Here is a 72,089-nt window from a genome sequence, read left to right as displayed (position 1 = left end):
TCCGCTGGATCGAATTGATCAGTGCCCGGAAATAACAACTCGCTTTTTTGAAGCAAAGTTCACACGAGATCAATATCGCGTTCTGCACATACAGGAGTACTGTAATTCATGTAAAGGAATAATTTGCGAGTGCTTCGAGACAACGTGTAATACGTACTAATAACTGTGACAAAAATGAAGAACATTGAATGTGAACTGCTCGAGCAATGCTCGCAGATCGCAAATTTAGCGGAACGTGGTTGCAACGCTGCGACGTGTGCCTCGTGCAGCTTGAAAAATGTAGTAGTGCCAAAGGTCCTCGACTCACCGTTGGCTCTAGACAATCCATAGTGGCGAGAATCGCGCGACTTGCGGTTGCAAAAGCGCAGTTAGAAAGACGTTTTGTGCACGTTGGAGGTGGTACGCACGCTAGTACTAGCGCCTGTGACAAAAAATCGCTCGTGTGGCGCGAGATTGAGGCTGCGTTTGAGTCACGTATTCTTACGGATGCGGTAATAAACGCAGATTATATTGAGCCGCGTCATTTCTTGGAGGATGCTAATGATTTGGTGATCGAGCAAGTTTCGAGATGCTATCGCGAAACATGGAAGTGTAAAGGTGAACACTGTATTCAACGATGAATTTGTAAACATTCATGACGATTGCGATAATAAAAATCTCGCGACGAAAAACTATGAACTATACAGAGCATCAAATTTGCGCGAATAGTACGAGCAGCGTGTAATCGAAGTGATATTAGCGATGCTCGATGAGTTTCAGGAACGCAATAGTGATTGGGCGTTACACCGAATACAGAACTTGATGGTGAATATAAACAAACTTAATCCTATGCACGCGGGATGTTACTTTGAAGTGCCGCTGTCGGTAAGTGACAAACGTGCAATAATTAACGTACATTCAAAAGACAATGCTTGCTTCGCGTGGTCGGTGGTGACTGCCCTGTACACCGCTGAAAGAAATGCATCCCTGGAATCATCTTACCCGCATTATTCGACTGTTTTAAAGTTTGACGATATACAATTTCCAATGAAAGTGAAAGACATTGGAAAATTTGAACGATTAAACGATGTGTCGGTGAATGTGTACGGTACCGAATTTGATAGAAAAGAAAAGATACTTTACATTGTACCGTTACGCTTGACTGAAGATAAGAAGAAGAAACACGTCAATCTTTGGAAAATAAACATGACGTCACCCACGGCCACTTTGCGTGGATTAAGAACCTGTCGCGACTGGTCAGTTCACAGCTGAGCAAAAAAAAAAAAACAAGAAATTCATTTGCGATCGGTAAGTGTAATAAAAAAAATGTTCACACATTTAATTATTGTTTAGTAAAAATAAATTTGTTTATTACAGTTGCCTGCATTACTTCTACCTAGAGGAAAAATTGCAGTCGCACGAAGTGGAGTGTAGGAAAGTAAATGACTGTGCCATCATACTACCGAGAGAGGACCAGAAATGGCTAGAATTCAACTCATACAACAACAAGGAGCGCGTACTCTTTGTAATTTACGCCGATTTGGAGTGCGTATTGAGGAAGATGAAGAACGAAACAGAGAATACATCAAGTTTCGCGTATCAACACCACGAGGTATTTAGCTTACTATGTTAAATGTTCGTTCGACGATGCGTTATCGATGTATTGTTTTCGCCGCGATAAGGACTGCGTCGCGTGGTTTGCGAAAGAATTAAAAAATCTGGCGCATGTCATGAAAGCCCGAATATTCGTCAATGTTCCAATGGAACAATTAACTAGACAGCAGAAAGAGGCATTCTTAAACGCGACGCATTGTCATATATGCGAAAAACCGTTTATATCAAATAAGTGTCTTAGCCGTTACGAGTGGCTTGATAATCGGCGGGTGCGTGATCACTGTCATTTGACCGGCAAGTATCGAGGTCCCGCTCATAATAAATGTAATCTAAATTATAAGAAGACGTACGTTATTCCGGTCGTTTTTCACAATTTGAGCGGTTACGACGCGCATTTTATAATAAAAGAAATTTCTACCGCGTTCGAAGGCAAGATTGATTTACTACCAATAAATAAAGAAAAATATATTTCGTTTACTAAACATGCTGCAGCTACCGGTGTAGAAACAGAATCGGGCAAAGTACGAAATTGTATACAATTTCGATTCATCGACTCGTATAAATTCCTAAGTGCAAGCCTCGAAAAATTGGCGTCATTTCTAAGTATTGATCAATTAAAAATTACTCGTTCCAAATTTTCCTCATTGTCAAACGAAGATTTCAAAATCCTCACACGCAAAGGCGTTTTTCCGTACGAGTACGTTGATGATGCCGACAAGCTTTTAGAAACGCATTTACCGCCGCGCGAATCATTCTACAGTTCACTTAGCGGGCAGACGGTATCAGAGCATGATTACGCTCATGCCGAGAACGTATGGCAGCGGTTCGCAATTGAAACCCTGGGTGAATACAGCGATATATATTTGAAAACGGATGTCTTATTATTAGCCGACATTTTTGAACAATTTCGCGATAAAAGCATGCAGAGTTACGGTTTGGACCCTGCGCATTACTATACATTGCCAGGCTACACATGGGATGCAATGTTGAAGAAAACGGGTATAAGATTCGAGTTGCTCACAGACATTGAAAAACTATTATTTGTGGAACGTGGGATTCGTGGCGGTTTAAGTCAATGCTCGATAAGCTCGAGCAGATATGCACAGGCCAATAATAAGTATACGAAATCATACGATCCGTCAAAACCATCGACATATTGTGAATATTACGATGTAAATAACCTTTATGGGTGAGCAATGTGTCAACCGTTGCCATACGGTGAATTTAAATGGGTCGAAAACGTTGACAATTTTAATGTAAAGGCAATCACATTGGACTCGGACACCGGGTATATACTGGAAGTCGACCTTACATATGAGAATCATCTGCACGATCGACACAGTGTCTTACTGTTTTGTCCTTCGAGCGATAACCTTCCAGGGTCAAAGCAAAATAAGCTGCGGCCCGTATTCATAGTCGTGACTTATTTTCAAGATCGTCTTAAGTACGGTCTTAAGTTACCCTCTAGATTCATAGTCATGAATCAAGCAAATGCTTGAGTAAAATCTCAAGTCAAGACTTGCCCAAGACGATCTTGTTTGGAAACGTCTTGTTTGGTCTCGACATGATTCATAGACAGATCTTATTCAAAATAAGACCAGACTTAAGACTATCTTATTAGTCATGAATTCATAGTCGTAATAAGACGTCTTGTATGACGTATATACAACCAAATAAGACAATCTTCGCCAAGTCGTGGTCGAAGTAGACTTAAGCAAAGCTGTAGAGTACTATTCTAACCTCAAATTAATGTTTGCTGGAGTTGGAATACTTAAATTTAAAAAAATGACAGCAAAGACAAGACTAGTTAATCGTAGATTTTTAATTCCTTTATTCTTGTAAAAACATGACTAGTATTAAAAAAATATACACTACTCAAAAAAAATAGGGAACACTTTCCAGACACCAAAAATTAGGCTATATTCAAATGACTGTAACTCGGTGAAAAATCATCGTAGGTAAAAAATAAAAAAAGCATTTTGAAGCTTGAAGATCGAGCTTTAACGTTCTACTAGCAGATTTTCAAAATTCTTTTAACTTCCTTGTCTTACGCAGTAAAAAAGCACACCTTGTTTTGTTCGTTAAAATTTTGTATCTTTGACACGTTGCAGATCGACCAACAAATTTTTTTCGAATAATTCAAGTAAAATTTCATAAACTACAACATTTCACCTACAAAATGCTTTTTTAAAAATTTCTCTACGATTTTTTTTGACCGAGTTACGCAACTTTGAAGCTAAACCTGCATTTTTTACAAATGATATCCGTACTCCGTGAAAAATCATCGTAGACAAAAAATCTAAAAACCATTTTAAAGCTCGAAGTTTCAGCTTTAACATGCTATTAATGGTTTTCAAAAATTTTCTCAATTTCTTAGTACTATGCCCCAAAAAGGATACACTGTTTTTTCCTTAAAATAACGTATTTTTAACAGCCTGTAGCTCAATAACAAAATTTTTTTCGACAAATCCAATACAAGTGCCATAAAGTATGACATTTTCTCTACAAAATGCTTTTTTTAAAATTTTTTCTACGATTTTTTTTGACCGAGTTACAAGACTTCGAAGATATACATTTTTTACAGTACATTTTTCCGAAAAATGACGTCTACCGCCGACTTTAGCATTACCCAATGTGCACCACGTGGAGGTTGCCAGTCGGATTTTTGCACATCGTGTGTGTGTGTGTGTGTGTGTGTCACAGCAGAGATAAGGAGCCCACAGTTCGTCACTTCTGCACTATTTAACGACTCCAAACTTTCTGTACTGTGTATATGTGTGTGTGCGTGTGTGTGTGTCTGTGTATATCACAGTAGAGATAAGGACCCCGCAGTTTGTCACTTTTGCAGTATTTAATGACTCCAAACCCTCTCTGCCGTGTGTGTGTATGCGCGCGCGCGCATGAGTGTTCAATGGCGTGTATTTCATGTGTGTTTGTTATATGAACGATATTCTACGACCACACATTTAGCTATTAAATCGAACCTGTCGGAACTTTATTTTCATGCAGGACAACGCTCGACCTCATACGGCGAATATAACGCGACGTTTTTTTTCAACGACACGCAATTAGACTGTTAAATAATCCCACCAATAGCCCGGACTTAAATCCAATCGAGCACATTTGGGATGAAATGGAACGACGATTAAGGCGTCGCAAGGAACAGCCGCGAAATTTAGAAAAATTGGGAGAAATTTTAACGGAAATTTGGCACAACATTCCGCAAGATTGTATTGCAAGATGCGGGTATAAATATGCGAGAACGCTTGCAGGCAGTAATTGATCAGAGAGGAGGAAATACACACTATTGAACTCTCATGCGCGCGAGCGCATACACACACAGCAGAGAGGGTTTGGAGTCATTAAATACTGCAGAAGTGACTAACTGCGGGGTTCTTATCTCTGCTGTGATACACACACACACACACACACACACACACACACACACACACACACACACACGTACACACATACACAGTAAAGAGGGTTTGGAGTCGTTAAATACTGCAGAAGTGACGAACTGTAGGCTCCTTATCTCTGCTGTGACACACACACACACACACACACACACACACACACACACGCACGCACGCGCGCACGCACACGCGCACAAACGCACATGCGCATAAACGCACGCGCGCGCGCGCGCGCGCACACACACACACACACACACATACACACACACGATGTGCAAAAATCCGACCGGCAACCTCCACGTGGTGCACATTGGGTAATGCTAATGTCGGCGGTAGACGTCATTTTTCGGAAAAATGTACTGTAAAAAATGTATATCTTCAAAGTCTTGTAACTCGATCAAAAAAAATCGTAGAAAAAATTTTAAAAAAAGCATTTTGTAGAGAAAATGTCATACTTTGTGGCACTTGCATTGGATTTGTCGAGAAAAATTTTTTTATTGAGTTACAGGCTGTTAAAAATACATTATTTTAAGGAAAAAACAGTGTATTCTTTTTGGGGCATAGTACTAAGAAATTGAGAAAATTTTTGAAAACCGTTAATAGCATATTAAAGCTGAAACTTCGAGCTCTAAAATGGTTTTTTGATTTTTTGTCTACAATTATTTTTCACGGAGTACGGATATCATTTGTAAAAAATGCAGGTTTAGCTTCAAAGTTGCGTAACTCGGTTAAAAAAAATCGTAGAGAAATTTTTAAAAAAGCATTTTGTAGGTAAAATGTTGTAGTTTATGAAATTTTACTTGAATTATTTGAAAAAAATTTGTTGGTCGATCTGCAAAGTGTCAAAAATACGAAATTTTAACGAACAAAACAAGGTGTGCTTTTTTACTGCATAAGACAAGGAAGTTAAAAGAATTTTGAAAATCTGCTGACAGAACGTTAAAGCTCGATCTTCAAGCTTCAAAATGCTTTTTTTATTTTTTATCTACGATGATTTTTTACCGAGTTACAGTCATTTGAAAATAGCCTAATTTTTGGTGTCTGGAAAGTGTTCCCTATTTTTTTTTGAGTAGTGTATACATATATAAAATATTTTTAGTTTTTTTTAAAACTTATATATACATTAACATGCTCTTTATGCAGTTCTTTGATCTGTGCAAAAATTGCATAAAATAATTGTTAAAATTTATAATTATAATTTTTACTATGGTATTTAAAATATAAGAATGATTTACAATTATATAAATATAATAATATAATCAATAATGTTTGATAAAAAAAAATATATTAAAAATTTTAAATATATTAAAAATCTCCGCGGATACGTAATTTTGGCAGCGGATAACCATATGTTATTGATTTACCGAGACGATAAATATTGTATCTATCACTATTAAGTAATATGTAAATTAAACATTAATGGATATTAAGTAAATATTAAATAAATATAAAATAAATATGCAATTAATGTTAAATTAATGTTTATGAAATTATTGTTTCAAATAAAATTTAATGTAACATAAATATTAAATTAATGTTAAATGAACATTAAATTAATGTTTTTAAAATTATTGGTTTAAATAAAAAATTAATGTAAAGTATAAATTAAATTAAAGTTAAATAAATGTTAAATTATCGTTTTTAAATTTATAGTTTTAAATAAAAAATTAAAGTAAAATAAATATTTAATTAATTTTGAAAAAAATGTTAAAGTAATGTTTTTTTAAATCATTAATGGAAATAAATTATTAATATAATATAAATATTAAATAAATGTTAAATAAACATTAAATAAACATTTTTCCAAATCATTATTTTAAATGAGTAATTAATGAAATGTAAATGTTAAATAAACGTTATATAAATATTAAATCAATATTTCTTTAAATCGTTATCTTAAATATTTAATTAATGATAAATAAATATTTATAAAGTTTTTAATAAATATTATTGTTATAATGAATTGTACAATAAATAATTAATAGTAAATAAATATTAAAAAAGCATTTAAAAAATATTGTGTACTGATTGGGATATATTATTTGATATATAATCACAAAACACAACTTTAATAAATAATCTTATATTTTATAACATTCTCCCTACTTTTAATCATATTTTTTTTAAATTTTATGCTTCATTACTTTTAATTTATATGATCCCGCATTGTAGAATTTTTTGAGATATTTTGCTATATTTTTTTTTTTTTTCATTAAATAAATAAAATTTTTCGATTATCGACTATTTTAATTGTTTACAATTAATGTAATCTAATAAAGTTTAAATTAATCATGTTACACTAATTGACTCGAAATTCTCGAGTCTACTGTTGAGGTTATAAGATTTATATAGGTATAATACTTGAGTTCGCTGATTTTATAGTTTAACAGATTCAATGGTCTGATCCGTTTAGCTCAATGTATGCAATGTTCTTATTGGAGAATTCATAGGAAATATCACGGAAACAGCCGATTCATAAATAAGCGTTAGCTTGAGCATTGCTTCGCAAAGACGATCTTATATCAAATAAGCACAACTTGAGCAAGAACTTCTTCGCCAAGGTCGCTTCAAGTTATGACTATGAAATATACTACTATTGAGACGATCTTCGCCAAGACGATCTTAAGTGCTGACTTGAGACTCGACTATGAATACCGGCCAGCGACAGTGCATGATAAAAAGCGTTACGTCATCCACTACCGCAATCTTCAACAGTGCATGAATCATGGGCTTGGAATCGTAAAAATACATCGTATACTTCAATTCGCTCAATCAACCTAGCTCAGCAATTATATAGAATTAAATACAGAATTTCGAACGAACGCGAAAAATGATTTTGAGAAAAATTTATACAAATTAATGAATAATGCAGTTTTCGGTAAAACAATGAAAAATGTACGTAATTACGTTAATGTAAAATTAGTAACGAAATGGGAAGGCCGTTACGGGGCAGAGGCCATGATCTCTGCTCCGAATTTTCATAGTCGCAGCGTTTTCGCAGAAAATCTGGTTGCCATCGAAATGCGTAAACTCTCGGTAAAATTTAACAAACCCATATATGTCGGTATGTGTATTCTCGACGTTTCGAAAATCTGCCTTTACGAATTTCACTACGATTATATGCTACCATTGTATCAAGATAAATGTCAGATACTTTATACAGATACAGATAGTCTCGTGTATGTCATCGAGTGCGACGATGTGTACATGGATATAAAACGTGATATCGCGAGATATGACACGAGCGATTATCCGGCGGACAACGTATATAATATGCCTCTCGCGAATAAGAAGGTTCCAGGGCTAATGAAAGACAAGAATTGCGGCAAGATTATGACCGAATTTGTAGGGTTAAGAGCAAAAATGTATGCGGTGAGAGTAGAAGGAAAAAAAGATACGAAAAAGGCGAAAGGTGTAAAGAATAGCATTGTAGAACGAACTATTACGTTTGAAGATTGTACGCGTTGCTTGCACGACGGGATAGAAATGACTCGTCAGTAAGCGTGTATACGTTCGAAGCTCCACGATGTACACAGAATCAAAGAGAAAAAGATTGCTCTCAGCCCGTTCGATGACAAGCGTTACATCTTGCTTGATTCGACTGAAACATTGCCTTGGGGACATTGGCGTATATCATCATAACACATATATTGTATTTAGGTTAATACATTTTTTATACTTTTTATACTTCATTTATATTTTTTATGATATTTTGTATTACTATATGACAGTTAATGCGATGCTTATCCTTGTTACTAATTTAAATCGATTCTGCGTAACTTATTAAAAAAAGTATTTTAAAAAACATTATATATAACAATGTAAGTAAATAATTTTGCGTAACTTATCATTATTGTAACAATATAGCATTTAATGTTGATAATTAATTTTGTGTGACTTATTACAAGTATATTTTTTCCGCTTTCTTCTGTCGTATACTTTTATATCAAATGTATGTTATATTTCACTTTGCATGTGTGATACTTTATGTAATATCACTTAGACGTTTACAACAAGTTTACCGAGGAGAATAAGGAAAAGTATTTACAATTATTCTTTTTCTTTCATGAATACATTTATATTGTTTTTACATGTTTCTTATAAATATATGTGTGTATTACAAATATATAAATCAAACAACCTCTCTTTTATTTATCCACAAATTATGCGATCCATTGAATCCCAACCATTTCCCGTAGATTTTATCTTCTTTCTTCTTTTCAAAATTTTTTGCAAACATCACCATTTGGCGATCAGTATTGCATCAGTCGCTCGTTTGAACAGTTTTTATCATCGCTCTTGAACTACGTACAATGGCAAGCGAAGTATCCGGACGTTTTCCTTATGGAGAAAATTTTGGCGGGCGGAGTCCGGTGTTAAAAAAGATTTTTTTTTATTATTAGTAATCTGTGGATTTTGCGCGCAAGCTCTGGCGATGGCGCCGTAGGGGAGCATCTGCGAACATTCGAATGGGTGGTTGTGACGGCGGCAGGCCTCGAAATTCACCGCGAAATTGAGCCGCAAAAGCGCCGCGAAAATTCGCCGCGTTATTATAAAAATATAATACACGCCGGTTTTAACTACGGGCTTTCCCCTTCTCCCACCGTTATCTTGACGGTTACATACCGCACGGGTGACCCTCCCCATTCTCGCAATCAGTCCCACCTCTTGGTCAATGGGTGACACCATCCACTACACCATGAGGATCACCACCCACTCCCGGGTAGGGATGACTCTCACGCATGGTTAGTACCGCGGGCTGAGACCTGCGTGAAGTTAGCCCCCGCGAAATTGCACCACAATAACTTTTTTCCGCAGTCAGTTTTGCGGGTATCCCCGCGCCTATATTTCCCCTCGCCCTTTACCCCCCCCCCTCATTGCCCCTTAGTTAGAACCCGCATAGACTATCTACTCGTACAAATACTTGTTAGAGTTTTATTAAAATAAATAAAAAATTTTGTTTAATTTGTAATGCTGCTTCTTCATCAAATTTGCAAATAAGTACTTGTAACGTTGCCGATTTTCTCTCGCGCGGACTAGCTCGTCGGAGCGGTGCGATTGAAAGGGCTCGTGCGGGAAGCGGAGGAAAGAGTCGGCGGTATGTGCGTGTGCTAGAGTTTTACATGTGCTTTTTATTTTACGACGTTCGAATGGGTACAGCCGCTTGTTTTGCGCGCGGACGGACAAAATACAAGAAGTTAGAACGGCGCGCGGACGGACAAAGTACAAGAATTGAGAACGGCGCGCGGACGGACGAATTACAAGAATTTAGAACGGCGCGCGGACGGACAGGTTTCGGTGAACGCGGCTATTTACAGTTTTCCGTATGTACAGGTGCTTCGCGAGGTGTCGCCAGGCGACGGGACGCGAGCGACGCTTGGATGCGGGCGCGGCTTTCCCGCGGTGTCGCGACGCGTGTAGGGCGGAGCTTCGCGGTTTGATGTGGCAACGCGCGAATCGGTAGGGCTACCGCGGCCGCGCGCGGGCCGATGATGATGGCGGCTGGGATGCCACGAAACGCGCCGAGTACCTCGGCCGAAACCCCGTGTCGGCGATTCCGCTTGGTTGCGTTTCGTGGCGGGGCGGAATGTAACCGCGGCTCGGGAGCTGATCGGGGGTCCTCCTCTCGCCAAGGACCTTGACGAGAGTTGGACGCTCGGGCTCGAGAGAATGCGGAGGATGAGGAACGGTGCGGAAATCTGCGGAGTACCTCCGCCGTGGCCAAGCAACCTTCGACCACTTCTATTCCCGGGATTGTCAGGCGCAGCGGATCATCGGGTGATGCTGGCTGAGGGAAACAGGTGCCTTTTCCCGGAGCACGCGGCCCTATATATACCCGGCGACTCCGTTTGCCTCCGTCATTTTCGGCGCTTGACGGCGGGGTCGCCGGAGTGGGGCGAACGCGCGCTCCCTCGCATGCGCGTGCGCGCCGACTTGACGCGCGCGATGGACCGACACGATCTTAGCGCGCGAAGTTTCTGTTGACTTTTATATTTGGGTGCCCGAGGCACCCCCGGTTATAGCCCGGCGGCTCTCTTTCTCCGGCTGTCGGTGGCCGGGGACGATGCATCGTATTTTCGGGGGTGTGCATCGTTACATACTATTAAATGTAATTTTACGTAATAGGAATCAAATGTAGAAGAGACCGGAATTAAATGATACCAAGGACATGTTGGCTATGTGTATTTTTAATATTTATCTTGAAAGAAACAGTGAATACAAAATCGCAAAATCATCCTTTTAGAACATAGAACATTTTTCCCTAAATTTTATTAAAAACAGAATAATGTTACTTTTGTAAAAAAGAAAAACTGACTTAACAGTAGCAAAATAAACTTTTGAAACTCGCAAAATTTTGTATTAATATTCTTTAGCGTAAGTGTATAAAGTTAAGTAACGTGTTATTAATTAAAGTGAAATTTCTCGTAAACGTATAATATTCTATTTCGTAATAAATGCAATTTTTAATAATAAAATGACTAAAATAAAGCAGATGAGCGATCGAGGTGAGACGGCTTCATATGTAACGGCGTCGTGGCGCTTAGCACAGCTCCTAATTACAATAGTGTCAAGTACAATCTGTCATGTGGATGATAAACCAACTATGAAATTTAATTTCCATTAATGTAACCAAAAAATAAAAATCGTTTCGACCATCAAAAGTGTGTCTTTGCTCTTTTTTTTAAAGTAAAACAACTACAGGAATGCTTATTTATTGTAAAACAGTTCTAATGTATAAAATTTTGTTCAAAGTGTAGATTACGTTGCTTCTATCGTTACTGTTGCTTCTATCTGTATAGACAACTACAACAATTAATTGTCTGAGAAGATAAAGTTTCAAAATTTAAAAATGTTTTTATCCCCGGTCTTCTCTACTGCATGATTCTTTATTATTTTTACAAAAAACGAAAAGATATTTGCAAAATCACAAACAATTGAGAATTTATGTGTAGAAAGAGTATGAAATTTGCGCGCTTCATGATAGAAAAATTAATTTAAAACTGCATATTTTTATATAAAATATATTTTTTTTAAAACAAACTTCCTAAAAATGTTTAAATAACTTTGTTAAAAAACAGAGAGGTATGTTATAGCATTATTAATATAATTAACCCGTAATTAACCCGTCATTACCCGCGTAATAAAGAATTGTGAGATGTTCAGAATCTAATAAATGAGATGTTCTGAATCTAATAAATTCGCTATTATTACATAAGCACAAATTATTTCACAATTTTTAAGAAAAATTTGCATTTATCTTTATATAAAAAATGTATAGAACATTATCAATCTTTATTAAGTTATAACTCATCAAAGAAAAACAATGAAAATTAAGATATAATGTTGTCAGAAACACGCCACATGAGTAATTACGTTAAAAAAAAACTCGCGAATAATATAGGGTTCTAAGTTTACGCATATTTAACATATTTTCCGGAAAATCGGAAGGACAAAGTCCATCTATGGTTCAGCGTTCTTCTAAATCTTACTCCCTGCATGAAAAAGTGTTATTTGCAATGAGACGAAAGTAAACTGACGATCTTAATTATACCTAACGACTTTGGTTCCCTGTGCTTTCCCGCTTAAACGCTTTGACATTTTATGCATTTAGCGACCTACGGAAACCAACGCACTTCAAAAATTGGCTGAATAGTTGGCTCCCGCACTTTCTCAGCGTAGACCCTATCCTTTCTACCTCCCTTTCGTCCTCTTCCCCCTCCTCCCTCACAATCTCTTCAACCTCGCTCGAAGGACTTTTACTTTAATGCACTTATTGTTAATGCGATTCCGTCGGGTTTTCCGCCTGATGATTACCTACTTTTTGTTGACAACGTAACATTGCTTACCCCGTCGCTGCAGCAAGATATATTTACGTGCCTTTTTCGTCTCTATCCATTCCAAGTCCATACACGCCAGAAAAATTGGATTTGGGAGTGAGGAGGGGGAGTATGGCGAGAGTTCAGTTTATTCACGAAAAAAATTCCAAACTGTAAGAAATAGCGCCATACCCAAATTTTTGATATTCACAGATGCATATTGTATTAGTATTCTTTAATCCTGTAGTTATAAATATAGTTTTTGATTATTCATTTTTTAATATGTAAAATAGTGTAAAATATGAAAAAAATAATGAAATTTTTTAATTATATTTGCAATTTATTATTGTTTATTGAAAATGTTTTAAAACTTAATACATGTGCATGACACAAAGTTTCAATTTGCAATGTAATTTTTTGTTGAAAACTAGATTCAATAAAAGTAATTTTTAATTAAAATTTAATAAACACTTTAAATTTTGTTTATAAACTATAAGTTTAAAATATAATTAACGTTAATTCTTTTACTTTAAAAAAATGTTCCACAAAAAGATATCAATCTAAAGTTTTGATAAAATAGTTCTCAATGCATTTAAATAATTAGTGGGTTTTTAATTATATTTTTAAAATTTATATTGTTTTAATTATATTTTATATTGCTGTTTTTATATTATATTTAAAAAACTAAATTTATATATTTTTAATTTTCAGGACAATTTATTTTAATGTAAACGTATTCCACTTTTGATGATGGAGAACAGTATGCTGTCCAACTTAAACACATACCAAAGGCAATCCAATTTTCTTTTATGGAAAAATACAATCTTGCCGGAACCGAAACTTTAAATCACCTGTCAAGCAAATTAGGCATTCGACGGATAATGATATTGGCCACTATACTGTCATTAGTTATCGACATGGCAAATGGATAAAATATGATGAATGCAAAGATACAGAAAAGGTTTTAAGTGATAATGACATATTTAGTCCTCATATTATTTTATATATTGCGCAGTAAATGTTAGAAAATTTTATAAATTTTATAAAAGTACAAAATTTTTAATAATTTACAATTTTTTAAATGTTATCTCAAAAAACGTAAATAACTTATGTAAATAACTTTGAAAACTGTATTAAGAATATGTTAGAATATAAATTCGTTCGCGCAATGATCGTATGAGTACGTGAACGATTATAGAGCAAGTAATATACACTACTCAAAAGAAAATAGGGAACACTTTCCAGACACCAAAAATTAGGCTATATTCAAATGACTGTAACTCGGTGAAAAATCATCGTAGATAAAAAATAAAAAAAGCATTTTGAAGCTTGAAGATCCAACTTTAACGCTCTATCAGCAGATTTTCAAAATTCTTTTAACTTCCTTGTCTTATGCAGTAAAAAAGCACACCCTGTTTTGTTCCTTAAAATTTCGTATTTTTGACACTTTGCAGCTCGACCAACAAATTTTTTTCGAACAATTCAAGTAAAGCTTCATAAACTACAACATTTTGCCTACAAAATGCTTTTTTTAAAATTTCTCTACGATTTTTTTTGACCGAGTTACGCTACTTTGAAGCTAAACCTGCATTTTTTACAAATGATATCCGTACTCCGTGAAAAATCATCGTAGACAAAAAATCAAAAAACCATTTTAAAGCTCGAAGTTCCAGCTTTAACATGCTGTTAATGGTTTTCAAAAATTTTCTCAATTTCTTAGTACTATGCCCCAAAAAGGATACACTGTTTTTTCCTTAAAATAACGTATTTTTAACAGCCTGTAGCTCAATAAAAAAATTTTTCTCGACAAATCCAATGCAAGTGCCATAAAGTATGACATTTTCTCTACAAAATGCTTTTTTTAAAGTTTTCTCTACGATTTTTTTTGACCGAGTTACAAGACTTTGAAGATATACATTTTTTACAGTACATTTTTCCGAAAAATGACGTCTACCGCCGACATTAGCATTACCCAATGTGCACCACGTGGAGGTTGTCGGTCGGATTTTTGCACATCGTGTGTGTGTGTGTGATGTGTGTGTGTGTGTGTGTGTGTGTGTGTGTGTGTGTGTGTGTGTGTGTGTGTGTGTGTGTGTATGTATGTATCACAGCAGAGATAAGGACCCCGCAGTTCGTCACTTCTGCAGTATTTAATAACTCCAAACCCTCTCTGCTGTGTGTGTATGCGCTCGCGCGCATGAGAGTTCAATAGTGTGTATTTCCTCCTCTCTGATCAATTACTGCTTGCAAGCGTTCTCGCATATTTATACATCTTGCAATACGATCTTGCGGAATGTTGTGCCAAATTTCCGTTAAAATTTCTCCCAATTCTTCTAAATTTCGCGGCTGTTCCTCGCGACGCCTTAATCGTCGTTCCATTTCATCCCAAATGTGCTCGATTGGATTTAAGTCCGGGCTATTGGCGGGATGATTTAACAGTCTAATTGCGTGTCGTTGAAAAAAACGTCGCGTTATATTCGCCGTATGAGGTCGAGCGTTGTCCTGCATAAAAATAAAGTTCCGACAGGTTCGATTTAATAGCAAAACGTGTGGTCGTAGAATATCGTTGATATAACGAACACCCGTCATTGCCGGAGGTGGCAGGATCACTAGATCACTTCGTCTTGTAAGTGATATACACCCCCACACCATCACGGAACCGCCGTTGTAGGATCGTATTGGCATAACGCAACGTCGATCATAGCGTTCACTTCGTCGATGCCAAGTACGTATACGAGCATCATTGCCATAAAGGCAAAAACATGATTCGTCGGAGAAATATACATTTCTCCAATCCTGTGAACTGTAAACATATAGTCGTCTTAGTCTAAAAAAAATCTCTTTTTAGACAAAGATGACCATATGTAAACATTGCATGCTCAATACAATAAAATTTTGTTTAGTACGCCGGCGATTCTCGCAGTGTGATAAGCGACACGGAATTTTCAAAATGCCGCGTAGACATTTATCGGCCGTAGAAGTTGCACGCAACTTCTACGGCCGATAAATTGCGCTTTTGCAACAAGGTTTTAGTATGCGTTATGTGGCGCAAGATATTGGTGCATCTGTGTCCGTAGTGAGTAGAGCTTGGTTACGATATCAAGACACGGGAAATTACACGAGACGTGAAGGTAGTGGTCGTTCTCGATTAACGACAAATAGACAAGATCGAGCCATTGTTCGTTATGCATTAGAAAGACGAATAATTACCGCAAGAAACATTCGTAATGACATTCATTTGCGCCATGTGTGCGAACAAACAATTCGCAACCGTTTGAGAGAAGCCGGTCTTCGTTCTCGTGTTCGTGCACAAGTACCAAGACTCACACTCGTACATCGCCAAGTACGTTATCAATTTGCGCGCGATCACATAAATTGGACCGCTAGGGATTGGAGAAATGTATATTTCTCCGACGAATCACGTTTTTGCCTTTATGGCAATGATGCTCGTATACGTACTTGGCGTCGACGAAATGAACGCTATGATCGACGTTGCGTTATGCCAATACGATCCTACAACGGCGGTTCCGTGATGGTGTGGGGGTGTATATCACTTACAAGACGAAGTGATCTAGTGATCCTGCCACCTCCGGCAATGACGGGTGTTCGTTATATCAACGATATTCTACGACCACACGTTTTGCTATTAAATCGAACCTGTCGGAACTTTATTTTTATGCAGGACAACGCTCGACCTCATACGGCGAATATAACGCGACGTTTTTTTCAACGACACGCAATTAGACTGTTAAATCATCCCGCCAATAGCCCGGACTTAAATCCAATCGAGCACATTTGGGATGAAATGGAACGACGATTAAGGCGTCGCGAGGAACAGCCGCGAAATTTAGAAGAATTGGGAGAAATTTTAACGGAAATTTGGCACAACATTCCGCAAGATCGTATTGCAAGATGTATAAATATGCGAGAACGCTTGCAAGCAGTAATTGATCAGAGAGGAGGAAATACACACTATTGAACTCTCATGCGCGCGAGCGCATACACACACAGCAGAGAGGGTTTGGAGTTATTAAATACTGCAGAAGTGACGAACTGCGGGGTCCTTATCTCTGCTGTGATACATACATACACACACACACACACACACACACACACACACACACACACACACACACACACACTCACACACACACACACGATGTGCAAAAATCCGACCGACAACCTCCACGTGGTGCACATTGGGTAATGCTAATGTCGGCGGTAGACGTCATTTTTCGGAAAAATGTACTGTAAAAAATGTATATCTTCAAAGTCTTGTAACTCGGTCAAAAAAAATCGTAGAGAAAACTTTAAAAAAAGCATTTTGTAGAGAAAATGTCATACTTTATGGCACTTGCATTGGATTTGTCGAGAAAAATTTTTTTATTGAGCTACAGGCTGTTAAAAATACGTTATTTTAAGGAAAAAACAGTGTATCTTTTTTGGGGCATAGTACTAAGAAATTGAGAAAATTTTTGAAAACCATTAACAGCATGTTAAAGCTGGAACTTCGAGCTTTAAAATGGTTTTTTGATTTTTTGTCTACGATGATTTTTCACGGAGTACGGATATCATTTGTAAAAAATGCAGGTTTAGCTTCAAAGTAGCGTAACTCGGTCAAAAAAAATCGTAGAGAAATTTTAAAAAAGCATTTTGTAGGCAAAATGTTGTAGTTTATGAAGCTTTACTTGAATTGTTCGAAAAAAATTTGTTGGTCGAGCTGCAAAGTGTCAAAAATACGAAATTTTAAGGAACAAAACAGGGTGTGCTTTTTTACTGCATAAGACAAGGAAGTTAAAAGAATTTTGAAAATCTGCTGATAGAGCGTTAAAGTTGGATCTTCAAGCTTCAAAATGCTTTTTTTATTTTTTATCTACGATGATTTTTCACCGAGTTACAGTCATTTGAAAATAGCCTAATTTTTGGTGTCTGGAAAGTGTTCCCTATTTTCTTTTGAGTAGTGTATATTATGCTTATTTATAAACATATGCATATTAATAAACAAAAACGTTACGCGTTCGCTGAATGATCTTGTGAACTCGTGAAATGCATTTGTTATTTTTATAGTTTCTTTATGTATTTCTTATTTTCTATTTTCAAGTAGCGTTCGCGTAATATTCACAAGTGATATTTATATCGTTACTACTGCAATTGTTACTACCAATCATATTTATACACTGAGAAAAAAAGTTGTTAACTGAACAAAATGCGTTTAGTTGCTTATGAATTATTTGATTCAAATATTATTTATTTAAGTAAAATCACGGTAATAATTCGAATTAGTATCTCTACTTATCTCGACACACATTTCTTTGAATCAATAAATGCTTGACAGCCCGTGACCGCCGCATTTAGTTGAATAAATTAATATTTTTTTAAGTCAACTTTTTTTTCTCAGTGTATAAAAAAGAGAAAAAGTAGTAACATTTATAATTAAGAGTGTTCTAGATGAAAAGTGCTGAATCACTCTTTAATATACAAAGTGATACAACAATCTTCTAAACACATTTTATAAATACGTAAGCGTTCGCGCAATGAGTATATAGAAGCGTGAACTGCCATGTTTACTTGCTTATTTTTTATATAACAATTTATATTTATATATGATCATATATATATAAAATTCTTTATATAAAAAAATAAAGTACAATTAAACAGAATAAATACATACATCTTTTCATTTATATCTTAAAATTAATACCTTTTTACCTCAATCCTTTCTATTGATAATATCGTGAAATTATAAATTACTGTAATTTTTTTCAAGTTATATACAATAAATAAATATATATATTGTTATTATTAGCTGGTTATAAAATATTTTGATAATGTAATTTACACACACACGCACGCACACACGCGCACACACACACACACACACACACACACACACACACACACACACACACACACACACACACAGACACAGACACACACACACACACGCACGCACACATAATTTGGTTTGATTTATACGATATTATTGATATACTTTATTTTATAAAAATAAATATAAAACCATAATTCTTTATATATTTTACACTGCCATCTGTTTCAATTTTGATTCTTCTAATGTTTTTATCTCACTTGTCTTAATTTTTATTTTACCTCAAATTCTATTCATAAAATCTAGATCGTATGTGAACTCAAGTTATTCAAAAACAAATTAAAATAGTAATTAAACAGAACATAAAAATGAATCAAATAGAAATTTTTATAATTATATATTTTGAAAATAAGAATATAATGTTAAAATGGAGTGAATGAAAACGCTTTTTAAGTCAATATATAGTTTCCGGTTAAAAAATATAGATTATTTTTTTCTCAAAATAACGCTGGCATAGTTAATAAGGTATTCGAAACGATGGTGAACAATGTTCGCCAGATTAAAACATCCAAGTTGGAATGCATGTTAATTCATGTCCCAAAGTAAGTATAGTTACAAATCTAAAAAATATTTTTAAATATCTTGAATAATATGTCCCCATCGGAGTCAGTTTTTTTTTTTAAAGAAACGTTTTACCTTGATGTTAATAAAAAAAGATCAAAAAATATTAAAAAATTTTTATAAAAATAACTCACATAATCCTCCATTGAAAATGATTGAACGATATTAACATGCTAAGGTAATAACTAATGTTCTTACTATTAACACAGACGAGCAAATAAGACAAAAACTCACGAGTCGCGACATTATGTGCCTTTAATTGATTGTAAAATTTAACTTTTGTAATATTTTTTGATTCATTTTTAATTTATAACTGTACTTTTTTCGTTCTTGTTATTAATAGCAAATGTCATGAATGTATCTTATGGCTAAGGATGATTTAATACAGTCGAAAAATTCTGATTAAATTAGAATGTTATTTAATTCAATAATTTTTTATTGTTTATTCATTTTCAACGTGTTTTGCTTGTTTGTATTGAACCTTTGGTTGAAGATTATTATTTTCTATAAAGGCTACTTAAAATGAAAAAAGTATGCTTACAATATATATAAATTTAAATGAGAATATAATGAATTTTATTTAAATGTTATACATATGTATGAAATGTTATATATAAAATAAAAAAGTAGAATTAAAATTATAATTAGAAAAATAATTAATAAAAATGTTAAGAGTATATCAAAATTTATAAAAAAAGAAAAAGTCAACGAAAATAAAATTGTGCATTTTTTTAATAAATTATGTGTTCACCACGACCACGACCACGATTACGACCACAACCACGACCACGATTACGACGACGACCCGTACTGTTATAAACAATTTGATGGCCTCGTCCTCGCTGATTTTGGCCTCGTCCTAGCTCTTGACGTAACTGTTGCTGCAAATTTCTTATTTCGTTTTGCAGCAACGCAATTCGTGCGTTTTGCTGCTGCTGCTGAGGTGACTACTGCAGCTGCTGAGGTGGTTGCTGCTGCTGAGGTGGTTGCTGCTGCTGCTGCTGCTCAGATGAGTGCTGCTGTGGCGGCTGCTGCTGTGGCGGCTGCTGCTGTGGCTGCTGCTGCTGTAGCTGTTGTCCATAATACACATTTTCTACGTGAATGTTTTTTCCATTTTTATTTTTCAAACAAACAGTTTGTTTGAATGTTCATATATAATTTATCATAATTTTGCGAGATTTAAAATTTTTAAATTTTAAATACCGTGAAATTATAAAGATGGATAAGAAAAAAACTTTTGTAAGCAAATAAAAAAATAGAGAAAATTTTTTTACCAAGGGCAGCTGTAGTTGCAACTGCAGCAACTGTTGTTGCTGCTGCTTTTCTGGCATCAAACTTGAAAGATTTTTTTGTTTACGTCTCTCTTTACATTTTTTACGAGAGCGCTGTAATGCAGCTCTTCCAGGACGTCTTTTTAATTGAACTTCTACAATATACATAAAAAGCAAATCGAATCTAAAATTGTTACAAAACATATACTTCATTTTTAACAAAAATGTTAAATTAATTTGTTTTATTTAATTTTTATAAAGATTACTAATTTAAATTAGTTCTATTGAAACCCATCTTATTGTACATTAATGTCTTTATTTTCAAATTTTTTATTTTGTTATCAAACAATATAAATTATTAGACATAAAATTATTATCATTTTACTAATAAAAAATACGAATTGATACGTATGTAAAGCACAACAATAACAATTAACAAAATTAGATGTGTATAATAGCTGATTATAATACTTTCTTGACAAATTAAAATTTTTGAAAATGTTTAAGAAGACCAATTCAATGAATGCTAGTTAAAGTTTCATGAACACATACAAAAATGAGTTTAAATCATAGTGCGATTACATCATGTTTTTCCATTTAAAAGATATATGGAATGTCTTATAAAAATGAAGACCATTTTACTCGAGTACAACTAAAATAGATCTCTCCCTAACACTTCTTTTTTTTCCTTTCAATGTTCAAATATAATGCTCGTGAACTTATATTCCCTTGTGATAAACATAATGAGACAAAAACAAAAATAATAAGACAATAATAAGTAATAAAATGTAATTCATCACCTTTTTAAGAACATTAAAGTATGATCAATGTTTTTATGAATGATATCAATCACATTACCAAATATTAATTATGTTCCATAGTACATATATGTATATTTAAATTTTAAATTTAAAAACTTCGATAAAACAAAAGATGTAATACGATCGTACGAAGATTTTGAACATTTTTTTCAGGCGTAAAATACTAATAACGTATGACCACTATTACATTCCGATTAACAGGACTACACTTTTTTCACAATACCATAAATATATATTTAATGTACAGGATGTTGCATTTACATACGAGGCAATACGATGGATTGCGTGACAGAATGCCTACTTTCATTACCTACTGAATAGCACCTGCGATACTTGCAAAGTCTATCATGTAACCTATCGCACTGCCCTGTATGTAAATGCAACACCCTGTACGTTAACGGAATCCTCTTAATATTTTAATATAAAAAAACATATTTTTGTCTTACCTTCTAGACTGCCTTCCATTTCTTTAAAATCGAAGCGTGACTCTTCACAAAAAATGCTCAACTGAGGAAGTATTGTTATAACATCAGAGAGAAGCCTGAAAATGGCCGTATTTTAGGTGAGACCATAGGTATAGGATCTCTAGACTGAGCTATCAAAGAGTGGGGGTAAACTTGAATAGAAAAAAACGGACTGTATCTGTGCGGTGCGTTCTTTCTCCCTTCACACATGCGTAAAAAACGTACATTCCTGTGAGAGAGAATTGAAAGAGAATATTAAGTATTTTGATATTGAGATAGTACTTGATATAAGTATCAAAATGCTCTTTGATACGAGTTTAATATTCTCTTTTAATCCTCTCTCACAGTAATGTACGTTTTGTACGCTTGCGCGAAGGGAAAGAGAAAGAATGGACGGTATAGACACGGTCCGTTTTCTTCAACCCGAGTATACCTCCACCAAAAAGGAACCAGGGCTTCCAATCTCCCGTGTATTTCGATGAAGCTAGCGTTAGTGGCGTCCTCGCTGTACCACTTCAGGTAAAATGGAACTACTTGCTACTAAGCAATATCTGTCGGTAATATTTAGGTATCTGTCGGTAATAGTTAATATTAATAATAATTAGGGAAAAAAGAAAACATTATGAAGGAAACACTGAGATAAAATTGTCATATTTTATTTTGCATAAACGTAAAATACAAAATGTATTATGTATATTTGCTTAATTAATCATACATTAGAGATTAAATATATCGAAATATAAATAAAGCAATAAATTCAATTAGCAATAAATCAATAAGCAATACGCAATAAATCAATTTACAATACAACTTGAACAAGAATTCTAGTTGCAGCTAAATCTTTGTGCTTGTTTTATTTGTGTGATTTTATACACTTTCCTGAAACTCAATAAACTGTTCGCCGAATTGTTTTTTTACTCATAACAGAGCCCTACATTGAACCCTGGCTGAAGTGATATTTTTTGCAATAAATTCTTTGCAGTTTTTTCAGGGGGGGGGAGGGAGGGAGTTAATATTAATTTCAATTTTAATAATACCTGATATTACTAAAACTTGTTCAATGTAGGGCTGTGTTATGACTGAAAAAAACAATTCGGCGCACAGTTTATTGAATTTGAGGAATGTATAAAATCACACAAATAATACAAACACAAAGATCTAGCTACAACCGTAGAAGGCTTTATACTTTTACATATATATATAACATACATGATGTGTCTGCTTATCGCAAACTAAGATAAATGAAAAAGATTGTAAATTATGAAAATGGTTCTGTTTAAAAAAAAAAAGATTTTAACAAAATCGATTCAATTATATGCGTAAGAAAAAAAGTAGTTAACTTATTAATATTGCAGTAATCCTAGTTTATACGATAAACACATGTGTAAAATACATACAAACAATTGAATATTCTTAGTATGATTTTATTGACATCTCGTCCTATTAGGGCACATATTCTTTCTTCCGCAGGCAAGTCTGCGAGTAATTTCTCTTGTAATTTTAAAAAAACAAAGTCGCAAAATCCTGGCATAATATTGTATTCTTTGTGCCATCTTCTAATGGTTCATTCACGAGGGAACGTGAAACCTGCTTGTTGTAAGCGGCGCAACGCAGAAGCTGAGTAATAAAAAAATTGTTGCGCAAGGCTTTTCTCTTCTTGCGTATACGGCGCATTTGGTGTATGAAGTTGCAATTTTATCATTGCTTGAACAACAAGATGTAAATTTTGTTTCTCTATTACATTTTGTATAATTCTTTTATTGCTCTTTTTATTTGTTGTTTTTTTGGGAACTTTTCGCTTACGCAAACGAGATTTTAAATCTTTTATAACTTTATGCAAACGAGCAATTTCTTTCTTTAAAAAGTATATTTGTGATTTCTTACTTGCATATATTTGTTTTTTTAATTACTGGTGCCTCGTCACACGCGTCTTTTAATTTCGAAGGTTCCTCATTAATCTAGTCCATTAAATTTTCTTCTTCATCCGAAGAAAAAAATCTATCTTTTTTGCAGATTGGTACGTTCTAATGTGTCGTTTATGCGGAACATTTATTTCTGTGTTACTGTCATTACCTTTTTCTGACACTATTTCTGTTTCATTGTTAAAATTTACACCTATTTTGGACACTACTTTTGTGTCATTGTTTAAATTTACACCTACTTCTGACACTATTTTTGTGTCATTGTTTAAATTTACACCTACTTCTGACATTATTTCTGTGTCCTTGTTTAAATATACACGTATTTGGGCCGGTATTTCTATGAACGTTAAATTTTGATTTGTACCTATATTTATTGTTTCCTGTTGTAAACCATTGTATTTTACTGGAAGAGCATCGCGTTTTAACGTTTTAAAATTTTTCTTCCTTGTTGTTCCTGCCTTGAAAGAACTTGGATCAAAATGATCTTCACATAGACCGGCACAACGTAATGAATTGGTAGCCCATTTTTCCAAAGCAGTATTTTCTGAAACAAAATTATGAGACGAAGTATTAGTATTCTACAGTGTTATACACTCCCATACACACACACACACACACACACACACACACACACACACACACACACACACACACACACACACACACACACACACACACACACACACACAATCGATGTGCCGCAAAAATGTTAGTGATTTTTAAAATAAACAAAAAGAGTGAAATAAATAAAAATACGTGTAATGCATGAAGTAAAACATTATTTTTAAAAAATCTGAAAAAATTTGAGGAAAATAATGTTGGAAATATGTATGAACAAAGTATGAAGCTAGTCACTTAATAATTTCACTTTGACCCTTGAAAAAAAAACTGATAACTATTTCAATAAACTGATAATTATATCAGTAATTAATGATTATTATTCAGTTAATTGATGAAATATATAGCATTAGTTACTGATATAATTACCAGTTTATTGAAATACTTATCAGTTCAAGAGGACAAATAAAAATTGACAATAATAATTTCTTAAATTTAAAATTTAGATCTTAAAAAACTTAAAAAATTTCTAAATACATGTCTTGATGACTGATAAATCATTGATTTTTTTTTCATATTTTTTTGTAAATCACAAAAATTTGAAAAAATACAACTGAATTGATACGTTTGGTGCCCAAAATTTTTCTTTAACCTTATGCGCCGTCCGCATGCATCCATTAATATAATTTTTAATGTGATTAACCTTTCTAAAATACTACAGAAGCAAATTTTGACATATAAAGATAATATAACATAAACAACCACTTCAAATCAAAATTTATAATAGCTACGCATAACTATTCAATTTTTGTAACACTTTTCAGTAAAAATAATAATAAAATAATAAACTTGAGATCACTATTTAAAATATAAATCAGAAATAATACGCGGAATGCGACTCACAACGCTCACGCGTGGTTTCTCCGTGCCTCGCGGCTCTTGTCTGCGTCGCCAAGCTCGCGCGGTCCGATCTGAACTATTTTCTCTCAAACGCAAAGGAAAACAGTTTTGCCCAGAACTACAAATTCGTAATTTTTAACCTAGTAACATGTTGTGCGTACATTCAGCTATCATATTGCGTTTATCGCATTTAAATATCTTAAAAACTCCAACGGGTAAAAATCAAAGAAGATCAACGCGTCTCGCAGCACTTGCTCGCGCAACTGCCCCGCACCTCTTGTTCCCCGTGAGTGTAGCCAAGCGCCCGCGCGCGCCGAGTCTTAAAGTTTATTCAGGCACAAAGAAAAATAGTTTCCTCATGGTAGAAATAATAAAATTGCAAACTTCAACATGCACTCTTGTAGAGCGCCTACTCCACTATCCTACTGTGCACGCGGAATTAAAAAACCAGGAAAACTGAAAGCGTTATAAACGTTCAAAGTATAAAAATTGGTTTTACCCAGGAGCAATGTTAAAATTCAAACTTTTAGGTGGCGTAATGATCCGGAAAAATCAACACTACCATCCTATCAAATCGGGATTAAGGTAACTCAAGAATTGCAACCTATATAAATCTCGGAATAAACTTTGCCCGCGCGCGATTTTTGCGACTCTCGCACGATAATTCCGTCTATCTTCACGCGATAATTAAAAATAGTAGCACTAATATACTTATGGGTTTCAATCTAAAAATTTATTACACTCGCCCTCAGCTTGCGCTCTGTGCTCACCATATTAAAATCCCATAAAAATTAAAACCGCTAAGGTCTTCTAAAGATTCAGGACCGATAAAAAAATAGTTTGGATTAAAAAATTCTAACTCTTTTGCTATGTAACAATTTAGAAAAATTAGCACTACAGTTCTGCACACTAAAATTAAAAATTCTTTGAAAATTATATTTTATATTGAATTTTAAAGTATCGAAATTAATTCTTGATCTTATACGCGATTCCCCCTTAACTCGCGAGCCGCGCGGCACGCGGAAGGCGCGTGATCATTTAAGGGCCTTATCTTTAACGGTCCTATTGGAAATCTAACAGAAATCAGGAAACTCTCCTCCTTGGTAACCCTCGTCTACAACCAGATGGTATAAATACAACGCGAAACCGAATCACTTATATCAAGTCAAAAGATCGGTGAGTGCGCAAACCAGAGCAGCTTCTCAAACTGCAGACCGCTGACTAGATAACGGGTGGGTCAATAATTAACCGACGTCGATTACAGCGGCGGTGACGACGACGATGTCAACTGCAGCGGCAGCGACGACATCGACTATAGCGGCGGTGACGGCGACAATGTCGACTGCAGCGGCAGCGACGACGTCGACAGCGACGGCGATGGCAGTCAATACGGCCGTGTCAACGGCGACGATGTCAACGGCAGCAGCGGTGTCATCGGCCACAAATCATTTAATAACTATAAATGTAAATGTTTATTAAATATAAAACTAAACATGTTTTTATATGCGGTTACAGGCTGGTATTCGTAGTCTATTCTTATTTCAAGATCATCTTAAGTAATTAATAGCTTAAACTTTCTGATTGGTTAATGACATCTTAAGATAGTGCTTAAGACGATGTTAAATATAAGAATCGACTATGAACACCGGCCACAGTTTCGATATTGAAAAACGAGCCTATTGTTTTCCATGGTCTTGGTTTGTCATGGTTCACCCGCACAGAAAACTGTAGACGCTTTTAATGATACAAAGTTAACACAAGCATCTTTTTATTCTTTTTTTTTTTGTTTCAGATTGCAGATTTGCAAAATATTATTTATGCCGCTATTGCGAGCATTCGTGCAAGACGGAGAGGAAGAGGACGTGGAAGAGAACGAGGAAGAGGAAGAGCAGGAAGATCTAGAGGCAGAGATAGAGGAGGTGATCGCGGGACAACAATAAGAGGAGGGGGGAGGGGCATACAAATCCATAATCACAATTATTATTATAACAATTAAAATATATTTTTGTAGAAATAATAAATAATTATGTCAAAAAAGGTACATTTTTAATTAAATTGTCGCTCTCGTAACAACGCACACACACACACACACACACACGCACACGCGCACGCGCTTGCACACTCACACACACACACATACACACATACGCGCGCGCGCGCGCGCATCCGCTTACACTAATTAAAAAAAAAATTTAGAAACCCGAACCGGCGATCTCGGCGATCTTCTCGCAAGCATGAATCGGGGCACGTTACCGCTGATCCACGAACTCTTACGTGTATCCGTAAAATTACTGATAAAGCTCTCGGAATTTTTTAACTTTGATTTTTCAACTTGAAAATTGCACTTTTTCAAAGGTTAATATCGAGAAGAATTTTATTAAAATCCGTTACTCTACCAAATGTAATCATCGATGGTTTCATAACCCTCTCTCTCCCTTGTGTTACAAAAAAATATACAAATTTCTATAATTTAATGTTATTCATTTTTCAGTTTGCAGTAGTACAATTTAAAAATTTTGATTTTTCTGGGGTTCCTGTAATTTGGTTACAAGAACCAAATCATTGTTATTGGCCAGAAGATTTAAAAAATATTAAAACTGTTATAATAAAAAAAATAGCAGTTAAATACAATTTGGCGAAGTATAAATGTAAAATTTTTAGAAAAAATGGTACGTATAAATTATAATATAGGGGAGACCGGGGCAAATCGTTGGATGGGGTAATTCGATAATTGAAAATATTTTTTTAAGGGTACATATAAAAATTTACTTTAAACACTGTAAACACGTCCTAATGTAACGATGTTGCTAACAAAGTTTTGTTGGTAACGGCTTCATATTGAAGTCGTAGTAGTGAAAAATGTGTTTTGCGACAGTCTAATTTCTGATAATCAGCATTTCTTCGAAATTTAAATAAAATAATAAGGTTTTTTGAAAACTTTGAATGTATCGTGTCCAGTTGAATGTATTTGAAACATTTCGTGTTTACTTTTTGCTGTGTCATTTAAATTCAGCAAATTGCCAGCAAATTGTTATCATGCGTGCACTACATTCAACTAATGTGTTTGATATCAAAATGTCACCAAGTCATCATCATACACGATATCTACACGTGAAGTTTTGTTGTCGGCAATTTGATTACTTTGCAATTATAGCGTTTTAAAATTATTTTTATGTCATTGTGTTAACATATTTTTACAGCATATTGTCAACAAAATGATGGCATGCATAATTAATCAAATATGCTAACAATGTGAAATACGCATATAATAATCTGATTTTTGTATTAACATCAATATTTGTATTAACTAAACTTTTTGTAATAACTTTTATATGTACAATGCTGTATAAAATGATTTTTTAAACATTCTCAGTTAACACAACATAAAAAAGTTAATCCAATAATATATACTCATTTTATAGATGTAAATCATCACTAAATTGTAAAAAAAATTAACTAATAAAAAATTGACTACTTATTATAACTGGGTCAACTTTTTTGGGTCTTGTGTTAGCTAAGAATGTTTCACAAATCATTTTATACGGCATTGTAAGTAGTATGACTATGAGAGTTCTAACTACGGGGTAACGAGGGGGGGTGAGGTGCGCGGGGGAAATGTGGGTGCGGGGTAATGACGTCACCCCCGGGACTTACCGTTATCTGTTTACATAAACAGAGATAACCGTTATCTATGTAGATAGTAATAACCATATTTGTTTATGTAAATAGATAGCCGTAGGGGGGGGGGACCCTCGGTGCCTGAGTTAGAACTCTCATAATATATACTTATAATTCGCGTCGCGGGCCTGACGTCACCCGCGGACCTAAAATTCGCGGCGCGCGGGCCTGACGTGGCGTTCGCGGAACTGTCCGCCGCCGCGCGCACAAAGAAATAAATTTGCTCACTCCCCTCGGCCTCCACTTCGTCCTCACCTGTAAAGGTGGTGGTGCTCGAAGAGGATTACCCGAGGAGGCTGTCCGTGGGAACGAACTCCTTGAAGAAGACGTTCATCCACGTGCCCCACGTCATTTTTTCTCACTCACAATGTCTGCTAATCGAGAGCACGGCTACGACTGAGGAACAAAGGGCTGTGCGAGAGCATCCTCCGTCGCACTGCGTATTTACAATTAATCGCATGTATATAGAATGACGAGTATCTTTTATACGTTCCCCGATATGTGGGGGTAGATTTTCATGAAACGATGATTCAAGGGATCGATTGCCGCTGCATGACGCAAGCTTAGACAAAGAATGTTGAGTTTACCATGATTTAAATTAGCCGCGCATGTATTGTGACGTTTCACTAGCGCGAGAGCGCCATTCATGTATCACTAGCGCGAGAGCGCCATTTACGTCTCACTAGCGCGCCCGCCATATTGCGTTCATTTTAGGGGACTTCGCTTCGTCTCTGTGTGTGAAGTCGGCCCCTCCACTTAGAGTTCTCACGCAACCTCTGTGAGAGTCACATTCTTTTACGGTTGACAATAAAAATTTATATATTTATTAATTTGTGTCACCATCATTTCAAAATCGCAAGAATAAGCGTCCGAGTACGCAAACGACGCAAGTCGCCGAGGATAGTGCAAATTCCCTCGAAATAAGACAAAACATTGGTCCTTCGAGCCGGATACGTCGTCGTAAAAGATCTCTCATACAACGCGTGCACAGCCATATTGGCACGCGTCTAGAAGCATAAATCCGAATGGTATATTCGGTGCGTGAGCTGGAAGCACATATTGCAATTATCAGCCTAATTCATATCGGCCTGGAATCTGTCGTTTTCGGACATAACCAAGGACGGCTGAGACATACACCATAAAAGGTTGGCGTTACATATCACGCGCTACAGCATCTCAAATTGTCGCAAGCTCGGATCCGCCATTACGGACGCCGAGCATTCTCGAAACTTCCATACTGCATGGAGGATTAACTACTTCGACGGAAGGAGGTTTGGACAGCGTAGACGGGACACACTCAAGGCTACAGCTGGCATTCATTGAAGCATCAACATACGACTGCATTGCTGCGTCGACGATTCGATGTAACATACGTAACAATACATTCGGTATACATTGTCATACACACGTAAGTCAATCGTTTTCAGTCATTGTATAAAAAGGCGCGATGAGTCTTACGGAAGCTGAAGCGAAAACACGGCGAACGAGCATAAAGGGCTCGGTCACGCGGCTCAAAACATTTCTAGAGTCCGCACAAGCGTTGCGTGCAACGAAATTTGAGTTAATTGAGCGCAAGAAAAAACTAGCGGAGTTATTCGAACAATACGACGAAGTGCAATCGCGACTCGAATGTTTAGCGTTAGACAAGGACACGACTGTGACTGCAGCATATGTAGAAGATCGTGCGCGGTTTGAAGAAGCGTATTTTCAACTCATGTCTTTACATGATCAGCGCATTAATGTAATTGAACGATCTCAGGTAGAATCACAACCGAGCACTAGTGTGTCTAATCAAGTAGTTACGTCTCAACATAATTCAGACTCAAATATTCGATTGCCGAAAATACAGTTGCCTACTTTTTCTGGTTCGTATGAAGAGTGGTACACCTTTCATGATTCATTTGATAAACTCATTCACGCTAATGAAAAATTGTCGTCTATTCAAAAATTCCATTATTTGCGCTCGTCATTAAAAGACAAGGCGGCGGAAGTTATTAAATCTTTCGATATCACAACAGATAATTATGCCGAAGCATGGCAATTGTTAAGCGAACGTTTCGATAACAAGAGGCGTATAGTACAAACACATATTAAGGCGATATTTGAGATTGCTCCAATTCATAAAGAAAATTGCACAGCATTGCGTGGTTTACTCGACAATGTGCTTAAACATTTCAGGGCTCTTAAGGCATTACAGAGACCAGTTGACACATGGGATGATGTGATGGTTCATCTGGTGTTGACTAAGCTTGATTCCACTACGATCAAAGAATGGGAAACGAGTCGTACAGACACGACAATACCAACATTCAAGGAGCTTACAGATTTTTTGGCAAAAAGATGTCAAGCCTTGGAAACGATATCAAACAAATCAACAGGACGTGTGAACTCTGATGTAACGAACAATTCACAGAAGGCCAAATATCCTACTGCGCACGTAGTTACAAATAATCAATCTTGTATACATTGTAAGGGTAAGCACTTAATTTTTCAATGTGAATCATTCCGTAATCTTCCTGTCGAAAGGCGTTTTGAAGTCGCTAAGAATGCACATTTATGTATCAATTGTTTAAAGGCGGGATCACATCAGGCTAAAAATTGTACAGCTAGTTCTTGTCGTAAATGTGGAAAGACACACAACACATTATTACATTTTGAAGCAAAAAATGAGATAGCAAAAAAAGATCAGCAACAGACAGCTTCACTGTCTAAGGCAAATGAGTCTTCATCTGACTCGCCATCGCCGGTAGTAACTCAATGCACTCAGATGAGTAATGCTTGTAATGTTTTGCTTGCCACCGCTATAGTCAGTGTGTACGATTCCAGAGGACAAACCCATGGTTGTAAAGTTCTATTAGATAGTGGTTCGCAGTTGAATTTCATTACAGAAAATTTTGCAAATAAATTACAACTTAATGTACGAGATTTTCACATTTCAATGTCTGGTGCAGCAGAAGGACAATTCGAATCAAAAAGAATAGTCAATGTCACTTTTCGATCTCGAGTTAATGCATATACTAAAACTATTGAATGCATAATTCTTCATAGTATTATACAAAGAATTCCTCAAGAATTTCATCCGATGTCAGATTATAACATCCCGTCAAATTTAGCACTAGCAGATCCTAACTTTAACATTCCAAGTGATATTGATATGCTCATCGGAGCTCCATTATTTTGGCCACTTTTATGTGTCGGTCAGATTAAATCGTGCAAGGCTCATCCTACGTTGCAGAAAACAAAGCTTGGGTGGGTGGTCGGAGGTCCATCGTTCGATTGCTCGAATATAGCGACACCAGTCTGTCACGTTACTGCGGTCGACAAACTAAATGACTCCATTTCGAAATTCTGGGAGGTTGAGCATGATATTTCTTCTGCTAATACAGCACCTCGTACTCTCAATGAACAACTATGTGAAACGCACTTTCAACAGAATGTTAGGCGTAACAAAGAAGGTCGGTTTATAGTTAAATTACCTGTGAACGAAGAGAAAATTCAGCAATTGGGCGACTCGATGGAGATCGCAAGGCGTCGCTTTCTTAACTTGGAAAGGCGTCTAACAACTCAACCCGCAGTCTATTTACAGTACAAAAATTTTATGCGAGAATATATTAACTTAAATCACATGCGTGAAATCAAGGATCTTACGAACGACAAACTCTCGTATTATTTACCGCATCATACGGTTATTAAAGAAAGTAGCACTACGACTAAGTTAAGAGTAGTGTTCGATGCGTCGTGCCGGACCACGTCGGGATTATCATTGAATGACACACTGTTAGCCGGACCGACAGTTCAAGACGATTTGTTTTCGATCCTCACGCGTTTTCGTATTCCTCAATATGCAATGACTGCTGATGTTTGTAAAATGTACAGGCAGGTTCTTATCGATGAATCCCAGACATACTTTCAACGTATCTTCTGGCGTGAATCTCCACAAGATGATTTGAAGGGTTTTGAACTCCTTACACTTACATACGGAACAGTTCCGGCGTCGTTTTTAGCTATTAGAACTATTAGAAAACTTGCAGAAGATGAGGCAGAATCATTTCCCATTGGATCAAAGGTCACCTTACGTGATTTTTATGTAGATGATTTATTGACAGGAGCGTCTACATTAAAGCAGGCATTAAAGATCAAGGAGCAAGCCACAGAACTACTTAAACGAGGTGGATTTGAATTAACGAAGTGGTCATCAAATCATGTATCTTTGCGAGATAGCAAGGTGCCTTGTAGCAAGGAATTTAGTTTAGCTGTTGATCATAGCAATGAGACTAGAGCTCTCGGTGTAAGTTGGAATTGCGAATCTGACATATTCAAATTCACAAGCATAGGACATCATCAACCGTTGGAAAAGCCTACCAAGCGTAGCATTTTATCCAGAATAGCTTTGATATTTGACCCCTTGGGGTTGTTGGGTCCATCCGTTATAATTGCCAAGCTTTTGATGCAAGAGTTATGGCGTTCTAAACTAGATTGGGATGAGTCTATATCTAATGAATCGCATACACTTTGGAGGGAATACGAAGGCAAGTTGCAAATACTTAGGAATATCGGAATACCATGCATGGTCGTGTGTAATGAAATGCAAAATGTAGAAATTCACGGATTTTCGGACGCGAGTCAACAAGCTTATGGGGCATGTCTGTATGTTAAATCTATTTCTCGTAATGGTCAGGTTGAAGTTCGCCTATTATGTTCCAAATCCAGAGTGGCTCCCCTTAAGGCTTTATCCATACCACGTCTCGAGCTCTGTGGAGCATTGTTGTTAGCTCAACTTACACTAAAGGTAAGGAGTTGTTTACCAGTACTGATAAGGTCTATGTATTTTTGGACTGATTCTCGTATTGTATTGTGTTGGTTACGATCATGTAGTCGTAAATGGACACCATTTGTAGCTAATCGTATAGCGGAAATACAGCGTCTCACTGACATTAGCGATTGGAGGCATGTGCCTAGTCTTGAAAACTCTGCTGATCCACTTTCTCGAGGCGTTATGCCTGACTTATTAGGAGACCTAGATATATGGTGGTTCGGACCATCATGGTTGAAATTAAATGAAAACGAATGGCCTTCTGAGAATTTTCACACATCAGACATAGAACTACCCGAAGGAAGGGTTGCAGCATTAGTCAGCGGTATAGAAGCTAAACCACAATATGACATTTTTAATCGTTTTTCCAAGTTTTCACGTCTTATACGCGTCGTTGCCTTTTGTCATAGATTCACAAAAAATTGCAAAATAAAAGGAATAAAAATGTTACACGTGAATAATAAAGATTCAGTTAAGGTTCAACCTTTAACGATTGAAGAGTTGGAACAATCTCGAATAGCGTTGGTAAGGTTAGTGCAGCACGATGCCTTCAAGGCGGAAATGCATTCAATTAAGGTTAATAGATGTTTAAACAAAAACAGTAATATTTTAAGGTTAAAACCTTTTATAGATATGCATGGTATTTTAAGAGTCGGTGGTCGATTGGTCAACGCGGATATTTCTTATCAATATAAACATCCTATTCTTTTGCCAGGCAAACATGCCTTTACACAATTAATTATTAAATACGAGCATGAGCGTCACTTACACGCGGGAGCGCAAGCTACCTTGTCAGCCATTCGGCAAAATTATTGGCCAACGTCAGCTCGAAGTACGGTGCGAAGCATGATAAAAAAATGTGTTACATGTGTGCGTAATGCTCCTACATTAAGTAACACATTAATGGCAGATTTGCCTGAAACACGGGTAAGATCGGTAAAATATGTTTTTCAAAAATGTGGCGTTGATTACGCAGGGCCATTCCTTTACAAGGAAGGTCAAAGAAAGAACTCTAAAACCGTTAAGTGCTATATAGCACTATTTATTTGTCTAGCCACTAAGGCTGTTCATATTGAGCTAGCGGCAGATTTGTCCTCAGAAACATATTTGAATGTATTTAAGCGATTCATAAGTCGGAGAGGACGCCCCACCGACATATATTCAGATAATGGGTTAAACTTTGTAGGAGCAAAACGTGAGTTAAATGAATTGTATGAATTATTTAAAACTGATAGTCTTAAGCAAAAAATTGTCGATTTTATGGCCCTGGAAAAAATAAAATGGCATTTTATCCCACCCAGAGCTCCACATATGGGTGGCATTTGGGAGGCGGCTATTAAGAGTACCAAATTTCATTTGAAGCGTATTATTGGCGAAGCATCTTTGAAACATGATGAACTGCTCACTTTGTTGACACAGGTAGAAGCTATATTGAACTCTAGGCCACTCACCCCTTTATCCAACGACCCCAGTGATTTGAATGCCCTTACTCCGGCACATTTTTTAATTGGATGTCCAATCACGGCGTATCCTGAGCCTAGCCTTGAAACGTTGCCCATCAACAAATTATCACGATGGCAACGTGTTGAAAAATTAAAACAGCATTTCTGGCGCCGTTGGGTGAAAGAATATCTTCATACGTGCCAATCACGTACTAAATGGAACACAATTAGCAAACCCATCAAAATTGGGCAGATGATATTATTACAAGAGGACAATTTACCACCACTATGTTGGAGTCTGGGTCGGATAGAGCAGATTCATCCAGGTGATGACGGTGTTGTTCGCGTCGCCACCGTGCGAACTCCTAAGGGAGTGTATAAGCGCCCAATCACGCGGCTGTGTGTTTTACCCGTGGAGGAATAAGCATCAGAGTATATGTATTATCTTAGTTAAACTTATACCACTGTACTTTATGCGTGTTTTGTTGTATTCAATTTTTCGTTAGTGTATAAGTTAGCGATCCACATGCCGTGTGCAGTTTTTTTTTTGTCGTTTCTTTGATGTTGAAAGCTGGTGCTTTCAAGGGCGGCGGTATGTTGAGTTTACCATGATTTAAATTAGCTGCGCATGTATTGTGACGTTTCACTAGCGCGAGAGCGCCATTCATGTATCACTAGCGCGAGAGCGCCATTTACGTCTCACTAGCGCGCCCGCCATATTGCGTTCATTTTAGGGGACTTCGCTTCGTCTCTTTGTGTGAAGTCGGCCCCTCCACTTAGAGTTCTCACGCAACCTCTGTGAGAGTCACATTCTTTTACGGTTGACAATAAAAATTTATATATTTATTAATTTGTGTCACCATCATTTCAAAATCGCAAGAATAAGCGTCCGAGTACGCAAACGACGCAAGTCGCCGAGGATAGTGCAAATTCCCTCGAAATAAGACAAAACAAAGAAGATGCGGATAGGTAGGCAAAATGGCGCGGGGACTTACTGAGAGGTGGAGTCACCCGCGCAATACAGCGGTATGTATCCGCTGTGGGGATGGAGGATGCTGGGAGAGGGAAAGCTAGAACCATATAATATTTTATAATGTGGAAATGATGAGAGAAAATAATTTTAGAGCGTATGTTTTAAATACATTTATTTTATTCAGTATGCAATGCATCGTGTACAATAATATCAATAGCATAAGCAATTAATTCGCACTCGATCTGCGAACTCTTATCGTAAGATTTGTGCAACATATGTATAGCTTCGCGTTTATTTACGACACAGTTTTGACGCAAAAAGTTTACGAAATATTTAAATTTCTCAGTCACGATAGCGATGCTTTGATACAACATAAAATATACATGTTCAACGCAATGCTCTAGCTTGTATAAGAATAGCACGGTTGCAGGCTTGAGATAAATACATGCATCGTGCAACGTTAATTTAACAATACTTTGTTCGTTCAGTTTAACAAGTTGCACGTTAAGGTCGTGTATCGTTATCGATGATGATGTCTCCGTTGACTGGACAAATCGCTCGATGTCAACACGTTTCTCGATCAGAGTTCTCCATGTTCTGTATGGTAGATATCCGGTTGCCGCGTGTATCGCCGAGCGATATCTCCACGGAGCATGAAACTGATGTCACGCTGATGTCAATATCAATCCATTTGTATGATGTTAAGGTTAACGAGAACCTTCTGCTTAGAATGCGCGGTGTATACCGCGAATCTGAAGACGTGCTGAAAAGAAATGGAGATGAATGAAACGTACAATAAAAAGTAATTGAATAAAATATAATTTATATGTATAAAATGATACTTACGATTTATTGCACGCTTCGATCGGAACATAATAAAGTGCCATTGCGCTTATTTCAAGAGCGTTGCGTTGTCTGAACCGTTCGCACGAGCAACTGATGCAAGACTGATTGCAAATCGTGAGACTTTTTGCGATTAATAGTTTTGGATTTGTTTTTTTAAATGGAGAAGGGGAAGTCCCCCTTTTTTCAGTAATTTCTTTATTATCACTCGAACATGTCACGACACGTTTTTCACGGTCCGACAACGTTGCACATGACGTTTTTGTGATTAATGTTACTGGAATTTTCTAAGAAGGAGAAGGGGAAGTTCCCCCTCTTTCCAATAATTTAATCGGTAGCCTTGAACATGTCTCGACACGTTTATGCTTCTGAATTTTTTTATAGGAGAGGGGATGCTTCCCCCTTTTTTCAATAATTGCATCATCATCGTTATTACATGTCACGACACGTTTTCGCAGCAACGTTGTACAAGAACGAAACGTTAAACATAACGTTAACGTACATGGCGTACGTTAAACGAAATGTGAAACACTAAATGAAACATGTATAAGAACGTTAAACGAAATATGAACAACCTATATAAAACATGAACAACCTATATGAAACACGAAAAACGTTGGAGAAACGTTGATATAATGGTGGGGAAAGGAATAAAACGTATCTCGTATATTACATATGTTTATTCATGTAATTGTGTCCACCAATTGAAAAGTTTGAATACATTTTGCATTGCACAATGTTTATTCGTACGGTGTTGTCCACATTGAAAAGTATTAGCATCATCTAGATTATTCAGATTATCCACGTCTTCGTAATCCACATCCAGGCTCTCGATGTATGCGTATTCTCGTCGACTGTCCAGAAGTAATTCTCCCAGCCATTCTCGTTTCTCGTGCCCTTTGACGTATACAATCTCCTTGTTGTCAGGATTTTCAGCACCCAGTACTGCAGTCGCAATCACTTGTCTCGCTTTCCGGTACGGAACCACTCCGTCAGTGCCCCATCTTAGCCCATGATGACGGGCAGTGAGCAAGGAGGCGCAGGATTTTTCGGATTTCATTAACCAATCCCATGGCTGGGGACTGTCAAAGATATAATGCGCGAGAACGTTTCCCCCTCTTAACGCCACAAATTCTTTTACGATGAAACCACTTAATCGTCCAAGGGGGAAACCTTGCAGATCCACGAACGTCGGCACGGACATGTCGCGGTCGAAACGAAGACTGTGGTTCATGTCGATGTATCGTATAATATATATATATATATATATATATATATATATATGCGTAGAATTAGGTGATTTTGCGCACAATGTTTGTCAACGGATTATATTGAATCACGCGATCGTGTATTATGAGTGCATACGCGCCGGTGTTCTCCGGCACGTTATCTTTAGTTTCGAATTCTATTCGCACGTCAACGGTTGCGCTCTTAATCGATTCAACTTGCCGACTGCAATCAATTATTACGAACGGACCTCTGTTTAGAAAGTTGGTGACGGTGAGATTCGGCTCGAGATACTCGTATCCGAGATAGTTTTTGCAGAAACGCGCGTACATCTCGTATAGAATAGCCCATTTGTTTTTGGCAAAATCAAGATCCATTTCGATGTAGGGATAAGATTCAGAATTCAGATAAAGTTTCACGTTGGTCAAATTGCAATGATCGAATCGGCTCGTGTCCTCAGACATGTTATTTTTTCGGCCGGTTTGCATAGCGAAAATGACGTATCGCGGCTTCTCGAGCTGAGTAGCGGTCTTGATTGCCCACGAATGCTTGGTCGAGCGTTGCAAAAGCGGATACTCGTAAAGATCCCACGAGCGAAAAGCCATGCTGAGATATCGTCCGCTCTCCAAAGTGCGCAGCATCGAAAGTTAATTTATATCACTCAAGAGTACATGCGGCATTCGCCACTGAATTTTAAACAACTCGAGAACGGGCTCCAACGCCGAATTACCCTTCAGACAATTGTTATCGTTGCGCGCTCGTATCAAGATCAACTCGACGAGCATTGATCACTATGCGTTTATAATCTTCGCAGAATCCCAACAGCACGTAGAGCGGGACACAGAAATTGAAATACCCGTCAGCGGTAGTCATCTGCGTTTCCCAGCCGGCATTTCGCAGAATCACGCTTTTGTCGGATGACAGCGTTACATAGTTTTTCAGCGTGCTGGTTATGCCCACGTTTCTATTACGATCAATTTCAACGCCGTTCAACTCGTATCTTATCTCGTCGAACATAAACGCAACACAATTATTTCCCAATACCACGTCACCGCTGGCCCCTTCAGGTCTATTCTGTTTCGTAATTCTCCCCTCGACGTATAGGAAACTCTCGTACGGCAATGTATACAAATCTTGTTGTTGTATGGGTATTCTTATCTCATCGCTGTGCCCGTACGTTGTGTTTGCATACGGCGAATAAGCGTGGGTTTCAATCTTGACGATTCGATCGTCAAAGATCGGCTCGTCTCTGACGTTTAGAATATCAGTCATTTTTAAGATTTTCGTACCGCGAATCCCAGTGATTGTAAAAATTTAACGTTTGATGCGCTGAGCTTTTTCTTCTCAGTTGACCGAGTCGGAATATCAATTGATGATGTCACCGTCCTTGTAAAGAATGCGGTATCTCTTCGTGCGCGCTCGGCTCCACTCAACACAAGCATCTCATGTGTCATGCTCGCTTTCGAACGTGCAACCTAACTGTAATCTCTTCTCCGCGAAAGTCCAACAATCGTCCGTTTTGATCGACAACTCGTATGGTGAGAGTCGTAATGCTCCGTACGATTACTGGAAGGTAAATGATCTGATTTGGCTTTTCACTGAGCTTATATCCTGAAGGCACACTCGGCGAAAATTCATGAATCGTATGCACACGCGCACCGTTGTTGTATGCACCCGCAGTTACACTGCATTCAATACGAATTATATTTACGTTAATTATGTTGATCGACTGGTCCGATTCATACCATCTACGCGGTTGCAGTACGCGCTTCGAGAATCCCAGCAGCGATCCAATGCTGATTGGTTTATTAAAGTTTATTGTGTATGCACATTTAATCTCGCACTTCATTGTGTTATAATTTGCGCGAATCACTATCGGGAACTCTTCTTCCTCATTGTCATCATTGAACACGCCGATATCGCCGCGGACAACGTCACCGGCATCGGGTGCGTTGCGTCGTGGACGTTTCTGCGAAATTGCGCGTTTCAAAAATTCGTTTATGGCCGGCAGCTCGTACGATCCTTCGGGTATCGTAATCTCCGCATCGTCTTTACCGAAATAGAATTTATTGTTCGAGGCGTTCACGTTCGGTATCGTGTTGTAAGTTTCAAAAAGCGTTAGACCGAGTTCGTATTCGGCATCGGTTAAATCTATCGTCGGAGAGTAATTTGCAGCGAGAACGTTGCTCTTTCCGCTCAGCGTTAGGGTAAACGACATGATGGAAAAAGCGCTCGACGAATACTGAGACTTTGCGGTATCTCGTCGGTCTTTTAAAGGTCAACAGTCTGAAGAAACCGCAAGCACATTTGTCCGCAGAAACTTTGATCGTACGTCTGATAGGACGTTCGATTGTACTCAATCGTAACATTGCTTCCGAAATATCGCACCAGTTCTCGAGGCGGTCGAAGATTACCAAAAATATCGAAATAAATTACGCGGTTGCTCCTTTTTACGTATGCGACCCAATGAGTCGCGATATCGTCTAGATTGACAATACCGCTTTCGTTTCTTCTTACGCCACTGGTCGGTAAAGTATTATGCATGTACACTCCTCTAAAATATGGTATGCGCATACGTTTCGCCAGACAGTTTAATTGTACATCGGTGGTCACTCCCTCGGGCATTTTTATCGTTTTTTCGACGTTTTTTTTTTCTTCGCCGATACTCCTTGTCCGCGTTTATATGGTCCAAGATACAATCCTCGTCCACGCTTGTACGGAGCAAGATAAAGCCCGCGACCTTGTTCCATTGCGCGATTGTGACGTTGCAGCTCCTCGAGCTGACGTCGCGCAGCTTTGCTGTTGTTTACCGCTTTCGCTACACCGGCTGCACCACCGATTAAAGATCCGAGCACGCCTAACATTGGCAGGATCGGTAACACACCGCCTCGTTTCGCCGACGGAAGTATTCGTTTTTTCATCGTTTTCTTTGTCGTTGCTTTCCTCTTTCTCGCCTTCATACCCATGCCGATCTTGGTCTTGGCCTTCATCGCTGTCCAAACGGCTGCAGCGGCGGCTTTTTCGCCGATAGTCGAATTTCCTGCGATGACGCGTCCCAGCGCTTTATCGGCGAGCACCTTATCCGCCGCGTGTCTATCGACGAGTTCGTTGCTAAGAGAGTACGCAATATCGTGTTCGCGGCACGCCGCGTCCAATGGATTTACGCCTCTATCGCCTCTAGCTAATCGTTTCTTCAACCGAGTGCCCGGACCGCAAAACTGATAGCCGGGAATATGTAATTCGAAAGGAAGCGCATTTATCGCTCGATTCAGCAGACCTCCGACGCAACCTTTGCTCGACGCTGACATTTGTCGCAATCTTTAATTCTCGGCGCGGGACCGTCAATGTGCGTTCTCTGCCATGGCTGATTGTGATGCTCGTCGCAGCGACGATACGTTCCAACCTCCGGGTCCGCTCTTATATGCTTCGGAAGCCTGTCCCACACGTGATCGACGTAGTTGCCGTATACGTGTAACAATACGACTTTCGGTATATATTCCAACTGCTCAGCGCTCAAATCTAAAATATCACAGGGATGTGACAGCGTGAGAAACATTTTTACTACTGAGCAACTCGCGGTTCCGCGCGCCTATAAATAGGCGCTCGACGTGTCACGCGAGTTTAGTGTGAATCATGAAATTCGTGCGGCAGTCGCGTACGATACGCGTCACAAACTGTGACGAGAAATTGCAAATGATTGGGGGCAGCGCGCCGTTGAGGAAGCACGGCGAATTGTTGCCGAGTACCATCCGCGCTATAATTGCAGGGCCATCCTCGTGTGGCAAGACTAATGTTCTTATAAGCCTGCTCGAGAGTCCGCACGGTGTACGTTTTGAAAATGTTTATATTTATTCCAAGTCGCTAATGCAACCAAAATATCGATATCTCGAAAATCTGTTGACATCGATCGATGAAATCGGATACTTTACATTCTCAAATAACAGCGATGTCGTTCCGCCGAGCGAGTCGCGTCCGAATTCGATCTTTGTCTTCGACGACGTTGCATGCGATAAGCAGGATGCGATCAGAGAATACTTTTCGATGGGTCGTCATTCGAATGTCGACTGCTTTTACCTGTGTCAAACGTACGCGAGGATACCGAAACATCTGATACGCGATAATGCCAATCTCCTAATCCTGTTTAAACAGGATGGTACTAATCTGAAACATATTTACAACGATCACGTGAACAACGACATGTCGTACGACGAATTTTGCGCATTATGTCGTGCTTGTTGGCAGCGTGAGTACGGATTTCTAGTAATAGACAAGGATAGTTCGCTCACTAATGGACGATACAGAAAAGGATTTAACAAGTTCGCGGTACCGTGAAACGATTAGTTGTTCTCGATACCTTGAACAGAGACGTTCATCATGGCTAATGTGCGTAATCGCGAGAAACTCGCGAAAGAGATTGAAAAAACGAGCGAAGCGATCCGCAAGAAACATCGCGCTCTGGTCGAATTGAGGAAGAGGATGGAGAGACGTTTCAAGCCTATCGTTGAACCTCTGAAACAGATTGTCGAGGAATCCCAGCCGATTAAGAAAGAGGTTAAAGATATCAAAGAGGAAAAGTCGAAACATACTAAGAAAAAACACAGGGATAGCGACGACGACGACGACGACGACGGTGGAGCATCTCACAAATATTCAAAATTACCATCGGGAGAAAGGAAACGTTCTAACGTCACGTTGGATTCACCTGTGCTTCATTCTACAATGATAGAATCGCCAGGACCGTCGACGAAAACACCTACGATTGGAGCAGCAAAATCAACGAATAAGGTTCTCGAGGACGTCTTCGAAACCACAGACGATTCATTCGGAACAACTGTTCAACATCACATGCAAACGTTGGAAGGTCGAAAAACGTTGTCGCAACATTTGGGTCCGCTCGGTCAAAAGTACATCGGCGAGTTCCTCAGCGGTGGTGGTGGTGGATCGGAGAAAAGTATAGACACCATATATGGCGTTCGTCTCGACAGGGACGAAATGATGCTTGGTAATAAGAAGTTTGACGTGGACATCGATGATAACATCATTATCGACGGCGTGCGATACGTTGGCACACCCGGTCTTTATGAGTTGATTTTTAAAAGATTGCCCGATGATTTTCTCTATAAGGAGGATGATTTGCAAAAGTACAAGAGCATATTGTTGGCTACAAACGTACATAGAAAAAATTTCACCGCGCAGAGTCGACTACGGGGCAACAGAGGATACAAGTATAAATACGTGATTGCGCCATTGATGTCAATTGAATCTACACCAAAGAGAAAGAATAAATCCGGAAAGGGAATACCTCGCGCTATGATACTGAACGATAATAAGATCGATTACGTGCACTGGGACGATCCCAATGAGTTGGTGGATCGACTCCGGTTGCTTGACGCTTCATATAGAGCCGGCAACGATGCTCACGGCAACGAGATGTTGTCCATCATCGAGGAACTTCGCGAAGCCGGTATAATTATAAATTAAACGTATATCCCGCGAAACGAGTCAGACAGGAGGCTGACTTTGTCCGAAAAGGACGTGCGATAAAAAAAAATGAGCGGCAATGAACGCCGAAAAGACGGGTACGAACGTCTAACGAATGACTTTGAACGGTTCTGAAATAAAAATCGGACGGTTGGGGAACGATTGACGGATAATTATCACGCGGCTCAGGATCGTTGTGAAAAATCTCGAGATCGAGTATTAGATGGTTATCGAACGAGCGTAAATCGGATGAAGAATGAGTATGAAAAATTATCTAATCGACAGAAACCGGAGGACAAAGAATGGTTACTGAAGGATGATACAAAATAAACGAAGCTGATTTACATCGCGAGTTTACAAAAAAAAACATGAGTTTATCAAAAAAAATTTGCTCCGAAAGACGACGTCTCGTCGAGGAATTACACGCTCCAGCGAGACGACATTTTCCAAGAAGACGTGTTATAATCAAAGGATTCGACGATCTGTGGCAAGCTGATATCGTCGAGATGCGTCCATATTCAAATATTAACAAAGGTCATCATTATATACTAACGGTCATTGATGCGTTGAGCAAATTCGCATGGGCAGTAGCGATGAAGAGCAAGAGCGGAAAAGAGACAGCTGACGTCATCGCCGAGATAATTCGGAAGAGCGGAAGATGTCCACGCAACTTGCAAACGGATATGGGCAAGGAGTTTTACAACGTCGATGTGCAGAAACTTTTGAAAAAGCACAACATTAATCATTATTCCACGTATTCGGTGATGAAAGCATCGATAATTGAGCGCTTCAATAGAACTTTGAAGGAGAAGATGTGGAAAATGTTTACGTTGCAAGGATCTTACAAGTGGGTCGACGAACTACCGCGTCTGGTTTCAGATTACAACCGCGCGTTTCATCGTACGATAAGCATGCGACCCGTGGATGTAACGCCAGAATTGGCTAAAAAGCTCCTCGACACGGTGTATAGCCACGTTAAGATCGCTGCACCTGCGAAATTCAAGGTTGGAGCTAAGGTACGCGTGAGCAAACACAAGACAATTTTTGAAAAAAACTATACTCCAAATTGGACAACCGAGGTGTTTACGATCATTAAAGTGCAGCATACAAATCCCATCACGTATTTATTGGAAGATTATCGCGGAAAAAGCGTCGCGGGTGCATTTTATGAACATGAATTACATCAAGCGAAATATCCTGATGTCTATTTAGTGCAGAAAATTTTAAAGAAGAAAGGAAACAAAGTTTACGTGAAATGGCTGGGATTCGATGCATCGCATAATTCGTGGATAAATAAAAATAATGTTATTTAATTTTGTAAGAAACATATATATTGTGAACAATAAATACATGAAAAAAAAATATATATGATTATACTTTTTATTTTCTCTCTTTGTCCTCGTTTAATACGATTATTACACATGAATTAGAAGATATCACACACACACACACACACACACACACACACACACACACACACACACACACACACACACGCACACAACGCACACAACGTGAGGCATACGTACATTCAATATAAAGAAACGTATTAAAATAGGTTTAATGAAAAAAAAAGATATAGTAAATACTACTTCTAAATATAAAAACATAACAATACATCGCATAATACTGATACAACTTATAATAAAACGTGACACATTAAATATATATTACAATGGTATACGCCAATGTCCCCACGGTAATGTTTTTGTTGAATCATGGATAACGTATCGCTTATCGTCTTTTGAATTAAGCGCAACTTTCTTCTCATTAATAGTATACACCTCATGTAATTTTGAACGTATACATGTTTGGCGGCGAGTTAATTCTATATCGTCGTGCAAGCATCGCTTATAATCTTCAAAAGTAATAGTTCGCGCTACTACATTATTCTTTACACCTTTAGCCTTTTTCGTATCTCTTTTCCCTTCTACTCTCACAGCATACATTTTCGCTCTTAACCCTACAAATTCAGTCATAATCATGCCGCAATTCTCATCCTTCATTAGCCCGGGAACCTTCTTATTAACGAGAGGTATATTATATACATTGTCCGCGGGATAATCACTTGTGTCGTATCTCGCGATATCACGTTTCATGTCCATGTACACATCATCGCACTCGATGGCCATCACCATGCTGTCTGTGTCTGTGTAGAGTATCTGACATTTATCTTGATACAATGGTAGTATATAATCGTAGTAAAATTCGTAAAGGCAGGTTTTTGAAATGTCGAATACACATGCCGACATATATGGGTTTGTTAAATTTTACCGAGAGTTTACGCATTTCTATGGCAACCAGATTTTCTGTGAAAACGCTGCGGCTATGAAAATTCGGAGCAGCGATCATGGCCTCTGCCCCGTAACGGCCTTCCCATTGCGTTACTAATTTAATATCAGCATGATTACGTACATTTTCCATTGTTTTACGGAAAACTGCATTATTCATTAATTTATATAAATTTTTCTCGAAATCGTTTTTCGCGTTTGTTCGAAATTCTGTATTTAGTTCTATATAATTTCTGAGCCAAGTGGATTGAGCGAATTGAAGTACGCGATGTATTTTTACGATTCGAAGCCCATGACGCGTGCACTGTTGAAGATTGCGGTAGTGGATGACGTAACGCTCTTTATCATGCATTGTCGCTAAAAGCTTACTTTGCCTTGACCCTGGAGGCTTATCGCTCGAAGGACAGAACGGTAGGTCACTGTGTCGATCGTGCAGATGATTCTCATATGCAAGGTCGACTTCCAATATATACCCGGTGTTAGAGTCCAATGCGATCGCGTTTACATCAAAATTTTCAACGTTTTCGACCCATTTAAATTCACCGTATGGCAACGGCTGGCACATTGCCCAACCATAAAGATTATTCACATCGTAATATTGACAATATATTGATGGTTTTGACGGATCGTACGATTTCATGTACTTATTATTGGCCTTTGCATATCTGCCCGAACATTGACTTAATCCGCCACGGATCCCACGTTCCACGTAAAGTACCATTTCTATGTCCGTAAGCAATTCGAATCTTATACCAGTTTTTTTCAACATTGCATCCCATGTATAGCCTGGTAATGTATAGTAATGCGCAGGGTCCAGACCGTAACTCTGCATGCTTTTATCACGAAAGTTTTCAAAAATGTCGGCTAATAATAAAACATCCGTTTTCAAATATAAATCGCTGTATTCGCCCAGGGTTTCAATTGCGAACCGCTGCCATACGTTCTCGGCATGAGCGTAATCATGTTCTGATACCGTCTGCTCGGTGAGTGAACTGTAGAACGATTCATGCGGAGGTAAACGCGTTTCTAAAAGTTTGTCGACATTATCAACGTACTCGTACGGAAAGACACCTTTGCGTGTGAGCAATTCGAAATCCTCGTTCGATAACGATGAAAATTCAGAACGAGTAATTTTTAATTGTTCAATATTTAGAAATGACGCCAATTTTTCGAGACTCGAACTTAAGAATTTATATGAATCAATGAATCGAAATCGTATACAATTTCGTACTTCGCCTGATTTTGTTCCTACGCCAGTAGCTGCGACATGTTTAGTAAAAGAAATATATTTTTCTTTATTTACCGGTAGTAGATCAATCTTGCCTTCGAACGCGGTAGAAATTTCTTTTATTATAAAATGCGCGTCGTAACCGCTCAAATTATGAAAAATAATATTGGAATAACGTACGTATTCTTATAATTTAGATTACATTTATTATGAGCGGGACCACGGTACTTGCCGGTCAGATGACAATGATCATGCACCCGTTGATTATCAAGCCACTCGTTACGGATAAGGCGCTTATCTGATACAAACGGTTTTTCGCATATATGGCACTTCGTCGCGTTCAAGAATGCCTCTTGTTGCTGTCTTGTTAATTGTTCCATTGGAACATTGGCGGATATTCGGGCTTTCATGTCATGCGCCAAATTTTCTAATTCTTTCGCGAACCACGCGATACAGTCCTTATCGCGGCGAAAGCGATACTTTGATAACGCGTCGTCGAACGAGCATTTAACATAGTAAGCTATGCTAAATACCTTGTGATGTTGATACGCGAAACTCAACGTGTTCTCTGTTTCATTCTCCATCTTCCTTAATACGCACTCCAAATCGGCATAAATTACAAAGGGGACGCGCTCCTTGTTGTTGTATGAGTCAAATTCTAGCCATTTCTGGTCCTCTCTCGGTAGAATGATGGCGCAGTCATTTATTTTCTTGCACTCCATTTCGTGCAACTGCAACTTTTCCTCTAAGTGGAAGTAATGCAGGCATCTGTAATAAACAAATTATTTTTTACTAAACAATAATTAAAAGTGTGAATTTTTTTTTTCTTTTTTATTATTACACTTACCGATCGCAAATGTACTTTCTTCAATTATGTTTGTTTAGTTGTGAGCTGACCAGTCGCGACAAGTTCTTAATCCACGCAAAGTGGCCGTGGGTGACGTCATGTTTATCTTCCACGTAGAAAAGATTAACGTGTTTCTCCTTTTTATCTTCAGTCAGGCGTAACGGTACAACGTACTGTATCTTTTCTTTTCTATCAAGTTCGGTACCGTACACGTTCACCGACACGTCGTTTAATCGTTCAAATTTTCCAATGTCTTTCACTTTCATTGGAAATTGTATATCGTCAAACTTTAAAACAGTCGAATAATGCGGATACGACGACTTCAGGGATGCATTTCTTTCAGCTGGGTACAGGGCAGCCACCACTGACCACGCGAAGCAAGCATTGTCTTTCGATTGCACATTAATTACCGCACGTTTGTCACTTACCGACAGCGGCACTTCAAAGTAACACCCCGCGTGCATGAGATTAAGTTTGTTTATATTCACCATCAAGTTCTGTATTCGGTGTAACGCCCAACCACTATCGCGTTCCTGAAACTCATCGAGCATCGCTAATATTACTTCAATAACGCGTCGTTCATACCACTCGCGCAAATTTGATGCTCTATACAATTCATAGTTTTTCGTCGCCAGACTTTTATTATCGCGGTCATCACGAATGTTTACAAATTCACCGTTGAATACAGTGTTCACTTTTACACTTCCATGTTTCGCGATAGCGTCTCGCACTTGCTCGATCGCTAAATCACTAGCGTCTTCCAAGAAATGTCGCGGCTCAATATAATCCGCGTTTATTACAGTACCCGTAAAAATACGTGACTCAAACGCAGCGTCGATCTCGCGCCACACGAGCGATTTTTTGTCACCGGCGCTAATACTAGCGTGCGCACCACCACCACCAACGTGCACGAAACGCTTTTCTAACTGCGCTTTTGCACCCGCGAGTCGCGCAATTCTCGCCACTATGGATTGTTTAGAGCCGACGGTGAGCCGTGGACGTTTGACACTACTACAACATTCTTCGAGCTGCGTGAGGCACTCGTCACATCGTTGCAACCACGTAAAACATTCTGCTAAATTTGCGACCTGCGAGCATTGCTCGAGCAGTTCGCGTTCCACTTGCTCACTATTTTCCATTTTTCAATTATTAACATGCACTATAAAATGTCAAGCAGCACTTGCACGTATATAGTTTACACGATCGATTACAGTCTCGATTGATGCTTTGAACGCGATATTGATCTTGTGCAAACTTTGCTTCAAAATCGACATCTATGCGTTGACTGATAATAAATGTCTTTCTTATTGTGTAGACACACATATTGGGCTCATGTCACAAGGAATCTTCAGAAACGTTGATCGCCTGCAGTTGGTACAAGATCGACCGTTTAGCGCAATAAAAGAACCTGTTTCATGATCTCGAATAATGCGCATTACTCTCCATGTGTATTGCGCCCTTTCAATCATGCACGTTGCACACAGTGATCGAGAATCATACGACGTATAATAAACATGAATCATACAATATTTTGTACTCTGATTCAAAGCACGGTTTTGCGCATTTGACATGACTCTTTCCACAAAATTCTCAGGATGTTCACTCTGATTGCAATCATTATCATCGGGTAACTCTTCGTCAGATTCTTCGTCTATTAAATTCTAAAAATTCATTCGCATATATTCGAACGATTCATTATCAATGTCCATATTATTATCTATATTCCCAACATTTTCGAACTCAACGTCTTCGATACGCTCAGCCATTTTTACCACTGCATATTGCGACCGATTCGGTATGCTTTCGAGACATCTACTGAGGTCTGAGCGCTAATTGACTTATTATATATTTTATCTGCAACTCCTTTGTCCCTTTATTCAATTGGGGGAAGCATCGTCATTGCTTCGCGATTTGTTTAATGCAACCTGTCCGTGCCTGTTTTGAATCATCGTTTCATAAAAATCTATCCCACATATCGAGGGATGTTCGCACCGACGTTTGCGTTTTCTTTGTCTAAGCTTGCATCATGCAGCGGCGGTTGATACCTGTTTTGAATCGTTTTGCCAACAAATCTACTCCCCCCCCCCCTATATCGGGGGATCGTGTATTTGACAACAGGTCATATTCGCATCGATATTTTGCCTACCTATCCGCATCTTCTTTGTCTAAGCTTGCGTCATGCAGCGGCAATCGATCCCTTGAATCATCGTTTCATGAAAATCTATCCCCACATATCGGGGAACGTATAAAAGATACTCGTCATTCTATATACATGCGATTAATTGTAAATACGCAGTGCGACGGAGGATGCTCTCGCACAGCCCTTTGTTCCTCAGTCGTAGCCGTGCTCTCGATTAGCAAACATTGTGAGTGAGAAAAAATGACGTGGGGCACGTGGATGAACGTCTTCTTCAAGGAGTTCGTTCCCACGGACAGCCTCCTCGGGTAATCCTCTTCGAGCACCACCACCTTTACAGGTGAGGACGAAGTGGAGGCCGAGGGGAGTGAGCAAATTTATTTCTTTGTGCGCGCGGCGGCGGACAGTTCCGCGAACGCCACGTCAGGCTCGCGCGCCGCGAATTTTAGGTCCGCGGGTGACGTCAGGCCCGCGACGCGAATTATAAGTATATATTATGAGAGTTCTAACTCAGGCACCGAGGGTCCCCCCCCCCCTTCGGCTATCTATTTACATAAACAAATATGGTTATTACTATCTACATAGATAACGGTTATCTCTGTTTATGTAAACAGATAACGGTAAGTCCCGGGGGTGACGTCATTACCCCGCACCCACATTTCCCCCGCGCACCTCACCCCCCCTCGTTGCCCCGTAGTTAGAACTCTCATAGTCATACTACTATTGTACATATAAAAGTTATTACAAAAAATTTAGTTAACATCAAATATCGATATTTTAGTACGCGCGGGAGTTTGAACCATAGTTGTAATATAAGATTGTAATTGTGGGAAATTATTGTACTTTTTTATAATGGATAGGTTCCAAATTTAGATAAAAATACTAATAACATCGATTATATACTTAAAGGAATATAATATTAAATCACTATTTATATTGTTAATTTCACATAATACAAACAGAAAATGAACTTTTCAAATAAACAAAAAAAATTTGTTTAAAAATTTTAATAGTTTTGATTTTAAATCTTTATTTTTTTTTTAAGAATAATACTAATTTAATTTTTACTGGCTTCTGTTTGTTCATTTTCATTTTTTTCTTCGTATTCGTGCTGATCGCCGTATAAATTGTCGGCTGCTCTGCGATTTCGTTTACGCATACGTTGTTTACCAAAACGAACACCTTCAGAAACTTCTCTGAAGAATTCGTCGCGATTAGGAGGTGGTTGGAAATTTATAGCATCTGAAATAAAAAACAAAAATTTTTAAATAAACAATTTCTTATGTAGAGAAAGCTCTAAATAATTATCAAATTTATTACGATTTTTACAATATCTATTCTAATTGGAAATTGATAATACGTAAGAGAAATGTTCAATGTCATACGAGGAGTTTTAAGACTATAATCTTCAGTTCACAAAAAATATATAAAGGTCTGACAGTGCAGAATTACCGTTTCAACTGTCTCCTTTGTACCAATTTTCCGATAGCATCTCGTGTGGATAGAGTATCCGGTATCTCGGACTCATTGTTCAGCTTAATTGTATCTTAAATATGAAATGAAGAAATTAAAGATTAAAATATAAGTATAAAGAAAAGATAAATATTATGTGACGCATGTCTCAAGTAGTGAAGACAATAATGGAATTAATGTAAACCAGAAATGAAAATGGTTATTTATAAAAACTGTGTATGTAGTTGTGAGTATATTTGCGTGTACAGTCGTGAGCTAAAAGGTTGCAACATATTTTCTTTAATGGTTTTTGGAATGTAGACTTGCTCATTGAACGGCGAACATAATTGGTTCTTACCTGTGGATCCAACCAATTACGTTTGCCGATCAATGAGCAAGTCTACATTCCAAAAACCATCGAAGAAAATGTGTTGCAACCTTTTAGCTCATGACTGTACGCATATGTGTGTATGTGTATGCACGCGTAAACATAATTGATGAGACAGATTTAGCAAACATTTATCAAACTATACCTAATTTATAACAGAGATGAAACAGCGAACATATCTTGAGCGAACTCCTCTCCTTCATTAACAGTGACATCTGTTCCGTTACTACTTTGGATTCTCCAGTACGGATCTTATCTTCGCTGTGAATACCTACAGTAACTCACATTAACATGTGCTATGATCTCTCAACAATTTTTCCATTCAGTTTCAACAAGTGATCACACTCTCCATCATTTTAAAGGTTAGCATACTATAATTAAAATTTCTATTATATATTATTGTGGAATTCAACTTATCTGTATTACTTTGGATAATTTGATAATATTTTTCACTGATTATAGGCAGGCATTAATTTTTTTATGACTGCGTACCAGTGAGCGTGATTCTCACTGATACGCGGCCAAAATTAAAAATCTGGTCTCGAACGGATTTGCCGTGACTTGCCGGTTGCACACAGTTGCACACACTAATTCAATTAATTTAAATGGTACTCGTCTCCTAGATGAGATCCAGAGACGTTATTACCATAGGTTTGTTTTCTGTTCCTGCACTAGTTGCACTAGTTCAAGAAGTGTACACTAAAGCGTTTTCTGTTCCCGAAATGACGTCAACAACACTGTTTTCTATTCCAGTGCAAATAAACTCAGTGCACGAGTTCAGTGAACTGATTGACCTAGGTCTGGAGTCAGTGCAAGCAGTGTAAGCACCGAATTCATACAAAAAAACACAGTTCGTGTTTGGATGCATTCGGATGTGTCACTAAACGTGTTACTAAACCGTCCTAAAATAAATTTATTCATTCACAAAAAATATTTTAAAGTAAGTATATACAAACATTAATTAGCATTAGCATTAGCATTAAAAATAACATAAAATTTATGAATTATTTAGAATTATAAAACTTCAAATTTTTAAGGTTAGAAAATGTCATACGCGTAATTAATAATGAAATATTGTATATATATTTATTATAATATTAAATTCACCTGCTCTTTAAAAATTATTCATCAAATCATATATGTGAAAATGCAATTAAATAATCAAAGATTGTCTTTATCTATCAAAATGAATATTAGTGCCCAATATTTTACCCTGGTTGAGATTATATTTTTTGCAATAAATTAAAAGCAATAATATTTATTAACAGTTTATCATTATTATATTATCTCTTTTTCTTAATGTTTTATTTCTTTTTTGTTTTTTTGTGCTTTTGGTTTTTTAATTGTGATTTCTGGGTATGTAGGAATTAACAACAGAATATAAAAATGGATGATCAAATGGAAAAAGCATATATGAGAAGAGATACAGCAGGAAATGTCGTAGTTGATCAAAATGGATATATAAAATGTATGTCAGAAGGTATGACAATTATGAATCTCTAAGATTAATACTATATTATACTGTACTATATTAATATTATATTATACTATTTTGATAAATATTTATTAATATATGTATATAAATGATTTATATTGCAGGAGGATTGAAATTTAAATTACTTCATAAAGATATTGACTTTGACACCGAAAGTATATGCTGCAAAATTAATAATCGCAACATATTAATTCAATTACATAACAATGTAAGCCACGAAGAAACAATGAATGAAGAAAATAACAATGCAATGGTCAGTAATGAAGAACCCTACCAGTTTGAAGAAATAATTTCAGAAAATTCATTTCATTGGTCTGATGCCAGTACAAAGTTATTTTTACAATTGTACAAAGATTATAAAGAACTAGTTGCACAAAGAAAAATTAAAACTAAAAAAATTATGTGACAAAAGATATCGGAAAAGATGACACTTCAAGGATACAATGTGTCTACACTACAAGTTGAGAATAAATATAAATCCTTAGAACGCTCATACAAAAATATAAAAAATCATAATAATAAAACTGGAAGAAACAGGTTATCCTGTCCTTATGAGATGTATGTACTTATTTTTACATTTATAAAGAATTAATATAAAATACATGTATACATGCATGCTTGTTTAATTATATAATTTAATTACAGGGAATTAACTGAAATGTTAGGTGGAAAACACAATATTGAACCATTACTATTGTCTGGAAATAAAGGTGTCATTTATCCAAATTCTCAGAAAGCAACCGTATCTTCGTAAGTTTCATTTTACATGTTATATAAATAAAAAGTTTTATTAGAAATGTTTGCATATATAATTGATAGTAGTAACCCACCTTAAAAGTAATGTTTTATTATATTAATGATGAATATGCAGCCTAAATAATTTTTTTTATACATCAGAGCTATTGTAACTCTATTTAAATTATTACAGATCTACATTACAGATCAGTGCAGATAAGGAAAATGTTATAAATGAAGACATAGTAAGCACGAAACCAGGGTTTAACGAGGAATCATATGATGAAATTATGATTGATAATAGCACAGATAGCAAAGAGGTAGAAAATTATACAGATTTGAGTTAGTAAAGTCTGTTTACAGAGTATAGAGATTATTTCTTCTAATTTTATTGAAATATAGAAATGTATATTTACAATAATTTTAGACTGATATATGAACAACACAAATCGAAGCATATCTTTACCGGTTGACGCGGATGTTAATGCTTAATAATATTAATGTTTTTAATTAGGTTTTAATTTTTAACTAAGATCTATTTATTTGACCGATAAAGGTATCTTTGATTATTTAATCTTTGCATATTCACATATACGAGGTGTGTTCAAAAAGTATCGCGAATTTTGTGTTTTTTCAAAAATTATTTATTTATTCATGAATATCTATTTTGTCCCCTTCAAAGTAATCCCCATGAGATATTATACACTTGTGCCAACGGTTTTTCCAATCTTCGAAGCACTTCAAAAAATCATTTTTTTTTATCTTGTTCAGCTCCTCCTTCGATGCCGTCTTTATCTCGTCAAGCGTAGCGTAACGTCATCCTTTCATGGGCCTCTTCAGTTTAGGGAACAAGAAAAAGTCACAGGGGGCCAGATCTGGGGAATACGGTGGCTGCGGCATCATTAGTGTGTTGTTTTTGGCCAAAAAGTCGCGCACAAGCAACGATGTGTGAGCAGGGGCGTTATCGTGGTGCAAAAGCCAATTTTTGTTCTTCCACAAATCCGGGCGTTTCTGGCGGATTGCTTCGCGCAAATTGCGCATAACTTGCAGGTAATATTCCTTATTGACCGTTCTACCCTGTGGCAAGAACTCATGATGCACCACGCCCCTGCAATCGAAGAAAACTGTCAGCAAAACTTTCACATTCGACCGAACTTGGCGCGCTTTTTTCGGTCTTGGTTCGTGCGGCAGCTTCCATTGAGATGATTGAGCTTTGGTTTCCACGTCATAACCATAAACCCACGATTCGTCACCAGTTATGACCCTCTGGAGCAAATTTGGGTCGTCGCGGACAGAGTCCAACATCTCATTAGCAATGTTCATGCGATGCTGTTTTTGGTCGCAATTGAGCAATTTTGGTACGAATTTCGCGGCGACCCGTCTCATGCCCAAATCATTGATAAAAATCGAATGGCACGAGCCAATCGATATGTTTAGGTCCTCAGCAACTTCTCTAACGGTGATTCGACGATTGGCCAATACCATTTTCTCCACTTCATTAATTTTTTCGTCTGTTGTTGAAGTGCTCGGGCGTCCGGCACGCTCTTCGTCGTTCACATCTTCTCGGCCTTCTGAGAACATTTTGTACCACCGATAAACGTTGCTTCGGTCCAAGGTAGCTTCTCCGTATGCCACAGTCAACATTCGGAATGCATCCGCGCACTTAATTTCGTTTTTCACACAAAATTTGATACAGGTTCTTTGATCCATTTTTTTGAATAGGTAAAAATCGAAGACGATCCAAAACACGTGCAAGCAAAGCAGCTGTCAACAATTAAGTGAACATTCAAAATGGCCGAGCTTGTCGGCATAAGTGAGAGACATGAGTACCAACATAACGCCACAAAAAGATCGAAATTCGAATATACGTAACCCGCGAAAATTCAAAATTCGCGATACTTTTTGAACACACCTCGTAGACTTTGACGAGTGATTTTTAAAAACTTTAGGTTTATTTTTTAATAAGTAATGATAATTTTAATATACAGACACCCAAGACAAGTAAGAATTACACAAAAAGAGGGGCAACAGCACGTGTGTTACATACGTTGAAAGAAAATGTGGAAAAATTATCAAATGACATGTGTAAAGAAAGTGAAAATCGGAGTACAGTACAACAACAAATATTGGAAGAACAACAGAAAATAAGAAAGGTGTATGAAGAATTCTTAGAAAAAACATATGAGCAAACAATTAAAGCAAATGTATTACGCGAGCAGCGCAATAATATTTTAAAAGAATTAATACAAATATCGAAAGACAATCACTAAAATGTCACAGTATTACACACGTATTCAGAAATACTAACGAGTCCCTTTCACTTTTTGTTTTTTTTGTAAGTAATCAATTTTAGTCCATTTTTTTTTTAAATTTGATCACATTTTCTTTTTTTGTTTACAAATTGCTCGCGGATTACTTGAAGGGACTCAGATAATAAAATAACTATACAGTTTTTTTAAGAAAGCTTGAATTGAGAGATACTATATCTAGGATGCTTTCCAGCTACGACACATGTCGACACTGTAACACAGTGTTCCTTAGTGTGTGAGAGAAGATTTTAGTTATCTCACTCACACTAATGGACACTGTGTTACACAGTGTCGACTTGTGTCGTAGCTGGAAAGCACCTAGATATAGTATCACTCTCAATTTGAGCTTAAATATTGTGATAATATTGTGATAATATTGTGATAATATTGTAACTTATTATACATGAATAAATATATTTACAGAATAAATGTATTTTAGGTTACACATATCTAATATTCTACCTACAATGCTATATCAAATGCTTGTAAGGTAAATAGAAAATAATGTAACACTATACATATGTAATAAACTATATTTTTATTTAAAAAGTACACTTAAATACTTATTATTTCATTACATATATTATTTCTTTTTTCTATACCTGTTTCATATTCTCTTACTATTTCATCACAGAAAAATTGATTTTGTGCTTGTACATCTGGCTCTTCATCATTTGTAGGTGCTTCAAATAATTTTAAGTCCGTCACGTTAGCTATGATATGTAAAACACAACAAGCGTGTATAACACGTACGTGGAATGTCTCTTAATTTAAAATGGTATAGTTGACGGAACCTTTGCTTTAAAACGCCAAATGCGTTTTCAATGACAACTCTGCACGAACTTAATTTTTGATTGAACATTTTTTGTTTTTTGGTTAAATGTCCATTATCTTTATATGGAACAATTACGTTTATTAAACAGGGATATGCACTATCTCCCAATAAGACATATCTATCTGGAATAATAATAATACCATTTAGGAAGAAAGAAAGGAGGAAGGAAACAATTGTAAATAAAAAATAAAAGAAATTAAAAATGCAATTGAACGCAAGTTTGAAAATTGTTTTAATAAAATGGGTGAATGTTATATTATGAGATTTTGTGTTATAGAAATGAAAATTTCTAATGCAATTAAACGCGAGTATCACTAATTTTTTTATAGTCAATTCTCATTTATTTTCTAGATTCAACAAACCTTCACATAGTTCACGTAAGTCATTATATATTGATGAATTCTTGAATACTCGGGCATCGTGAACAGAACCTGGGTATCCAATAAAAACGTCAAAAAATTTTAAATTGTGATTAACCGTCCCTTGAATATGCAATGAAAAATATTGCTTGCGGTTAATGTAAGAATCCGCATCTTCCGATGGTTTGTCGATTCTAACATGAGACCCGTCTATGGCACCTAAATGAGTAGATAGAAGTAAAATATTTTTAACAAAACATGAAAAGAAATGTAGATACAGTACCAATGATATTAGGAAATCCTTTTTCTTGAAAAAAGTAACTTGCAGTTTCTTTTTTTTCTTCTGATGTGGGATACCTTATTATATTAGGTGCTAAAGACATGATAAACTTTGTGACTCTTGTAATTATGTGATACAGGGTACTAATGGCAATTCCAAATCGGTCAGCTATATCCCGGTAGGATCCACTTTCGTGTCCAACAAACCATAAAAAACATAAAATATGTTTTTCTGCTGAAACCTTTAAATGTTCTCCACGATCTGAAAAAATAATATAAAATAAGCTATGTATGAAATGTAACAGTAATTTAATTCATAACAGTAATTTTTTATAAAAATCACACTTGTCTTCTTTCCAATTAACTTTTTCCAATCATTATTTCTTACTCTTTTTCTTACTATACAGTTAAAAATATATATTTACTTACCTTGTATACATGTAAATATATCTGATACTTCGAATTGACCTATTAAATCATATGCTATTGCTCTTGACAGTCTAAAGTGCATTATGAAATCTGTATTATTATAATTATACACAATCTTTTCTATGTAATTTTGCACTTTTATATGTTCTAATCGTATTAGAAATCCAAATAACGGATGTAATAGTTGTATTTCTTTATGTTCTAAAAAGTTAGGTTAGTGACATAGATTAGGTTATATGTATCGATATAAATAATAAGCCTACAGACAAAAATATTACGTACTATTATTCTCTTCAAGTAAATACGATCCTAATGGTGGAATTATACTAACGTTTTCATCTTCATCAGATGAATCTATAATTTCCATGTTAAGAAGATTAGACGCCATTTTTACTTCCACTGTCCACACTGTCTTGCACTAAAACGTTTTCTATTCCTTGACTGCACGCTTACACTTATCAGTTCTGACTTGCACTAGTTCAGTTCAGTTCAGTTCTAACGCAATCCTCGTGCAGGAACAGAAAACAAACCTCATAACTCCTGAGTTGCACACACTAACTATACAGTTACCCTTACCCCTGTCGCATGTCAAAACGCGAGATAGACTCGTCCACACCAGCCAGCCAGCCAGCCAATCGGCATCGCGGAAAATGATCAACCGCGATAAATGCAACCGAAAACGCACTTCACGGATTTTCACCAATTTTTTAATATAGGATTTATTATAGGATATCTCAATATAATAAAACTACTGCATGATAGCTTGTTGACGAAAAATTGTTGTCAAAATAAATAAGTATTATCATGTCACAAATTGTCGATAATAAGCTGCAATTTAGAATCTTCAATAATATTCACCAAATATTCTACTTCTTGTATTAAACTTTTGATATCATACGTGCCATCATTTTGCTGACATATTGCTGTTATTATGACATATACAAATGCGAGCCGATACAATACTCATGACGAGCCGACAGTTTGCTGTCAACATGATATGTTATTATTATTAAACGTTTGCTCTTAACATTTCATTAACTAATGTTGTGTTTTTGCTCTCCTGTTACTGACTCAGTTTTAAATTCTGTAGTCAGCAAATTGCCGGTAAATTCACAACAATACATGTAATGCATTAATTTGCCCGATGTACTAAATCTAGCTTGGTTATCTGGGTATTTTTGTCGATCATACGCAATAATGCGCACAGTGATGTTGGGGCTATTTCTAATATCGAGCACCGGGGCGATTCATTAATACGGATTGCAGCGCCTATAGGTAGCTAATAGGTAATTAACTCTAACCTTACATTGACTGCGTTACAAACGTCTACGCTATGCAGAGTTAAGCATTGAGGTAAACTGAAGTTCTTCATTAATTTAGTTCAAACTTGATAATATTGTGTATTTTAGTAGATAGAACATGAACATGAATATAAAATCGTTGCTCTTAAGCAGGTAAAAAGTTATAATGCGTTAATGATTAACACTTGTAAGGTTAGGAAATCTGTCATACCGATGGCATAAAAAGACATGCGAACGTGTATGTTTGCATTTGTTTTTTGTATATCTATCTTTTTTTAAATAAAAGAAAGTCCTAACAACAGCTTTTTTACAGTTTTTTAACTTGAAACACAAGTTTCGGGATATTCTCGGACTAGTTACGAATTACTCCGGGCTTGGAGCTATTCATAATTCTTGGCATTAGTCGACATTTTTATATGTAAACATTAAACTAACTTCTCCGATGGTCTCTGTAAGCTAACGAAATCGCAAACTCAACAAAACGGTAGTCTGGCGGGAGTCGAGTGGAAGAGATGCGCACGCAATAATCCTCAACGCCTGTACCTGACTGTGCCTGAACGGCCTGATTACTGTTTTAAAATTGCAAGCCTTCTAAATCGTAAAAAAACGTAAAAATATTAATCTGTTAAATGTATTTGTACGACACGGATGTGCGTGTGGTTAATATTAATGTTAACTACACGCACATCCGTGTCGTATAAATATATTTTAACATATAAAAAACACTGTGTTTATCAGTCTGTTTAAAAACATGTAGAAAAAGAAATGAATGTGATGATGGATGATGAAACAGTGGTAGACGACACAAAATGCGTCCTTGAATTTGAAGACAAAACTGTGGCTGTAGGTTACCTCAATTGATTAACAATCCATGAAACCAATAACGAAAACTACATTTGTAACGCTGGTGGTTGTCGTGCGGGTGCGGGAGGTGTCGGAACACGGTGGCGGATAAGCTCGCCGGATTGGTCGGGTTCGGTAGAATAATCGCACTCGGTATTTAGCTGACAAACATATGAGATCTTTATTTAGCTGCAATATTTACACATAGCCTTATGGCTTATTGAGTCTAGCGCCTCGTGGCGAGTGGACCTAGCCTAAGCGGGGACGCGATTGGCTTGCGGTAGTCGCGGCGGCCAATCGCCGTTGAGCTGTCGGAATCGCTAGCTTGGGTGACGGTGCACGGACGACGACGCGCTTGCTCGATGAAAACGTTAAGCGAGAGCCGGGATTACATTTACACTAAAAGAATCAAATTGTGATGTCCGTAACAACACGGGTGAAATGGTAAAGCGACACGTAATAAATCTACTTACAAAAGATACATAATAAGAACTTAACTAAACGCGGTGTTTTTAAACGGACACGGTGTCCGGGGTGGTCGGGGAGTCGCGGAACGCGGGATTGGAGCGTCGGCGACGATTCCGCGTCTCGCCCGAGCCGCCTCGTGCAAAAAGAGGCGAAGTTCTCGTCAGGACGCGGATGCCCTGACGAGGCTTTAGGTTACGAGAGACTCTTCCCTGAGGGAGAGGACGGATGGGATTGGCTAGGGATACCCAGCCTGCGGACTCGACGAGGATGCTCGTCGTGGGCGGTGATTCGCCGAGGATACTCGGCTACGGAGCACGGCGAGGATGCTCGCCGTGATTGGCTGTGTACGGTGTTCGGTAGGACAGGATTAGCCGAGGATACTCGGCTACGGCGAGGATGCTCGCCGTGATTGGTGGTGTACGGTATTCGGTATGACAGGATTAGCCGAGGATACTCGGCTAGCCGGAACGACGAGGATGCTCGTCGAGGGGAGTCAGGATGAGGCGAGTATTCTCGTCCTCTTGGGAGTCGGAGTGCGGTCGAGGATACTCGACCTGTCGGATTCGGCGGACCGGGAAGATCTGTCTCGGCGTTCCCACTGCCGGCTTATATATCCGAACGCACGGTTGGGCGGACCAATCCGTGCGTTCGGTCGGCTGGCCCGGAGTGGGAGCGTTGTCGAACGCCACGGGCGGCGCGCGTGCTGCCGCGTGATCGCGACGGCAGGTTAGCTCGGTGCGCGCACGTGGCGTTCTGCCGGTGTATTGCTCGGGTGGACGGAGCGGAGTGGCCGTGCGCGCGAGGTGGAGGGGCGTTTTGTTACTACATTTAAGACATTATTATAAAACGTCTAGATGTAATCACTCGTTAGCCAAATTGTGTAATTGAAGCGGTAAATAAAATGCGAAGCTCTGCGAAAATGCAATGAATGGTCAAAACATGTGGTCAAGATTGTTGCATACGGAGGTATGTATTATTTACTGATTATTACTGTATTAAGATTTTAATAATATTAAAAGTTATATTCCTTTATCTTAAAATAACACAATATAGTTTTTATAAAAGTGCTAAGTCTGCGTTCTGTGTAATTTGCTGCATTTACTGAAAGCATTGTTTGATTTTTTTTCTAATTGTAGCTTGATTCCAATAGAGTAAAAAACAATTGTCAGTATACCAGTAAATTTTATACTGTTCGAGATGACGGTGATTCGAGCACACGCTTATAACGCATGGCAACGCTCTTCCCGCTCACGAGGCGGACCGCTGCTCGCGAACGGGAGAGCTATGTGCTGTTGCCAATTGGCAAAATCAATATTCGTCAAATAATAACAACGAGCCTTCTCAAGAGATCTACGGAAAGCAATAACCGTCGTCTATTTACTGAATTCTCTCCTGGAACTTTCGAGAGGAATCCTTGTCTATAGAAGGCACAAATATCAAGCGCGCTCCGCAGTCATTTTGCGAGGTAACCTGGAGCTCACTTATAATCGACGCGTACACGGACTTTTATATTAGAATCGGCATACGTCTCTTGGACTAAGATTTTGGCTATTGATCACGACGTTGTAAATTCGTGCTGTTTGAAAGTAAAGAAGTGTAGCAAATTAAAATAACTTTATTGTTCAGTTATTTGGCGCTTTATTTTCGGGTAGTCGCTCTCTCAGTTTTCCCGCCGCTCACTTTGCTCCACTCTCGCGTCCATATACATATATAATTATTTAGAGAGAGAGAGAGAGAGAGAGAGAGAGAGAGAGAGAGAGAGCAAGAAGGGGATGAGGGAGAGATGTACAATATAACAGGTGCGTTCTATTTATGCTTGTTTAATATTCAGTAAACAATAAGGATAAAAAATTTCGTTAGAAATTGATAGATTAATTCCGTAATAGCAAGAAACGAAACTCATAGTAAAATAATTAGAAATAGAATGTACATTTTTATCCTAATTATTTACTGAATATTAAACAAGAATAAATGACACATCATGCGCATCATACATGAAATAGAACGTACCTAATACATTATTGTTAATATGTATACAGATTGAACCATTATGTGCAATCAACTTTCTACATATATAAAATGTGATGATCCCAATCCTGGTAAACATGAAAGGAAACTATACGCAAAAAGGAAATTAGTGAGAGTGATGACAAGGAGAAAACTAAGAAAAGCTTGAATAAGGTAATAATTACACAGAACCACAAAAAAAAATTTTTGAGAGTTAACTCAAACCAGAGTAGGTGTTTCTTATAGATTTTGGGTCGCTGAATAAGAATTCGTAAGCCATTTTGCTCCATCACGTCCAGTTTTTTAGATAATCATGAAAAATTTATAATTTCATACTTGTACATTTATTTTAATAAAAATATATAATTTATATGATATATCTTTGTAAATTTTTTTATTAAATGTATTACACAGGCCATCAAATATTACAGCCTGTGTAATATTTCACCTGTAATATTTTATAGCCTGTATAAGAATATTTGTCCTGTAATCCATTATACTACGTTTTCTATAAATAATCCCTGTACTACGTTTCCTGTAATATGTCAATTATACGAAAATATTATACAAAAGCCTGTAATATTTACAGGCCCACCACTGTGTGGTTATTGTAATATCTTTGTGTGGTTATCGTAATATTTGTATTACATGTATTATAATACATGGCCACTGATTTTTCTTTTTTTTTTCGTAAGGGTAAAAGCAAGAAATGACAAGAACGTAGCGGAAAATATAATGGTTTTCAAATCTAATTTCTAAGGACGGACGACGAATACGGTGGACTATTTACAAATTATGTACAGGCGGCTTTGACCGTAAAGCTGAGCGAAAATCTCGCGGTTCGCGGAATCGGAGCCGGCGTTTCTGAGTATTCCGGCTTTCTTTTTTTTTTTTTTTTTTTTTACGGAGAGGAAATGCGTTACCGCATACCCCAGGCCTCGGGGGAGGCCTGGTGGTTATGTGGGACTCTCCCCCGCCGGCGACATGTCGGCGACGGCCTACCCACTAAAACCTCTCCGGGTGTCCTGCTCTGGTCCATGACTGAGGGGACGCGTGCAGCATACTTCCGGAGCCCCCCGGCTGAGTATTCCAGCTAGCTGAGCTTCCAGGCGCGGTTGTGTTGATATTTGGTGCGGCGCGGTGTACGGCGCGCTGACGGCGCGAATGCGCGGGCTAACCCGGTGCGCTTGAACTCTTGGAAAAATCGTGCTCGCGACGCGTCTGGTTTAATAACCGGTGCGGAGATTCTGACGGGCGCGGAGTCGCTGACTTTTGGCTGGAGCACCCGAAGCTACCAAGTACCTTAATGGCGGCAAAAAACCTTTACCGTCTTGGTCTCCAGGGTGGCTATGCGGAAGGAAACTGTGCTCTCTCGAGCGTCGGCTTGTCGAGTACCTCGATAGCGGCAAAGAACCTTTACCGCTTATTCTCGTCGGAGTTTCGGATCAGGATCGGGATGATCGGGATCGAAGAATAGATCTCGAGCGTGCGAGCGGAGACCTTTTATACCCCCTGGCTTGCATGTTCGATCCTTTCCGTGTGCTTTCGTTCTCTCTCGAGATTTCATCTCGGAATTCTTCCACGGTCGTTGGTACAGGCGTGCTTTCACGGGAATTTCTTTTTGCGACTAGTCAGTAGTGCGGTTGCGCGCGGTTTTTTACGTGCACGAATTTGCCTCATGCTAACGGCCGCCTTCGGCTGGTAGCGGTGCTGTCCTCGTGGAAGCGTTTAAATAGACGCGCCTTCTGTTGTTTAAAGCCAAATAGCGGCCTCCGGCTGGTGTTCGCCGGGAATAATTCATGCAACGTGCATGCATTGTTAAAAATTTAAAATAATTTTATTCTTTTTTGCTATAAATAAATATAATATCAACAGACACATACATCAATAGTATCAACAAAGAAAATACTTTTTATATTAATAAAAATATAATATTACGTATCAATAAGATAAATATAATTTTTTACATGTGGAAACTAATTTTTATATTTTGTTCCAATATTATACTTTCTGAAATTTATTTTTATATTTGTCTAAAGAATTTGTCGTGAAACATCTTGGTACTATTCATTTTACTATTTTTATTTTTAAAGAGTAGATTAACGTTGATGAATAAGACGAATGAGTTCAAGTATCTAACCTAATATAACTTTATAGTTGTCACACTAACACAGCGCAAACGGGATGTCACTGACACATATCTATGTATAAGTTTTTTGAAACCAATATAGTAGAGGTTCCCCCTGCATGCCTGAGAGAAAATCCCCTCTTGCCTAAAGTAAGACTTTAGACTACAAATTGGAATACTTTTCAGAAATATTAAGAAAATATACAACTGTATTTAAAATATTTCATACATGTAAATTATGAAATATTCCAAGGCATAAAAAATTTGAGGAAATTTGTAAAAATTTTTAAAATTACACAGAAATTTTAAAAAATTCTGCAATTTATATAAAAAGTGTGAAAAACTGTAGAAATTCTGCAATTTATGTAAAAAGTGTGAAAAACTGTAAAAATTCTAAAAAAAGTTTTATAATCCTGGTTAAATGTTAAAGGAAACCTTTTTGTTTGATATTTCTCATTTTTTCTTCAAAATTTTATGTATATAAATTTTATATAAATTTTAGAATTTTATAACTTTTCAGAAAATTTCAGTGATTTTTATACAATTCCCGAATTCTTACATAAAAATTATGAGAAAACCTATTTTTTATATTTCTGAAAAGTGTTTTAATTCCTATAAAAATTCTCCAAAAATATTCACTAGAGTAGAGTACAAGAATAAGACACGTTTTACTGTTGTAATCATAGTAAAATGCTATTTTATAACTTTGCCAGTAACAAGAAAGAACATTATATATTACAACATTAAACGTAACATGCAATTTATGTAAAAAATTTTGTACAATTGTTACTTACAAGGAGTTAGGATTTTTATGCATTCAGCATTATCTTCGTGAGTAGCATTTTCATTGAGTAAATGCATTGTATCAGTATCCAATGCTAAAAAATGAAAATTATTTCTTTATAAATATAATAGATCCCAATTAAAGAAATATTTTAACAATAAAAATTGTGACGTGGCGCTCCGTAGCGCCGTCCCAGAGAACGATAAGGCCGTGGAGGGTACCCTGGGTTGCGCCCATGATGGAAGAATTACACAACTGCACATGATGTGTGCAGTTCGGCTAAACCACGCCCACTTTTGCTCTGCAAGGGCCATAGTTGAGCCACCAGAGAGCCACTTGTGAAAAGTAAAATTATTTAGTGTTAGCCAGTTGGTATGCTGGATCTACGTTCTTTGTTTCACACATGTCAATGACTACGTTTACACGGTTCGATTTTACACCAAAGTTATAGTTTATCTATTTTTAATGATTTAAGAATTAGTTATAAAATTCATAACATTAAATTGTCACTTTTAAATTGTTTCTTTTTATAAATAATTTTTTTGTTTCACAAATAATACGACTATAATAATTATATTTCTGACTTATAATAATTATATTTTTAATTATCTTTAGTATTACCTCATCAATTATTCATTATTTATACTTTTTTTTCATTAAGAATTAATTCTAATTATATTCTAATTATACTTTAAATAATACTAATTATTGATTATGATTTTGATAATAATTATGTTTTTAATTATCTTTAATATTAATGATTTATTATCCATACTTTCTCTTAAAAATTAATTTTAATATTAAGAATTAAGAATTATACTTTAAATACAACTAATTAGTGATTATAATTCTGAAAATAAACATTTTTTTATTTTTGACCTTTTACATCAATCAATTTATTTTCAAGTTATCATTAACATCAGTGTTAAAAGAGATACAATTTAATACACATTTTATATACAGAGATTTTTTTAGGACTTCCGTTTCCGGTAGCGAGAGTGATAGTCGTGTATTTGTAAGGTGTGTTTGGTGAGATTGTGTTTTTGAGAAGAAGAAGGGCAGGATTGGAGTGTGAGGGGGTGAGGGGACGGAGAAGTAGCAGGTGGAGTTGGGAGAATAAGGGATAGGGCAGGGGTAAGGGAATAGGGAGACAGGAGTGATAGTAGGGTTGGGACAGGATTTGGAGGTTAGACGGGATAGTAGGTATAGAGAAAAGAGAGGAAGCAGAAAAGAGGGAGGGTAGCGACATCGGGCGGTAGAAGTGAGAAGCATAGCAGGAGAGAGTTAGTGCAGTCGCGGGAAATTTTGAATTGGAGTAATCTACTGAGTATCCAATATAATATCTTAACATATAATTTGATATTTTTACATTTTCTAAACTTAATTGATTTGTTTTCTTAGATTAAAAGTGATAATCTTAAATATAAAAAGAGTCATTCTAGTAAATATTTGAAATAGAAAAATTAGCAGATTAGAAGAAAGACGAGATGGAGGAAGGAAAGAAGGGAGGGAAAGAGAGGGAAAAAGAAGTAGAGGGGAACGGAGAGGAAAAGAGAAAAGTAGGAAGGCCGAGCAAGGCAGAAAGTCTTATGAGGGAAAGATCAAACAGTGCGCCACTGCTAGAATTGTTGAAGAGAGGAGAGAAAAGGAAGGGTGAACAGGGGGAGGAGACTAGAGTAGAGGAGGGAGAAATCTTTAAGAGGAGCAATATGGTAAAGAGATCGCCGGTAAGACAAGAAGAAGGAGGACTAAGGGAGATATTACGGGAGGTAAGGGAAGGTTTTAAAGAAATGAAAAGTGAATTGAGAGAATTGAGGGACGGTAGAGAAGAGATGAGGGAATGGATGGAGGAAATGAGGAAAAGAGTAGACAATTTGGAGAGAAGAGTGGAGGATATAGAGAAAGGTAGGGGAACGGCGGAGAAGGTGACGGGAGGAAGGGAGAAGGATAAAGGAGAAGAGATAGAGCAGATGCAGATAAGAGGAAAGAGTGAAACGAAGGAACTAGAAGAAAGGATGAGGAGACTAGAATTAGAAAGGGAGAAGAGGAAAAGGAATATAATTATAAAGGGGGTAAGAGTAAAGGAGGAGGGAAAGGAGGAATTAAAAAGAGAGGTTGAAAAGATAGTAGAGGCAACGGGGGTGGTAGCGAGAGTGGAAGGGGTGAGGAGGATAGGGAATAAAGATAAAGATAAAGATAAGGGGGGAGGGGTCATGGTATGGGTGAGATTAGCGAGTGTGAGGGAGAAAATTGATGTGATGAAGGGAAAGATGAAGCTGAGGGATAGGAAGGAGTGGATCGTGGACAACTTGAAAAAAGAGAGAAGGGTAGAGTGGTGGATAAAGAGGGAAGCAGAAAGGAATAGAAGAAAAGGAAAGAAGGTAAGAGTAGGATATATGAAAATGTGGATCGAGGATAAATTGTGGATATGGGATGAGATCAAAGATCAATTAAGGGAATGGAGGGGAAGAGATGTAAGAGTGGAGGAGAGAGGGGGAAAGGAGGAGAAAGGGAAAGAGGTTTTTTAATAGGGGGGGGTAGGAGAGAGGGAGAAGGATGGGAATAAGGGAAATGGAAAATATGATAGAAGGAAGAATAGAAAAAGGAGAGACAGTAAAGAATATAAAATAGGTTTTTGGAATGTAGCAGGCATGGAAAATAAAGAGGAGGACTTTAGTGAGAAATTGAAGAAATGGGATGTGATGTTTTTGAGTGAGACATGGTTACAGAAGAAAGGATGGGAGAGGGTGAAAAGATGGTTACCGAAGGGATATATTTGGGAGGTGCAAGAAGCGGGAAGAAAGAGCAAAAAAGGGAAGGCAATGGGGGGGATGATTGTAGGGATTAGGGATGGGATAGAAAGAGGAAAAGAGAATAGGAAAAGGAAAGAGGTGGGTTTACAGGTGAGTAAAGTCAAATTAGGGGAAGAATGGTGGAAACTAGTGGGTGTATACGTGAATGGGGATTTAGAGCAAAAACGAGACAATTAAGAGAGTGGATGGAGGAGAGAGAGGAGGGGGTAAGTATATTAATAGGGGGGGATTTTAATGCGAGAACGGGCAGAGAGGGGGGAGGTATAGGAGAGGAGGAAGAGGGAGAGGTAGGGGAAAGAGAGAGAAATTCCAAAGATGGGAAGATGAATGGAGAGAGAAAGAAATTGTGTGGTTTGTTAAAGGAATTAGGTCAATTCTGAACGGATGTATAAAGGGAGATGAGGAGGGAGAATGGACATATACTGGAGGGAAGGGGGGGACTGTAATTGACTATGTAATCGGAAATGAGGATACGAGAGGTAAAGTGGTAAAGATGAAGGTGGAGGACTGGGTGGACTCGGATCATCAGCCATTAACGGTGTATGTGAAGGGGGGAGGAAGGAGGGAAGAAAGGATTGGGAAAAGAAAAGGAAGAGAAAGAAGAGGAGTGTGGACGGAAGAGGAAAGGAAGAAATTTGAGGAATACATGGGCGAGAGGGATAATGTTTCGGAGGTGGTTGAGGAGGATTGGAGGAAATTGAAAAAGAGAGTGGAAAGAGCATTGGAAAGAGTAGAGAGAGAAGAGAAACAGGTGCGGAGAGGATGGTGGGATATAGAATGTAGGAATATGAAAAGAGAAGTAAGGGAAGAGTTTAAAAAGTGGAAGAAAAGAGAAGGGAATGGGGAGAAACATAAGGAGATGAGGAAGGGATACAGAGAATATTGTAAGGAAAGGAAAAGAAGGGAAAGAGAAAGATGGGAGAAAGAATTGGAAGGTGTAAGAACGGAAGGGGATGTTTGGAGGGTAGTAAATAGGGGGAGGAGAAAGAGAAAGAGAGTCACGGAAGGGATCGAAATGAGGGAATGGGAGGGACACTTTAGAAAGGTGTTGGGGGGAGTAGAGTGGAGGGTGAGAAGGGAGGTGAGGGGAAGAGAAGAAGTGGAAGATGATATCAGTAGGGAAGAAATAGCAAGGGCGGTAAATAAACTGAAGGAGGGAAAAGCGGCGGGAGGGGATGGTATCGTAAATGAAGTATGGAAATATGGGAGAAAAGAAATAAAGGAATGGCTGTGGGAAATATGTGACAGAGTGTGGAGAGGAGAGGAGTGGCCGGAGGAGTGGAGGGAGGGGGTGGTAGTGCCGATAGTGAAAAAGGGGGAAGGGGAGAGGGTTGAAGACTATAGAGGGATCACGCTAACGCAGACGGCGTACAAGGTGTACGCAGCGGTACTTGCGGAGAAATTGAGGGAGAAGGTGGAGAGGAAGGGGATACTCCCACCGAGTCAAACGGGGTTTAGGAGAGGGGTAGGCACAATTGATCAGATTTACGTGCTGAATTATATGATAAACAAGAGGGTGGCAGTAAGAAAAGGCAAGATGGTAGTGCTATATATAGACCTGAAAGCTGCGTTTGACTCGGTGGATAGGGAAATCCTCATACAGATGATGAGTGAGAGGGGAGTTAGAGAAAGCTTGGTCGTGAGGTGCGAGGAGGTACTGGAGGAGACCATAAGTAGAGTGAGGGTGGGGGAAAAGGTAGGGGAAAACTTTTGGACGGGGAAAGGGGTAAGACAGGGATGCCCTCTGAGCCCATGCTTATTCACGCTATTGCTGGCGGATTTGGATGAGGAGTTAGAGAGGGAGGGATGGGGAGGAGTGAGGGTAAAGGGAAGGAAAATATACTCGCTAGCGTATGCAGATGATGTGGCAGTGGTTGCAGAGGAGGAGACAGGGATGAAAGGGATGATTAAGGCATTAGAAAGCTACATAGAACGGAAGGGACTAGAGGTCAATGTAGAAAAGACGAAAATAATGAGGTGTAGAAGGGGAGGCGGAAGACAGAAAAAGATGGTGTGGAAATGGAAAGGAAGAGAGATAGAAGAGGTGAGAAAATACAAATACCTAGGGTATGTAATGATGGCAAATGAGGGTCAGAAAGAACATATAGAGGAGAGAGTTAACAAGGGAGCAGTGGTGATGAGAGAAGTATGTGGAATAGGAAAGAGGAGATTTGGAAAGAACTGGGCTAGAAGGATGTGGTTATTTGATAGATTGGTATGGACGGTGGTTAGCTATGGGGCAGAAATTTGGGGGTGGAAAGAAAGGGAAAAGGTAGAGAGGATACAGGACAGGTTCTTGAAGTGGATTGTGGGGGTTGGGAGGTACACGCCGTGGTACATGGTTAGGGAGGAAATGCAGAGGGAAAAGTTAAGGGGGAGGGCAGGGTTGAGGGCATGGAGCTATGAAAAGAAACTGGGAGAAGGAGGGGGAGGAGAGCTGGCAAGGTTGTGTTTGGAGGAAATGAGAGACAGGGCGAAGGTAGGAAAAGTAGTGGGTAAATGGGAAGAGGAAAGGAGAGACTTTTACGAGGAGAAGAGCTGGAACCTAACTGAGATAGAAAAGATGAGAGAGGGGGGAGAGCTGAGGGGGGAAGAGGTAGTGGCAAGAGAGAGAAGGTGGCAGGAGGAGGAAAGATGGGAGAAAATTAGGGGCTCTAGATATAACTTATGGTATGGTAGGGTGAAAGGTAAGGGGGTGCCAGAGTACCTAAAGAAGGGATGGAAGGAACAAAGATGGCAGAGAGTGGCGAAGTTTAGGTTAGGAGACGGGATGATGGGGAATAGATATTGGGAAGGGGATGAGGAAAGGAAGTGTAGGATATGTGGAGGGGGAATGGAAACTTGGGAGCACATATGGGAGGAATGCACGAATTGGGGGGTTGAAAAAGGATGGCAGGAGATGGTGATGAGGTCTTGGGAGAAGACGGGGAGGGAGAGATTTGGATGAGGAGATTAGAGGAGATGAGGGAGGGAGGAGGGTGGTTGGGTGTGAATGAGAGTGTGGAAGGAAGAGAGGAAAATGCGGCGGAAACGGAGGTCCGGAGAATGAGTGTGGATGTATGGATGGATGAGTGATCTTTCTCTCTCTCTCAGGTGTTGGATAGGATGCGAGGAATAAAATTGCGAGGTTTAAATTTTGTAAGCGGAGCGGAGGTCCGCAGTGTACTCCGCAAGGAATAAAGTACCATATATATATGCAGAGATTTTATATCAAAGATTTATATGCAATATACATATGAAAGTTAAATGTAATATATGCATTAAAATAATATATACATATTTCTATATAATCAG

At 37.8% G+C, this 72,089-nt stretch overlaps 3 protein-coding genes and 1 pseudogene across 3 annotated transcripts in view; 3 read left to right on the top strand and 1 right to left on the bottom strand.

The window, feature by feature from the left end:
* The window catches only part of LOC120357221, a 3,540-nt gene extending 34 nt beyond the window's left edge, over positions 1-3,506 (top strand). The window contains exons 1-2 of the mRNA XM_039447221.1: positions 1-1,287; positions 1,357-3,506. The exon at positions 1-1,287 is cut by the window's left edge and continues 34 nt beyond it. Of these exons, the coding sequence (XP_039303155.1) occupies positions 1,638-2,786 (1,149 nt within the window). The 5' untranslated portion in view covers positions 1-1,287; positions 1,357-1,637 and the 3' untranslated portion in view covers positions 2,787-3,506. The remainder of the gene's footprint in view (positions 1,288-1,356) is intronic.
* Positions 3,507-30,335: 26,829 nt separating this feature from the next.
* Positions 30,336-35,567, top strand: LOC120357278. Its single transcript, XM_039447435.1, has one exon. The coding sequence runs from the start codon at positions 30,336-30,338 to the stop codon at positions 35,565-35,567; it is 5,232 nt and encodes a 1,743-aa protein (XP_039303369.1).
* Positions 35,568-53,355: 17,788 nt separating this feature from the next.
* On the top strand, positions 53,356-56,755 carry LOC120357166. Its single transcript, XM_039446993.1, has 5 exons — positions 53,356-53,490; positions 53,610-54,063; positions 54,151-54,255; positions 54,434-54,560; positions 56,229-56,755. The coding sequence occupies exons 2-5, from the start codon at positions 53,930-53,932 to the stop codon at positions 56,508-56,510; spliced, it is 648 nt and encodes a 215-aa protein (XP_039302927.1). The 5' UTR covers positions 53,356-53,490; positions 53,610-53,929; the 3' UTR covers positions 56,511-56,755.
* A 256-nt stretch (positions 56,756-57,011) lies between these two features.
* On the bottom strand, positions 57,012-59,065 carry LOC113005714 (annotated as a pseudogene).
* Between the last annotated feature and the right edge of the window lie 13,024 nt (positions 59,066-72,089).

This window comes from Solenopsis invicta, chromosome 3, assembly GCF_016802725.1.
Source record: "Solenopsis invicta isolate M01_SB chromosome 3, UNIL_Sinv_3.0, whole genome shotgun sequence".
Lineage (NCBI taxonomy): Eukaryota > Metazoa > Arthropoda > Insecta > Hymenoptera > Formicidae > Solenopsis > Solenopsis invicta.
The sequence above is the reverse complement of the archived record's forward strand: the minus strand, read 5'-3'. Positions and strand labels throughout refer to the sequence as shown.

Bases quoted from the DNA above. Each gene is read 5' to 3' on its own strand.
- LOC120357278 (XM_039447435.1), top strand. From the start codon at position 30,336: ATGAGTCTTACGGAAGCTGAAGCGAAAACACGGCGAACGAGCATAAAG.
- LOC120357166 (XM_039446993.1), top strand. From the start codon at position 53,930: ATGACACTTCAAGGATACAATGTGTCTACACTACAAGTTGAGAATAAA. The intron at 54,256-54,433 runs GTAAGTTTCATT...AAATTATTACAG, and splicing joins CAGAAAGCAACCGTATCTTC to ATCTACATTACAGATCAGTG. The intron at 54,561-56,228 runs GTAGAAAATTAT...TTTAATATACAG, and splicing joins ATAGCACAGATAGCAAAGAG to ACACCCAAGACAAGTAAGAA.